Source organism: Lathyrus oleraceus, chromosome 5 (genome assembly GCF_024323335.1).
Source record: "Lathyrus oleraceus cultivar Zhongwan6 chromosome 5, CAAS_Psat_ZW6_1.0, whole genome shotgun sequence".
NCBI classification, from domain to species: Eukaryota; Viridiplantae; Streptophyta; class Magnoliopsida; order Fabales; family Fabaceae; genus Lathyrus; species Lathyrus oleraceus.
Genome location: NC_066583.1, coordinates 2,521,002 through 2,593,090, shown reverse-complemented (window position 1 = coordinate 2,593,090; position 72,089 = coordinate 2,521,002). Strand labels below are relative to the sequence as shown.

General features: G+C 36.1%; 3 protein-coding genes across 3 annotated transcripts; 2 read left to right on the top strand and 1 right to left on the bottom strand.

Annotated features, from left to right (window-relative positions):
- Window positions 1-54,708: 54,708 nt before the first annotated feature.
- Window positions 54,709-56,994, top strand: LOC127087707 (probable BOI-related E3 ubiquitin-protein ligase 3). Its single transcript, XM_051028642.1, has 2 exons — window positions 54,709-54,810; window positions 56,467-56,994. Exons 1-2 carry the CDS (start codon window positions 54,709-54,711, stop codon window positions 56,992-56,994), a joined length of 630 nt encoding a protein of 209 aa, XP_050884599.1.
- Window positions 56,995-64,732: 7,738 nt separating this feature from the next.
- On the bottom strand, window positions 64,733-66,883 carry LOC127086463 (uncharacterized). The gene is made up of 2 exons (XM_051027225.1): window positions 66,523-66,883; window positions 64,733-65,781 (listed from the first exon to the last, which is right to left on the bottom strand). The coding sequence occupies exons 1-2, from the start codon at window positions 66,802-66,804 to the stop codon at window positions 64,948-64,950; spliced, it is 1,116 nt and encodes a 371-aa protein (XP_050883182.1). The 5' UTR covers window positions 66,805-66,883; the 3' UTR covers window positions 64,733-64,947.
- A 4,405-nt stretch (window positions 66,884-71,288) lies between these two features.
- Window positions 71,289-71,887, top strand: LOC127087704 (uncharacterized). The gene has a single exon (XM_051028640.1). It carries the CDS (start codon window positions 71,303-71,305, stop codon window positions 71,885-71,887), a length of 585 nt encoding a protein of 194 aa, XP_050884597.1. The 5' UTR covers window positions 71,289-71,302.
- The last annotated feature ends 202 nt before the right edge of the window (window positions 71,888-72,089 follow it).

The following is a 72,089-nucleotide window of genomic DNA, read 5'->3' as shown; positions in this document are numbered from 1 at the left end:
ACAAAAGGAGGTGCATGCATGAACAATGGGGTATGAGTATGAATGATAAATTGGGCCCAACCCAAAGCCACTATTAATTCTAATTAACATGAAAGAAAAAAAAAGGAAAAAAAAAGATTAATTGCTGCATGATAGAAGTGAGGGGCAACACCTATTTTTTTCATGAAATTCAAAACATCATGTCCAATGAGCACATGACATATGGCAAATGATTGAATGATTAAAAAAAACACAAAGAAACTAGAGATATATAGCAGAACATACAAACACAACAAAAGGGTAAAACCTCTTTTCGTTAGAGATAGGGGTGGCAAAACGGGTCGCCCTGCCTAAAGCCCGCCAAAAAAGAAGCGGGGCGGGCACGCCCGCCAAGTTGAAATGGGCATGAAAATCTAGCCCGCCCCCGCCAAGGTGGCGGGCGGCGGGCTTGCCCACCTTTTTTTATTTTATTTTATTTTCATTTTTTAAAGAAATTAAAAAGCTATTTTTTTTACATTTCAAAAAGAAAACATCAAACCAACAATTAGAAAGTATAAATGGAAAAAGACTAAAACCATCAAAGTATTACCCTTCAATCAAAAATAGAACCTTCAACGAGTATTTACCTAAAATAGAAGTAGAACCATCAACAAGTATTAACTTTCAAGTTTCAACCAACCAAAATAAATATTTAAGTTAAATCATCAAGCAACCATTAACTTTTAACCATCAAGCAACCAAAGTTTAAGTTCAACCAACCAAAACCATAATAAGTATTAAGTACAACATCAAAGTTTAAGTTTAACCAACCAAAACCATAATAACATTGTCTAACAAAATAAGAATGAAACATTCTAAAACTAAATTCTAATCATCTAGGTCAAAAATATTAGATGCACTCTTAGAACAAGTTGAACCTTTTTTTTAATGGATATTATTATTGGGTCATATGCCTTTTTTTTCAAAATGTGTCATGGACATTTTTTAGGTAGTTTTTTGTTCAATTTTTTTAATGGGCTAGTGGGCTAACCCCGCCCCATTATGTATTCCGCCCACGAGTATTTTTGTTTTGGCGGGGCGGGCGAAACAGGTAGGTGGACTCAAAATCCCAACCCAACTCGCCATTTTTTGGGGTGCGCGGGCCGGCCCAGCTGGCCCCGACCCATTTTTCCACCCCTATGTCTAACTTAGTCATACAAAGACACGGGGGGTGGCCGTCTGGCCGCCGGAGGAGGCGGCGCGTCCCACTTCCCTAACAATCTTTCTCTGTCTCTCTCACTATATGAACAACCATGATTTTAAAGATTTATTTTAAAAAAGAAATCTCTCATCTCTTTTGTATCTCTCTTTCTCACACTCTTTCTTTTCATTCCTTGACACAATCAAACAAGTACTCAAATTCAAACATATATCTCAAAACATCCCTCATAACTTAAGAAAAATTAAGCGAGAAAGAGGAAACTAACAATAGATTCATGGCGTATGGAGGTTCTACAAAAACCCGGTATTGTTTAGTGTTGTTATGGAGTACGATGAAGAGATATTTATTGTTGAAGAAGATACATGGTTTATGACGAATGGTATTTTGTAGTGTCTTATTGTTTGTTTCATGAAGAAGAAAAGAGAGGTGGTTTGTAGATTTTATAATAAAAGAAAGATGGAATAGAAGTAGGAAGTTACAAGGTGGTAAACATGGTGGAGAAATATGAGAAAGTAGTAGTAAGTTAAGATTGTAGTTGATTTAAAGATGAGGATGGAGCTAGTGTTATGGTAGTATGAAGAAAGAGTGTTTGAAAATGTTGTAGGCTGTGAGGTTAGAGGAAAATGAGGGTGGTTCATGAAGGATGGTGAGTAGCAAAGTTGTAGTTTTACATGGTGTGTAGTGATAAGATGAAGGAGTTGGTTGTTGTATTTTTAATGGTGTTTTTGAAGTGTTAATAGTGTTGTTGATAGTTGTATGAAAAAGAATGAAGAAGTGAAATGGTGTTGGTTTAAAGGTGTGGATTTTGAAGATGGAAAGAGGTGGTTTGGTGAAGAGATTTTGTTGTATACGAGGTTTAGTGAGGAAGATCATAAAGTTATATGGTTATGGTTAGTTATGTGTGAAGCTTTGTGTTAGTAAGGATGGAAGGAAATAAAAAAAATGCAGGTGATTGTATTGTTCATGCACCAAGAAAAAATGACATTGAAATGGAGTGTATATGAAATGAGTTTATTTTTGTTTCTTTTTTATTTAACTTTTTCAATGAAAAAAAGAAGGGATCAAGTAGTATATTGAAGAATGAAATGGAACAATGAAAATGTGAGAATGCCATAAACAGTAACCGCATTACATGAAGAAGACTCTCCAATTTTTTATTCTAATGTTTTGAAATTGAAATGAGAGAGTGTAGTCAAAAAGTAAAGTGCCGCTGGCTATTGAGTCCTCTCTCCCTCTAGGCAATGCATTGAGTACTTATACCATATATTTAGGTTTTAATTTCAATTAATACCAAAACTACCCTTTGATATTTTATTGGTGAAAACATGAGTTTAAAACAAATAAAACTAACAAAATTCAAACATTTATAAATAATTAAAATAAAATAAAGATAAAATTATAGTTGATTATATTTATTTTTTATTGACATGTTGACAAAAGGATAAAAATAAAATCATTCAAAAAGAATAAAAATCGGGCACAAAAGTTCCCGAAAAATTAAATTGAATGCACCAAAATGATCACCACAAAATAAAATTCTCGGAAACATACATCGTTTGAGCCAATTTTGAAATAAAATTTGACCGGTTAAAAGGCTCAGACTGACCGAAATACGAATAAAAAAGTAGTCAAAAAATTAAAACGAGCACGCCAGGTTAAACCATGCGAACCGTAGATTAATAAAATTGACGTCTGCAAGATCGATCTTAAAAATTTTAGCCCGCTAATTTTACGTACATTTGAGGATCAGTTTGATTGGTCTGTCTGTAAATCCAAAAATTTAATCTGGTTGACATTTCAGGCATTATGAAATATGAAATGCATGCTATGATGTGCAGATGTTGCGAAACTCATGACTGTATCGATTTACTGAATGAAAGGAAAAATTGGAGTATGACAGTTGCCCCTATTTAAATATATTTAACCAGAGAATATGAAGAATGTTAATCTTCACATGATCGCTGTGGGAGATAGTTAAACACTAAAAAGACCCTAATTTTGTCACTAAATGCAGATAATATGAAATGATATGAATGCATGAAGAAATTTTTTAGTTTGATTTGCTAGGGATATGATATGAGATGTACCCTAACTGGATATTTTGTGATGGATGAAGAATGGCAAATGGACCCGTGGGGAATGATGGAGATATGTTATAATGGTGGCCCACAGGAAACAAAAATGAAGGTGAAAACTTGTTGGAGATAACAATCATGCTGGAGGAAAGACAACTGGGGAATATGCAAAGAGATTTTAACATTAGGTTCGTACATGACCTGACAAACACCGGAATATTCAAAGAATTTTCAACAAAAAGTTCAAACATGACCTGAAAACACTTGAATATTCAAAGAATGCTCAATTAATAAGCTTATATATGACCTGACATTAGGTAACATACAAAGAATGTTTGAACAATAGGTTCAGACCCGACGTGATGACAACTAGAATTCAAGGAAAGTTAGTTAACATGTTCATATATGATCCGACAATACTAGAATATTCAAAGGATTCCATCAATAGTTTCATACATGACCTGACCATTTGAATATTCAAAGAGTTTCAAAAACAAGTTCAAACATGACTTGACAATCCTGGGGGTATATCAAAAGATTTCATCAACAGGTTCAAACATGACTTGACAATACTGGAAAACATATAAATAAATTTCCATCAACATACTCATACATGACCTGACAACATTGGAAAATTCAAAGTGTTTCAATAACAGATTCAGACATGACCTGAAAATACTAGAAAATCAAGAAAAGTTTAATCAATAGGTTCATACGTGACCTCAACATTTGGATATTCAAAGAAAGTTTCACCGACAAGTTCATACATGTCTTTACAACACTTGGGAAAAATCAAAGGGAGTTTTATCAACAGGTTCATACATGACCTGACGACACTGGAAATTTTAAAGAAAGCATATCCACAGGTTCATGCATGACCTGACAATTCTAGAGGTTTCAAAGAGATTTTATTAACAGGTTCAGATGTGACCTGACAACACTAGAAAACCCAAAGAAAACTTCAACAATAGGTTCATACATGACCTGACAATATTGGAAAACATACAAAGCAAGTTTCATCAACACGTTCATACATGACCTAACACTTTAAAATATATCTAAAGTTTTGGAGATTTCTCACAAGAAATTTATCCAATCAAAGATTTTGGAGATTCCTAAATGGGAATTTATGCAAAACAAAGATAAACAGGAGTCTTCTTATAAGTAGATCATCCATGCAAAAGGCTATGATGATTCTTTACAAAGAAATCAAACAAAACCAACATCATTGGAGTTTTCTAACACGAAAAAAAACCCCCAAGCTTCTGGGAATTCCTCAAGATGATGAGTCATACATGACTTTCACAGAACCATCAGGAAAGACAGGGTAATTAAACTCTCTGTATGTGCCAATAACAATTGGACTTTGACCGTAAGCAATGGATTATAACCAACTTATAATGGAGTTTGCCGGCAACAACTGAACTTTGACCGTAAGCAATGGATTACAACCAGCTTTTAATGGAGTTTGCCGGTGTCATACGGTGAACTGGACTTTTTGTGTTTTTTAATCGCAATGTCGCGGTTAGCAAGAGTCGCCACCGACTTTTCTTTTATCCCATAAGGAAAGGTGGAAAAGAACAGGAAAGACCTTAATTTAGATTCTTAGGTTCGGGAGGTACATTATACAAAGGGAAGGTGTTAGCACCCTTTGTATCCATGGTTATCCATGGGCTCTTAATTGCTCAATCATTTATGTTTTTCTCGTTTGAACAAGTGTTTGAAAAATGTGTAGAAAATGTTTTGAAAAGGAGAATTTAACTTTGTAATGATTCTTGTATGAATGTATACAAAGTGGTTATCTCGTTTAGTTTTGAAAGTTGTTTAGAAAGATATAACTCGGAAATGATCCTAGTGCGGATGTATGCCAAGTGGTGATTTTCTAAAAAGATGTTTGGAAATGTGTGAGGTGTGAAAAGTATTTTAGGTTATGAATGAGCAATTAAGAGTTATACCTGTCCGAGGTCTTTCCGGGCATTTCCTATCCTTATGAGGCTAAAACTGTCTTTACTATTGAGAAGTAAGTAGTTTTATCCTTTGGATGTAAAAGGGTCATCGTAGGGTCATCGATTGGTCATTGAAGGCAACAGTTGTGAGGATACCTTAGCATTCGAAGGGACTATCGTCATTTAACCGTAGGCTACACCGAAGGGTCATCGAGGGACAAAGGCAACATTCGAGGGACTATGATGATTTAACCGAAGGGTCTTTGCTAAGTGTATCCCTACATTCGCGGGACATGACCATAATACCGTAATATCGTAGGGTAACAAAGAGAGGTCCAAGATCACTTATTTAAAGGCAAAGTTTTACAATTAATTAGGTAACCGTAATCAAGTAGGCAATTAGGTCCACATTAAAATTAATACATTAAGATCGATTAAGCCATTAGGGTGGATCTTCGCCATGAAATTAATACATTAAAACCAACTGAGTAATTCTGGGTGAATCTCCATAAGGGTACCCCCACAAATAAAGTGGGATACCTAACAAGCAATCCTTTCCTGGGGGATGTGAACCTTTACCAAACTCAACAAAACATGTCAGAACACCAAATCAGGGTGCAATCGAGGATTACACCACAAGGAAAAAGATCACAATAGTAAATAGGGTCTGATAAATGATGCATGGCTATGCTAAAACATGAGTGAAAAATCAGAACAGAAAAGTCAGCTACTGTCACGTTCGCTCCTGCCTCGCCTAGCGAAGGCGTAGCGAATACTCGCTGCATGCTCGCTTAGCGATGTGCTAGCGAGCGGCAGCGGATTCTGGTTTTGATATCAGTACAATTTCAACCAATTTTATGCCTTATGGCTTTCATTACTGCAATTATATGGTTAATCATTTAAGGTATTCAGGTACATACTAAAGTTCACATGCCAAACTTGAGCTATTTTCATGAATCTAATCATAAAGCCATATGCAAATTAAGAACATAATGCAGTAATAGCAATGTAAACCTGTTGGCAGCTGAATTGCGACTTCGAATCGGCAAATCGGATTGAATGGGCAGAGGTAGACCTTGGCGCCGCCGAGTTCCTTCAGGGTTTGACTCCAGTGAGTATCAGGGTTTGCTTGCCAGGGCTCTCCTCTCTCCGTTTTCGTTCCTCTTTTTCGTGACTGAAACTTGGCTATTTATAGTGATTGTGATGACCTAATGGGCTCAGAATGAAGCCCAGAAATTCTGATATTCGCAAGCTTTGCTAGGCGAAGGAATTGCTCGCCTAGCGAGCCAGCTAGTTTGGGCTTTTTCTGGATCTGGTGCTTCGCTGGGGCGAGTGTCATAACGAGGGGTTCGCTAGGCGAAGGAATTGCTCGCCTAGCGAGCGAGCTAGTTTGGGCCATTTTCTGGATTGGGCCTGTTGTGAGCTGGGCTTTTGTTCCTTTAATGTCAGGGCCTTGCAAAATAAGTTGGGGTGCCTCGAGAATGTTTGGCAAGATTAATGGGCAAATTTTGGGGTATGACAGCTGCCCCTGTTCAATATTCTTGAACCGAGGGAGTTAGGACGGCAAGTATGTCGTTCGTGGTCTGGAGGTGGAAGATTATTGAACACTAGAATGCCCCAAAAATTTGCACCTGTCAATCGAGAGGTGGGCTTAAAGATGCCATCCAGGAAGTTTGATGATGAGGGCTTCAGAGTGCGTCGTACCTTAGACGATATCCGAAGGCAGGGGTGTCATACTGGGTCATACGCTAGACCGTACAGTGAGTCCTTCATTATGCCATCGACTTCGCTGGGGAGTCAGAGTGTGTTATACGCTGCTGGGGATAAGTGATCAGAATGGATCATACACTAGACCGCATCTGAGTGAATTGTCCATTAGGCGGATGACTTTGCTGGGGATGAAAGATCAGAATGGATCATACGCTAGATCGTATCTGAGTTGCAGAATGAGCCATACGTTAGGCTGTATCTGACGAAGGTAGAATCAGAATGGACCGTACGCTAGATCGTATCTGAGTTGAAGGTCCAGATGGGTCATACGTTAGACCGTATTGGAGTTGAAGATCCAAATGGGTCGTACGTTAGACCGTATTGGAGTTGCAGAATGAACCGTACGTTAGGTTGTATCTGAAGAAGAAAGTAGTCGTATGCTAGACTACACCCCGGAATGTACCGTACGCTAGGCAGTATCTGAGGATTTGAAAGTCCAAATGGGTCGTACGTTAGACCGTATTGGAGTTGCAGAATGAACCGTACGTTAGGTTGTATCTGAAGAAGAAAGTAGTTGTATGCTAGACTACACCCCGGAATGTACCGTACGCTAGGCAGTATTTGAGGATTTGAAAGTCCAAATGGGTCGTACGTTAGACCGTATTGGAGTTGCTGAAAGTCAGAATGGATCGTACATTAGATCGTATCCGAGTTGAAGGAGTCATATGTTGGGCTGAATCAGAATGAATCGTACGTTAGGCTGTATCTGATAATATTTGTGGTTGTATTTGCAATGAATATCTGGGATAGGCTTAGAGATGCCACCATTAGGAGAATGTCAGAGAGTTTGTCACATGGATTATATCCGAGAGCTGTATTCGAATCTTGAATGTGATCTAAAAAATAAAGTTAGTTTCATGCAATGTCATGATGCATGAGATGCAAATGTTGTATGCATGTGTATGATGTGGAATGATGTAATGAATGCACTATGCGTCTGAAACGTTCTTCCAGGGGAACTCTACTAGGGAAATAAGTCTCAGCCTTCTGGTCGGAAATATTTGTATTGAGGACCCTTTCTTAACTGGGGCATTTGATTTCTGTCTGATGGCAGGGATATTTAACAGAGCCTGGCTGGGGGTAGAAGAGATGACCAATTCGTCTAGTGATGCCCATTTCTTCTGGGGAATAACTGGCGTTGTCGGGGAATAGAATTGGCAACAGATTCATTGGAAAGCCTGGTTAGACCTTCTCCTCGATCCTGAAGTCGTATAGTGATTGCTATTACTATTCTAGGCATGCAATTGTTTGTAAACATTGATCATATTCAAATGCATAAATCAATTCAAATTAAATCAATGGACGTTTACGCAAACAAAACAGAAAAAGTGAAAACAAAAGCATCTTTTTTGGAGATAAAATTGTATTGATTTTGAAAGAGGGCCTATAAACAGGCAATTTGTGTACAAGGAGACAGAAATCCTAGTAAGAGGAAATTGTTAGGCAAACAAAGAGAAAGCTATGCAGAAAAAGTCCTATCGATTCTAATTCCACCACTGTCATTATGTCTTCAAGCGTCTCATCTCCTGCTGTCGGATAGAAGTGATTGGCTTGTTCAGTCCCTTGAAACTTGGGTGAAGCTGACGGAGAACGGGACATAGTCGTACGCTTTAATCCCTAATTTTTGCCTGGACCGCCTTTTCAGGTTTTCAGTCCACCAGGATACCCATTTTTGCCCAAGCCGCCTTTTCAGGTTTTCGACTTGCCGGGTGTACATTTTTATATGTTTATCCCTAATTTTCTCCCGAACCTTTTTGGTTCGCCGGGATGCCCTTACTTTTGCCTAGATACATCGACCTAGCGGGTCTCTTTTATGCGTAGTATTTTTTAACTATGTCCGCGTTCACGGGATGCGGGAAGTCTTCACCGTCCATAGTAGCAAGTATCATGGCTCCACCAGAGAATACTCTTTTGACCACAAATGGTCCTTCATATGTAGGAGTCCACTTGCCCCTAGGATCACCCTGTGGTAGTATGATACGCTTGATTACCAAGTTACCAGCCTGATATACCTTTGGCTTAACCTTCTTATTGAAAGCTTTGATCATCCGTTTCTGGTACATCTGACCATGACAAACAGCTGCCAACCTCTTCTCATCAATCAAATTTATCTGGTCGAGTCGAGTTCGAATCCATTCATCTTCGTCTAAGCCTGCCTCTTCCATGATTCTTAGAGAGGGAATCTGAACTTCCACTGGTAAAACGGCTTCCGTTCCGTAGACTAAAGAGAACGGAGTTGCCCCTGTCGAAGTGCGCACTGAAGTGTGATAACCATGGAGAGCGAATGGTAACATCTCATGCCAGTCTTTGTACGTTACTGTCATCTTTTGTATGATCTTCTTGATATTATTATTAGCAGCCTCCACGGTGCCGTTCATCTTTGGCCGGTACGGAGAAGAGTTATGGTGTTTTATCTTGAACTGCGTGCAGAGTTCAGTAATCATCTTGTTGTTCAAGTTAGTACCGTTGTCAGTGATAATTCTTTCAGGGATGCCATACCGACAAATGAGACTATTCTTGATGAACCGTGCCACCGCATTCCTGGTGACAGAAGCAAATGAGGCCGCCTCTACCCACTTTGTAAAGTAATCAATAGCCACGAGGATGAAGCGATGTCCATTAGAAGCCGTAGGTTTAATCTCTCCAATCATATCAATGCCCCACATTGCAAAGGGACAAGGGGTTGTCAACACGTTCAATGGAGCAGGAGGTACATGTACTTTGTCCGCATAGATCTGGCACTTGTGACAGGTTCTGGAGTGATGGTGGCAATCAGCTTCCATGGTAGACCAATAATACCCTGAACTCAGAATCTTCTTGGCCATCGTATGTCCACTAGAATGAGTCCCAAAAATACCGTCATGTATGTCTTCCATAATCTTTTCTGCTTCCTTTTTATCCACACAGCGAAGCAGAGTCGAATCATGATTACGTTTGTATAATACTCCATTACTCAAAAAGAATTTAGCGGAGAACTTCCTCAGGAATTTTTTGTCATTGATGGATGCCCCTTCAGGGTATTCCTGAGCTTCTAAATATCTTTTTACTTCGTGGAACCAAGGTTTTTCCCGTACTCCCTCAGTGTTAAGTTCATAACAGTATGCCGGTTCATCTAATCGTTCAATAGCGATCCTGGGAGCTTCATTGTCCCATCTAACTATGAACATAGATGACATGGTAGCCAGTGCGTCCGCCAACTGATTCTCTTCCCGTGGAATATGTTCAAATGTAATCTCTTCGAAGTATGGGATTAACGTCATCACCCGCTCTCGATAAGGGATGAGATTTGGATGTTTAGTATCCCATTCTCCTTTGATCTGACTGATTACCAAAGCTGAATCTCCGTACACACTCAAAAACTTGATTCGCAGGTCTATAGCAGCCTTGAGTCCCAAAATACATGCTTCATACTCAGCCATATTATTGGTACAATGAAAACATAGTCTAGCAGTGAAAGGTGTATGGTAACCCCCGGGAGAAATAATTACAACCCCAACACCGTGGCCCAATGCATTAGAAGATCCATCAAAAACCATAGTCCATCGGGATCCCAGTTCAGGCCCTTCATCCAGTCCAGGTTTTCCATGATCAATAACAAGCATGACATCCTCGTCTGGGAACTCAAAATTCATAGAGTGGTAGTCGTCCACCGCTTGATGAGCCAAATGATCAGCTAGCACGCTTCCTTTGATTGCTTTCTGGGTAGTATACTGGATATCATATTCTGTTAAAATCATCTGCCATCTTGCTATTCTTCCGGAGAGGGCAGGTTTCTCAAATATATATTTGATAGGGTCCATCTTAGAAATCATTAAGTGGTGTGATTCAACATATACTGTCTTAGTCGGCGAGCAGCCCAGGCCAAAGCACAGCAAGTTTTCTCGAGCAGTGAGTATCTTGTTTCACAGTCGGTAAACTTTTTGCTAAGGTAGTATATGGCATGCTCTTTTCGACCAGACTCGTCATGTTGCCCCAACACGCACCCCATTGAATTTTCTAACACGGTCAAATACATGATTAGAGGTCTTCCTTCAACCGGTGGTATCAGGATCGAAGGTTCTTGGAGATATTTCTTGATTTTGTCAAAAGCTTCTTGGCATTCATCATTCCATATCATCTCTTGATTCCTCCTCAGTAGTTTGAAGACGGGTTTGCAGGTAGCAGTTAAATGGGAGATAAACCGGGTGATGTAATTCAAACGTCCCAAGAAACCTCTGACTTCTTTATCTGTACGGGGAACTGGCATTTCTTGAATAGCTCTCACCTTAGCCGGGTCAACCTCAATTCCTTTACCACTGACAATAAAGCCCAAGAGTTTACCGGATCTTACCCCAAAGGTGCATTTGTTCGGGTTCAATCTCAACTTGTACTTCTTCAACCTCTCAAATAGTTTGTATAAATGATCGAGATGTTCTTCTTCAGTATGAGATCTGGCTATCATGTCATCCACATATACTTCTATTTCATGATGGATCATATCATGGAACAGAACTACCATAGCACGCTGGTAAGTTGCTCCTGCATTCTTCAAACCGAATGGCATTACTTTATAACAGAAAGTGCCCCATTGCGTCACAAACGTAGTTTTCTCCATGTCCCCAGGTGCCATCTTAATCTGATTATATCCTGAGAAGCCGTCCATGAATGAGAATACCTTGTGTTGAGCGGTGTTGTCTACCAGAACATCAATGTGCGGGAGTGGAAAGTCATCCTTGGGACTCGCCTTATTCAAATCTCTGTAATCTACACACATTCGCACCTTACCATCCTTCTTCGGTACCGGTACCACATTAGCAACCCATTGAGGATAAGAAGTAACGGCTAGAAAACCGGTATTGAATTGTTTCATAACCTCGACTTTGATTTTCTCAGACATTTCGGGACGCATGCGGCGAACCTTTTGCTTGACAGGACGACAGTCTTCCTTCATTGGCAGACGATGCACTACTATATCAGTATCCAATCCGGGCATGTCTTCATAAGACCAGGCAAAGATCTCTACATAGTCATGTAACATCTGAATCAATCTTTCTTTGACACTGTTTTCCAAGCCTGCTCCTATCTTGACTTCTTTTCTGTCTACTTCAGTACCCAGATTTACAATTTCGATTGACTCTTCGTGCGACTGTATAGTCCTTTCTTCTTGCAGTAACAGTCTGGCAAGCTCTCCAGGTACTTCACAATCTTCCTCACTTCCATCCTCGGCTTGGTAGATCGGATTTTCAAAGTCATAATGAACAGTAGCGGAATTATTATCAATAGGATCCAGAGTGGATACGGATCTGCAATTTGTGACGTGAGTGTGTGTAAGAAAGCATAGCTTGTTTAAAAGATGACAAGAAAGATAAAGAGCGCAATATTTGAATGCAAAAAGTCCATTGATTTATTGAATGTGAATATGCTAATGAAAATGACAAAACCCTTAACAAATTAGCTATTGTGCCCCGGGCATAGACACAATGCCTTACGAAGTTCAATGAAAAAACTAAAATTTGCAAACTAAGTAGACAATAACAATTACTCCTGACTAAAGGTAATCGGGATAGTGTCTTCAGCCTTCCAATTATTGAGTCCGTCACCAATTGTTGGGAAAATCCAGCTATCCAGGTCGCAATCGCTATCAGCATCTTCTACAGCATTGATTTGATCTTTGACCATCTTTTCAGGGTTAAATCCCAGACCAGATTTATCAGACTTGTAGGGTACGTTGATCAGTTGACCCCAACCAGTACGACCACCATTTTCGACCACAGCTTGAGCATCTTTCAGAGAAATCATGGCAGGAGGAGCTCGAATAACCTCGGGCACAAGGGGAGTTGGCTTAAGGACAGGACTGGGCGGAGGAACCACTTCAAATGACTGAGACGGAGTCTCAAAGAATTCACCATCCATCTCAACGTATCTGAAGGTATGCACACTACTGACGATATACTCTTCTTCCCCACACACAGTGACGATCTTACCCTCTATTGGATATCTCAGCTTTTGATGGAGAGACGAAGCTACAACACTTGCCCCGTGAATCCAAGGGCGTCCCAGCAAGCAGGAATAGGCAGGACGAATGTTCATTACATGAAAGGTAGTGTCGAAGACTTGAGGTCCTATCTTGATAGGGAGAACTACTTCACCATGGACAACACTCTTCGCACCATCGTAAGCACGCACCACAATGTCACTAGGCTTTAGTTCAATGCCTTTACAGTCAAGTTTATCGAGCACGGCTTTCGGTAGCACATTCAAAGAAGAGCCATTATCGATCAACACATGAGACAAGGTGACCCCCTTACACTCAATGGAGATATGTAGAGCTTTATTGTGGTTCTTTCCCGCTGGTGTCAGGTCAGCATTGGAAAAACCTAGGCCATCGTCAACAGTCAGATTAGCAACATAGTTTTCGAACTGATCGACGGAGGTCTCCTGAGGTACATGAGCAGTCTTCAAGAATTTTATCAAGGCATGGGCATGAGATTCAGAAGATAACAACAAGGATAACATCGAGATTTTGGAAGGAGTATGCCCTAACTGTTCTACCACATCAAAATCACTCTTGCGGATGATTTTCAGCACTTCTTCCATTTCTTGTTTGGCAACATCTTCAGTAGTAGCTTCGATCGGTGTCTCTGACTGAGAAGGGTTGACTGGTTCCTTTCCTCGGTTTTCGGGAACTGGAGGTGAGATCTCTGGAGAGAAGATCCTTCCGCTTCGAGTAACTTTACTAGTCCCAACAATGTCATTAGGATTAGCAGAATTACCAACTTGCTTTACGCCATGGATGTAAACATCACCTCCATAATTCCACGGAATGGCTTTGCTTGAAGAATACGGTACTGGGCCAGGTGCAGTAATGATTAGGGGAGCTACCTTGGGCTCAGCTGTAATCTTCACGGGTACTCTGGGAGCAGTAATCTTCACTGGAACTTTGGACCTTGCAATCACAGATATTTCTTCAACAGTGTTTTCCACCTTAGGAATCCTTTCGAAGAGAACCGTACGATCATCTATCAGCTGTTGAATACCATTCCTCAATTTCAGGCAATCATTGGGTCGGAGTATACAGAGATCGCAATTTTCAGCACAACCTGGAAATAAACCAGTTTGCAACAACTTCTTCTTGATGGCCAGGAGGGGAGATGCTAAGTCAGCTACATTAGAAATATGAGAGTAGTCATCCACAACATTAACAGCCTTGTCATGATTAGGCATAGGTGCAGTGATGACATTAGGAGTTTCCGGAGGCTCGAATTCAATTTCCCCAGCGTCGATCATATCCTGAATTTTGTTCTTCAACAACCAACAATCGTTTGTATCATGCCCGGGGCTATCAGAGTGATATGCACACCTGGCATTGGGATTATAATGAGGCGAAGTAGTGTTGACATTTGCAGGAGGACCTCTGAGAGTGATTAAATTTGCCTTTAGCATACTTTGCAGTGCTTGTGCTAAAGTCATATTGATCTTGGTAAACTGCCTTCTCGGCCTGTCCTGTCTGTGCTGGAAGTTTTTAGCTGGCGGGGTTGCAATCGTAACTGCTCCGACGGCATGGTCACTATTTTTCTTGTTATGACTCCTTTGACCGTACACCGCATTTGGTTCATTCTTCCCCTGATAGGACCTTTTGCTACTTGCAGAGGTAGCCGCCTGTATCTTTCCACTTCGAATGCCGCTCTCCACCCGTTCACCTGTCAGTATAAGTTCAGTGAAACCTGATGAAGAACTTCCCAACAGATGGCTGTAGAATGGGCCAGTCAGTGTACCCATGAACATGTCTACTAATTCTCGGTCAGTCATAGGGGGTTTGACTCTGCCAGCCAAATCTCTCCATTTCTGAGCATATTCTTTGAAGCTTTCTTTAGATCCCATAGTCATATTCTGCAACTGTAGCCGAGTAGGTGCTAGTTCAGAATTATACTGGTAGTGCTTGTAGAAAGCTGTCGCTAAATCAGTCCAGGTGCGGATGTTAGAACTTTCGAGCTGATAATACCATTCCAACTGAGTGCCAGACAGACTCTCTTGGAAGAAATGGATCCATAGCTTCCTATCAGTGGTATGCGGCTGAATCTTTCTCACATAAGCCCTCAGATGCATCTGAGGACAGGACGCACCATCGTACTTAGTGAAAGTGGGGATTTTGAATTTGCGAGGAATGGTCACATCGGAGACCAGACCCAAACTTTCGAAATCCAGACCGGGCGCCTTCTGACCCTCCATGGCTAGCATACGTTCTTCCAGCAACTTGTACTTATCATCTCTTGGAGAGTACTGTTCGTTTTCATAATCTTCATCGTCATCCTCAGGGTTGGTGGAATCAACATTCTCCTCCTCTGAATCATTCTCCGTCTCCTCTTCTGGACCATTCGGAATTCCAAACTTGACTCTCGCGGCCTGTCTCTAAGCTCAGCATCATCTCCTGGAATTGAGCATTCTGAGCCTGGAGATCTTTGACAGTTTGTTCGAGAGCCATTTTTCTGTTTAAGAGGCAGACCGTGAGGATATGGTCCTTTAGAATACCTGTTATGCAATGTTATGCAATGCAATGTATGAAATGTTTTCAAGGACTTTTGGAATTTAACTTTGCGTAAACTACCAAAAAGAGGGAAACTTTTATTAATAATTTTTAATCAATGTTCATTACAATAATAATAATAAAATACAACGAAAGCTTAAGTCTCCCAGGGACGGCTTCTTTTTAGGCGAAGATATGCATTGAGTCTTCGTTCCTCATTAAGCTGGCTGGTGAGCTCTAGTACTTTCTTCTTTTCTGCATTGAACTGAATTTCGAAAGTATCCCTTTCCTCTCTCAACTGGGTCCAGGATCTCTTCAATTCCTCCACATCGGTAGGCATATCTAGATAGGGAATGATTTGAGAAGTACCTCCTTCAACCCCTGGTTCAACAATCAATGGTCCGACCGCAAGATATGGCATGACAAGTTCACGAGCTCTTGCTCGTACCCATCTGAGATAAGGCTCCATAGGAATAGAATTTTTCTGTCCTAAGTGCTTCTTTTCACCATGCCCCAAGCTCGTACAAACCTTTGACGGAGACCTTGAGGGTCATTGTCATAGTCAAACACCGTACCTTGAATAATCATTTCATGTGGACCATCTCTTCGAGCACAACCAAACTGACGTAGGGCTAAGGCAGGATTATAAGTAATACCTCCTCTTATCCCCATGAGTGGTACATTAGGGAATTCTCCACAATGGTCGATGAGGGTAACATTTTCTCTGAAATTAGAACACCAGCGGATGTTTGAATGGGAGAGTGCCATTATCCTTTGAGACCATTTTAGATTTTGATCATTCTTCAAGACTGATTGAGGAAGGTGCGAAATAAACCACCTAGACAATAAGGGTACGTAGCACATGAGAGTCCCTTGTCTCTTCATAGTACGGGTGTGAAGGGAATGCAAAATATCTCCGAGCAAGGTAGGCACAGGGTTATGAGTGAGGAATATCTTAATAGCATTCATGTCTATGAATTGGTCCGGATTAGGGAATAACACCAAACCATAGATTAGTAATGCTAGAACATCCTCGAAAACATGGACATCCATAACTTTTAGGAATTCTCGGGCCTTATTTATCAGAAATTTGGCAAGTAAACCCTTAACTCCACTTCTTGTTACCCGATTAGTTTCGATGTCAGACTTTGTCATGTGTAAAGCTGCGGCAACTTCTTCATACATCGGAATCTTTTCTAAACCACTGAAAGGTGTCTGATCAAGAATAGGTATCCCAAGCAACTTGGAGAATTCTTCTAATGTGGGTACCAACTGATAATCTGGGAAGGTGAAGCAATGATGTTTAGGATCGAAGAACTGGAATAAAACTCTCATCATATCTTCTCTGAAACCAGTGGTAACCAAATTGAGGATAGAACCATGTCTCTTGATGAACTGAGCATGATCGGGAAGTTCTGACACTAAATCCTTGAGTTGAGGAGAGATTGCTACAAGATTAATCCGGATAGTCTTCCTGGAAGCCATAACCTGTTTAACAGAGCAAAGCTAAATCCCTAAGCCCTTGAAATGGTTAGTACAATGCCGTGATGTTATGATGTTATGATGTTATGATGTTATGATGTTATGTAAATAGCAAGTACACAACAATCATTCCTATGTTTTAAGGCTTGCATGAGTTCCACAGGTAAATACCCTCCCCACTGAAGTTTGGTTGGTTCAACCTGTCCTAGCATAGTAACCGGGTTCTGGAAGGATCTCAAATCATTGACCTTCCTTTAAGTCCACTTCAGTGCAACACCAAGTGGTTGACCAAAGCTTCCCTAAAGTCCAATCTCAAAGAGTGTAGTATCGAGTATCAACCAACCCCAGTCGGAACCGAAGTCAGTTATCTCACTACTTTCTAATGGCTAGGATGAGTCAATTAGGGTTCTAAAGGTCTGGTTAATGCTTTGATGACACCACGCGAATGCCAAATTTTTCCTCAAGTAAACATGAGGAACATCAGGACATCCAAAGCGTCACATTAACCGTAGCTATCATTTTAACCATTCCAGTATACGCCGGATAGTCGCGATGATCTATTGCTACTTACCTAAGGTACACTAGATCCGGGTGTAGGATCTTTCACTCAAAAATACCCTTAAAAGAAGGAACACTTTGAAAACATAAATGATTTTTTTAAGGTGACCTCTCTTTGTAGTCCCCAGCAGAGTCGCCAGTTCTGTCATACGGTGAACTGGACTTTTTGTGTTTTTTAATCGCAATGTCGCGGTTAGCAAGAGTCGCCACCGACTTTTCTTTTATCCCATAAGGAAAGGTGGAAAAGAACAGGAAAGACCTTAATTTAGATTCTTAGGTTCGGGAGGTACATTATACAAAGGGAAGGTGTTAGCACCCTTTGTATCCATGGTTATCCATGGGCTCTTAATTGCTCAATCATTTATGTTTTTCTCGTTTGAACAAGTGTTTGAAAAATGTGTAGAAAATGTTTTGAAAAGGAGAATTTAACTTTGTAATGATTCTTGTATGAATGTATACAAAGTGGTTATCTCGTTTAGTTTTGAAAGTTGTTTAGAAATATATAACTCGGCAATGATCCTAGTGCGGATGTATGCCAAGTGGTGATTTTCTAAAAAGATGTTTGGAAATGTGTGAGGTGTGAAAAGTATTTTAGGTTATGAATGAGCAATTAAGAGTTATACCTGTCCGAGGTCTTTCCGGGCATTTCCTATCCTTATGAGGCTAAAACTGTCTTTACTATTGAGAAGTAAGTAGTTTTATCCTTTGGATGTAAAAGGGTCATCGTAGGGTCATCGATTGGTCATTGAAGGCAACAGTTGTGAGGATACCTTAGCATTCGAAGGGACTATCGTCATTTAACCGTAGGCTACACCGAAGGGTCATCGAGGGACAAAGGCAACATTCGAGGGACTATGATGATTTAACCGAAGGGTCTTTGCTAAGTGTATCCCTACATTCGCGGGACATGACCATAATACCGTAATATCGTAGGGTAACAAAGAGAGGTCCAAGATCACTTATTTAAAGGCAAAGTTTTACAATTAATTAGGTAACCGTAATCAAGTAGGCAATTAGGTCCACATTAAAATTAATACATTAAGATCGATTAAGCCATTAGGGTGGATCTTCGCCATGAAATTAATACATTAAAACCAACTGAGTAATTCTGGGTGAATCTCCATAAGGGTACCCCCACAAATAAAGTGGGATACCTAACAAGCAATCCTTTCCTGGGGGATGTGAACCTTTACCAAACTCAACAAAACATGTCAGAACACCAAATCAGGGTGCAATCGAGGATTACACCACAAGGAAAAAGATCACAACAGTAAATAGGGTCTGATAAATGATGCATGGCTATGCTAAAACATGAGTGAAAAATCAGAACAAAAAAGTCAGCTACTGTCACGTTCGCTCCTGCCTCGCCTAGAGAAGGCATAGCGAATACTCGCTGCATGCTCGCTTAGCGATGTGCTAGCGAGCGGCGGCGGATTCTGGTTTTGATATCAGTACAATTTCAACCAATTTTATGCCTTATGGCTTTCATTACTGCAATTATATGGTTAATCATTTAAGGTATTCAGGTACATACTAAAGTTCACATGCCAAACTTGAGCTATTTTCATGAATCTAATCATAAAGCCATATGCAAATTAAGAACATAATGTAGTAATAGCAATGTAAACCTGTTGGCAGCTGAATTGCGACTTCGAATCGGCAAATCGGATTGAATGGGCAGAGGTAGACCTTGGCGCCGCCGAGTTCCTTCAGGGTTTGTCTCCAGTGAGTATCAGGGTTTGCTTGCCAGGGCTCTCCTCTCTCCGTTTTCGTTCCTCTTTTTCGTGACTGAACTTGGCTATTTATAGTGATTGTGATGACCTAATGGGCTCAGAATGAAGCCCAGAAATTCTGATATTCGCAAGCTTCGCTAGGCGAAGGAATTGCTCGCCTAGCGAGCCAGCTAGTTTGGGCTTTTTCTGGATCTGGTGCTTCACTGGGGCGAGTGTCATAACGAGGGGTTCGCTAGGCGAAGGAATTGCTCGCCTAGCGAGCGAGCTAGTTTGGGCCATTTTCTGGATTGGGCCTGTTGTGAGCTGGGCTTTTGTTCCTTTAATGTCAGGGCCTTGCAAAATAAGTTGGGGTGCCTCGAGAATGTTTGGCAAGATTAATGGGCAAATTTTGGGGTATGACAGCCGGCAACAACTGGACTTTGACCGTAAGCAATGGATTACAACCAGCTTTTAATGGAGTTTGCCGGCAACAACTGGACTTTGACTGTAAGCAATGGATTACAACCAGCTTTTAACGGATTTTGCCAACAACAATTGGATTTGACCGAAGGCATTAGTAAAATAATCATCGGTTACAATGGAGTTTTCCAGCAACAACTGGACTTGAAATTATGTTGGCGACAACTAAACTTCAGATACCAATTACGATTGTATTTACAAACAGAGTGACAGTGATGCTAACGAAAATTGGGTTTAAAATGAGTTCTAGTGACCACTGAGCTTGGAATAATGCCTAGTAACAACTGAATTTTAGGAGACGCCAATGAATCTTGAAATAATGCCAGGGAATGACATAAAGGTTAGAACAAAAATGACATGTCCGAGAATTCATCGGAGAGTAAAAGAAACGAATTCTGGAAATACATCAGAATTACAAGTGATATTCTGGAAATACATCAGAATACAAACACATTTGGTAATACATCAAGGAAATTTTGGAAATACATCAGAATACAAGATAAACATATTTGAGAATACATCAGATAGGTGGGGAAATACATCAATAAACAAATGAGTAATTCAAAAATTCATTGAATAATCCAAAAAGGAAATGAACCTCATGGAATTTTTTTTGATAGGTGCCAACTGAGTTGGACTTGAAAATGACTGCGAAAATCGAATGATGCTTTAAGGGCACCAAAGACAAAATGGAATTAGAGGTCAAAGGATATATGATTGTAAGACCCTAATTTTGACCCTAAGATCCCTCATGGCATCATATCATTGCACATTGCATTTGCCTTAAGGATCATATCATCTTGTCTCCTTTACCCTAGGTTGGGACTTGTGTGAGTTGGTTTGAGACCACCAAGCATGCTTGAATTGTATATTATTACATTTCTTATTTTTTTACTAACCAAAAGCACAAAAATATGTCACTAACATCCTTTGTTTTGTAGCTTGAGCAATCATAAGATCCAAGGCTCATAGGAGGCCTCTATGCTCAAAGAATGGCCAGGTGAAGTTGAAAGCAAGCATGACAATGGTTCAAAAAGCTCTCAATCTTCATATATGCCTCCCAAGCATCTCAATTTGTCAATTTGATCAAGATAAACCAAAGGGCTTGAGGATTGTTTCCCAAGGAAACCCTAATTCAACTGTGCATCAACTATGCCTTGCCCATGAAGCAACCTCAAATTATGATCAAATTTAATCAAGGTAAGTTCTTTAATTCATCATTTTATGCATATATGTTCCTATTTGAGTGTCCTCAATCATTCATTCATCAAGGTTTGAAGTTTGGACTTGAGAAGTTGATCAGTCAATTCATTTGACTATTTTGAAATCCACTGAGACCTAACTTTTGATGTGTTTGTCAAATGAAGATGACCCCAAGAGAAAAACTGTTCTTAAGAACCATATGAACAACTTTCATGTTCATAAAAAAATGATTTGAATCATTGAAGGTCATCATCCATTTCAAAACATTATAGGTCATTTTGATTGAAACCCTAATTTTGGGTCAACTTCCCAAGGACCTAACTCACTCATTTTTCATGATTTTGATGTGGGATCAAATGCATTGGAAATTTTAAGATGTCTACTTCATTTGTTATGTTGGACAAATTTTCATAATCCTAAAATAAACACATGTGATAATGCAAAACATTATAGGTCACTTTGGACCAAAGTCATTGAAATATGAAAAAGTCCAACTTCAAGTGCCCATAACTTTCTCATAAAATTCCAAATGACGCAAAATTTAAGTCCAAATTGATTTTCTTGAAAAGATATACAACTGTTATGTTGAAGGTTTTGTCATTTGAGGCTTGCATCATTGAAACATAAGGGCTTGAAGTTGGTCCATTTTGGCTAAATCCACATACACATGTTTTGCACCTTGAACTTTATGACCAATTTTCATTAATTTCCCAACTCCAAATGGATTTTTGTTCAACATAACAATTGCTCCTCATGTAAAGACCTTTCCAACCATTACCCATAAGGTCATGTTTCATTATGGTAAGAGGTATTTTCGAAGAAGGGAAGATTTATGTGCATTTTTGGAAACATTGTTGAAACTTCATGCACACTCATTTACAATGCCATGTACACGTCCAATTCAGCTTAATATGATTTCAGCATGCCAAATCAATTGCATTTGGGCCTCCCATGCGCCTGTACAGACCCACGCATGGAGGCCCTCACTTCATGCACACATGAATTTCACCTTGCTTCCATCATGCTTTGCTATAAATAGAGATGCTCAGCTTCATTCTAAACCAACCTTAAGGCGCCTTACATGCTGCAAAACTGAATCCCAAACCTCACCAAAAGGAATTTTCGCATTTCACTTGAATTTTTCAGTTTCAATTTTCAACTTCCTTGGTTGATTATTGAACTCTAATTCCTTAGCCTAGCTCTATTTCCATCTCAAGAACACACTGCTATCAAGAATTGGGAAGGATTGTGCTTCATAGAGCTGCACTTCAAAGGTTGTTGTTCAAACTTTTTCCATTCGAATCTCACTGGATCTTGATCATTTCTTGTGTTTGTTGGCTCCTCTGAAGTCCTCTCATAAGTTGGGCCCAACCCAAAGCCATTATTAATTCTAATTAACATGAAAGAAAAAAGAAAGAAAAAAAAAGAAATAAAATGATTAAATGCTGCATGATATAAGTGACGGACAACACCTATTTTTTTTCATGAAATTCAAAACATCATGTCCAATGAGCACATGTCACATGGTAAATGATTGAATGATTAAAAAAAACAACACAAAGAAACTAGAGATATATAACAGAACATACAAAGACAACAGAAGAGTAAAACCTCTTTTCGCAAGAGATATGGGTAGAAAAACGGGCCGCCCCGCCCTGCCCTGCCCCGTCTATAGCCCGCCAAAAAAGAAGCGGGGCGGGCATGCCCGCCAAGTTGAAATGAGCATGAAAATCTAGCCTGCCCCGCCAAGGTGGCGGGTCGGCGGGCGACGGGCTTGCCCATCTTTTTTTATTTTATTTTATTTTCATTTTTTAAAGAAATTAAAAGGCTATTTTTTTTATATATTTCAATAAGAAAACATCAAACCAACAATTAGAAAGTATAAATGGAAAAAGACTAAAACCATCAAAGTATTACCCTTCAATCGCAAATAGAACCTTCAACAAGTATTTACCTAAAATAGAAGTAGAATCATCAACAAGTATTAACTTTCAAGTTTCAACCAACAAAAATAAATATTTAAGTTAAACCATCAAACAACCTTTAACGTTTAACCATCAAGAAACCAAAGTTTAAGTTCAATCAACCAAAACCATAATAAGTATTAAGTACAACATCAAACTTTAAGTTTAACCAACCAAAACCATAATAACATTATCTAACAAAATAAGAGTGAAGCATTCTAAAATTAAAATCTAATCATCAAGGTCAAGAATATTAGATGCACTCTTAGAACAAGTTGAACCTTTTTTAATGGATATTATTATTGGGCCATATGCCTTTTTTTTCAAAATTGGTCATGAACATTTTTTAGGTAGTTTTTTTTTTTCAATTTTTTTAACGGGCTAGCGGGCAAACCCCACCCCATTATGTATTCCACCCGCGAGTATTTTTGTTTTGGCAGGGTGGGCAAAATGGGTAGGCAGACTCAAAATCCCAACCCTGCCCGTCATTTTTTGGGGTGCGCAGGTCGGCCCAGCGGGCCCCGACCCATTTTGCCACCCCTATCTCTAACTTAGTTCGTACAAAGACACGGGGGGCGGTCGTCTGGCCGCCGGAGGCGGCGGCGCGCCCCACTTCCCTAACAATCTCTCTCTCTCTCTCTCTCACTATGTAAACAACCATGGTTTTAAAAATTTCTTTTAAAAAAGAAATATCAAATCTCTTTTGTATCTCTCTTTCTCACACTCTTTCTTTTCATTCCTTGACACAATCAAACAAGTACTCAAATTCAAACATATGTCTCAAAACATCCCTCATAACTTAAGAAAAATTAAGCGAGAAAGAGGAAACTAACAATAGATTCATGGCGTATGGAGGTTCTACAACAACCACGATATTGTTTAGTGTTGTTATGGAGTACGATGAAGAGATATTTATTGTTGAAGAAGATACATGGTTTGTGACAGATGGTATTTGGTAGTGTCCTGTTGTTTGTTTCATGAAGAAGAAAAGATAGGTGGTTTGTAGATTTTATAGTAGAAGAAAGATGGAATAGAATTAGGAAGTTACAAGGTGGTAAATATGGTGGAAAAATACGAGAAAGTAGTAGTAAGTTTAGATTGTAGTTGATTTGAAGATGAGGATGGAGCTAGTGTTATGGTAGTATGAAGAAAGAGTAAATGTTGTAGGTTGTGAGGTTAGAGGAAAATGAGGGTGATTCATGAAGGATGGTGAGTAGCAAAGTTATAGTGTTACATGGTGTGTAGTGATATGATGAAGGAGTTGGTTGTTGTATTTTTAATGGTGTTTTTGAAGTGTTAATGATGTTGTTGATAGTTGTATGAAAAAGAATGAAGAAGTGAAGTGTTGTTGGTTTAAAGGTGTGGATTTTGAAGATGGAAATAGGTGGTTTGGTGAAGAGGTTTTGTTGTATACGAGGTTTAGTGAGGAAGATCATAAAGTTATATGGTTATGGTTAGAGTTATGTGTGAAGCTTTATGTTGGTAAGGATGGAAAGAAATAAAAAAAATGCAGGTGATTGTATTGTTCATGCACCAAGAAAAAATGACATTGAAATGGAGTGTATATGAAGTGAGTTTATTTTTGTTTATTTTTTCTTTAACTTTTTCAATGAAAAAAGAAGGGATAAAGTAGTATATTGAAGAATGAAATGGAACAATGGAAATGTGAGAATGCCATAAATAGTAACCGCATTACATGAAGAAGACTCTCCAATTTTTTATTCTAATGTTTTGAAATTGAAATGAGAGAGTGCATTCAAAAAGTAAAGTGCCGCTGGCTATTGATTCCTCTCTCCCTCAAGGCAATACACTATGCACTGAATACTTATACCATAAATTTAGGTTTTAATTTCAATTAATACCAAAACTACCCTTTGATATTTTATTGGTGAAAGCATGAGTTTAAAATAAATAAAACTAACAAAATTCAAAGAATTATAAATAATTAGAATAAAACAAAGATAAAAGTATAGTTGATTATATTTATTTTTTATGGACATGTTCACAAAAGGATAAAAATAAAATCATTCAGAATGACTAAAAATCGGGCGCAAAAGTTCCCGAAAAATTAAACTGAATGCACCAAAATGATCAGCGCAAAACAAACTTCTCAGAAACATACACCATTTGAGCCAATTTTGAAATAAAATTTGATTGGTTAAAAGGCTCAAACTGACCGAAATACGAATAAAAAACTAGTTGAAAAATTAAAACGAGCATGCTAGGTTAAACTACGCGAACTGTAGATTAATAAAATTGACGTCTGCAAGGTCGATCTTGAAAATTTTAGCCCGCTAATTTTACGTACATTTGAGGATCAGTTCGACCGGTCTGTCTGTAAATCCAAAAATTTAATCTGGTTGACATTTCAGACATTATGCAATATGATCGGTTAAAAGGCTCAGACTGACCGAAATACGAATAAAAAACTAGTTGAAAAATTAAAACGAGCATGCCAGGTTAAACTACGCGAACTGTAGATTAATAAAATTGACGTCTGCAAGGTCGATCTTGAAAATTTTAGCCCGCTAATTTTACGTACATTTGAGGATCAGTTCGACCGGTCTGCCTGTAAATCCAAAAATTTAATTTGGTTGACATTTCAGACATTATGCAATATGAAATGCATGCTGTAATGCCCTAGATTGTTTTTAGGATTACCGACTGATCCCACAAACCAACACGGGACTTTTCAACATGTTTTGTCCTCACTCACACGCTTTCGGGAAAACTTCACAGAAGGTCACCCATCCAAATACTACTCCAAGTCAAGCACACTTAACTATGAAGTTCTTATCTGTTAGGCTACCTAAAAGAAGATGCATCTTGTTGGTAAAGATAGTACCAATTAATCCTTATAAGCCTTCCTTCAACCATGCAGTCCCACACCTGTACAACCTCTGGATCTTCTCATTCTGATGTGAATTTGGGTTTTTCCCTAGAAGCTGCTATGAGTGTCTCATTGTCATGCCTCGTGCACCGACAACCACTCCCTCGCCCTCGGGTGTAACATGTAACCACTCTTTGGCCTCTCTAACGTTACATGCCCACCAGCTTCACTTGGTTCGTCCCCGAACCACATCGTACTGGGAGAGGTTTGACTCTGATACCATTTGTAACGCCCCAAATTGCTTTCAGGATTACAGACTGACCCCACAAACCAACACGAGACTTTTCAACATGTTTTGTCCTCACTAACACGCTTTCCGGAAAACTTCCCAGAAGTTCACCCATCCAAATACTACTCCAAGTCAAACACGCTTAACTATGGAGTTTTTATCTGTTAGGCTACCGAAAAGAAGATGCATCTTATTGGTATAGGTAGTACCAATTAATCCTTATAAGCCTTCCTTCAACCATGTCGTCCCACACCTGCACAACCTCTGGATCCCTCTCATTCTGATGTGAATTCGGGTTTTTTCCTAGAAGCTACTAGGAGTATCTCATTGTCATCCCTCATGCACCGACAACCACTCCCTCACCCTCGGGTGTAACATGTAACCACTCTTTGGCCTCTCGAGCGTTACATGCCCACCAACTTCCGCTTGGTTTGTCCCTGAACCACATCGTACTAGGAGAGGTTTGACTCTGATACCATTTGTAACGCCCCAGATTTCTTTCAGGATTACCGACTGACCCCACAAACCAATACGAGACTTTTCAACATGTTTTGTCCTCACTCACACGCTTCCCGGGAAACTTCCGATGAGATCACCCATCCAAATACTACTCCAAGTCAAGCACGCTTAACTATGGAGTTCTTATCTGTTAGTTTACCGAGAATAAGATGCATCTTGTTGGTATAGGTAATACCAATTAATCCTTATAAGCCTTCCTTCAACCATACAGTCACATACCTACACAGCCTCAGGATCCCTGTCATTCCGATGTGAATTCAGATTTTTCTCTAGAAGTTGATAGGAGTGTCTCATTGTCATGCCTCGTGCACCGACAACCACTCCCTCGCCCTCAGGTGTAACATGTAACTACTCTCCGACCTTTCTGGCGTTACACATGCTATGATGTGCAGATGATGCGAAACTCATGACTGTATCAATTTACTAAATGAGAGGCAAAATTAGAATATGATATATATATATATATATATATATATATATATATATATATATATATATATATATATATATATATATATATATATATATATATATATATATATATATATATATATATATATATATATATATATATATATATATATATATATATATATATATATATATATATATATATATATATAATAGAGCAAATTTAGGTTGAGAAGCATCTTGTGGCAGCAAACATGGGCGGGGGCATTGCCATCGTTGATAGAAATGTTGATTTTTCCACCCAATGAAGTAAATGAAAATATCATATTAAAATATATAATATAATCCAAAAACTATTTGCTTCTTTTATCTTTCTTATGAAACAAATCCATTAAAAGATCTGGGGGACACTTTAATTTTGGAAGTTCAATTTTTTCCTGACTACAACCTAAAGAAAATTTTGGAGTTGTTGGATTGTAGTGTTTTTGAACTCGTTCATCATACCGCAAAATTGCTCCAGAATTATGACATGTTGAAGAAAGATCACCAATATCCCAATAGTCTAATACAAAGAATACTTAGAACATGAGAATAGTATAATAGAATAAATAAATAATTCAATTATTGGGGGATTTTTTCACTATGGAGCATTGAACATTGTGAGACTTCTTCTTTACTCACACTTGATACATTCTCAACACTCCCCCTCAAGTGTGAGTCTACAATGCTCCCCTCAAGTGAAAGTTCTTCACAAACTCTACCATTTGTTGGAGAAGTTTTTCACTAGGGATCATTGAACATTGTTGGACTTCTTCTTTTTAGAGTAACACCTTTGTGAGAGACACACCACATATTCACCCAAAATCTTAAGGTGATAGGTGAGTGGGTTCTCTCACTTATAAATGCTCAAGTCTCCACATTTCCAACCAATGTGGGACTATTATCCACACTACTCACACTTGATAAATTCTCAACATCAATATGAATTTATAGAAGTATACCTTGATTTGAATTAATAGTTGAACCCGTGTTTTGGAAGGTAAGTTCACTTTCTTGCATACCATCATTAACATCATATTCAAATTTAATTGCTGGAATTCATTAAAAATCAATTTAAATGTCAATAAAAAAATAACGTATAAAATAGAGAAATATACAAATAGTTTGTTTAACAAACATATAATTAAGAGATTAATTGAAATACACTGACAGTGTAAAGTGATTTTACACCATCAGTTAATCATAGCCGTCGGATATTAAAAGAAGTTTTACTTTTATTTAAAAAATCTATAAAGTAATACAAACGGATGATGGTGATGAATCGACGATGTAAAACTTTTTACACTGACAGTGTATAGTAATTAATCTCTATAATTAAATATTTAAATAAAATAACATCATCGGTCATGTCTAAGTCTTTATTCACATAACCCGCATCATCTAGATTTAACGATTCATATTTGTGCATGGATTCCTCAAGATCTACATTATGAATTAAATGAACTAATTCAATATAAAAATATTTCCACATTAATGTCAATAAAAAGTTAATAAAATATATCTTGACACCATAAATTTTACAATAATACATTATTGATGTCCGATAACGGATCGGTTGAGATCTAATTTTTACGTTGATAAGTTGAATCTGAGACAGAAAAATTAAAAAATTAATTTATGCAAGATAATATATAAATAACTATATATAATTATTTATATATATATATATATATATATATATATATATATATATATATATATATATATATATATATATATATATATATATATATATATATATATATATATATATATATATATTATTAATTTAAAACTCTTAAACAAAAAATCATCCTATTAAAAGTATAGTTTTAAATATTTCTGCATGCTTTAACGTTTAATGCATGAATCCTGAGAAATAATTTGATATCCAATAAATTAATAAGAAAAAAATTCTATCAATATTAACTAGACACAAAATTAACCATTACTTATGGTTTTGATTTAATGGACTTAGTTTTACTATAATTTATTAAATAAATCTCTAATGATTCTTGAGTGATACAACATTATTTAACTTTTATATTATTTTAATATTGAATTACTCTAATAGTTTTTTAATCAATAATTTTGAACCATTTGAATTTGAAAACATGACTATTTTTTAAATGAAATAAAATAAAAAAGATACCAATAAGATGAATAGTAGAAAATTACTTAATATCTAATAAATTAATAAAAAAATAATTTGAATTTTTTTTTATATAAAACTTAATCATCTGATGTGATTCCCGCATGTCTAGATGTAAAAGTATTGCCAAAAAATATATTGTTACTTCCATGGTGTGTTACTCTACCATTATTTAAAATGAACCTTTCTGATGATAACTTTTTAATGTTATTGGCACCCGTAAAAAAAAGTGAATTCATGAAGTATTATTAATGGCTAGACAAAAGAAGCAATTTCAAAATTTGTAAACAATATACATACCTCCTCTATTTAAACTTATTAATGATTTGAATATCATCAGACATCTTTTTTACTGCAACATATGCGGGACATTTTTGTTATTGATTTCCACTTTAAAAAGCATCTCCTTGTTTCGTATTTGTGTCAATTTTTGATGGATAATCCTCTACGGTATTCTCCTATTATTGAAATATATAAATAATCAATTAAAAAAAACTTTAATTCATTTTTTATCCCTTAATTTAATTTATTGTTTCGCTTTGTTCCCTTAGTTAAAAAAGGTTACATTATAGTCAGTTAAAACGGTTTCCGTAAGTTAAATTGATCCATTCCTTTAAATTTTGAGAAAAAACGTTAAAATGTGCATACGCGGCCGTCTACTTGACAATATGTTATCTTACATAATTTTTTGTTTTATTTATTTTCAATTTATTATTATTTGTTATTAAACATGTGAAACACTATAATCCTAATTTCATTTCATTGGATTCTTTAAGTTTTCACCACAAGACTGTCCATTTTTCCCATTCCTACAAGAACATAATCTGTTCTTCCCAACTTACTATATGACGTTTACAAAGTCATAAACCTTTGCAAAGTTTACAAAATTAGCTTTTCAGTGGTAGCAAAAGAGGACTATTGACCTGCATATCAAAGAGACATTCTTTGACACAATGAAATAATGCGAAGAAAGAAAAAGGGTCGATCAAACAACATCCGTATTCTAACAAAAATGGATACGGCAAACAAAATGGTTAAATTATGTAGTTCATGTCGCCAGATCGGCCATAATCGTACTGACTGTCCCAGTGTTGGAACAAGCACAACAAGATAATTTTAATTGTAAATCTTTTGTTTTATATTTAAAACAACATTCATTTCATAGGATAAATTTGTGAGGAAATATCATCACAAACAAATACAACACATAAACAAAACATAAACAACAACACAAGAAACTTCAATAAAGAAAATACCATCACAAACAAATACAACACATAAACAACATAACTATGCGATTACAACCATCAAAACAATTTCGAATGCCGCGTTCCACATGCTCACCTGTTAATATAAGTTCAGTGAAACCCGATGAGGAACTTCTCAATAGATGGCTGTAGAATGGGCCAGTCAGTGTGCTCATGAACATGTCCACTAATTCTCGATCAGTCATGGGGGGTTTGACTCGGCCAGCCAAATCTCTCCATTTTTGAGCATATTCTTTGAAGCCTTCTTTAGATCCCATAGTCATATTCTGCAACTGTAGCCGAGTAGGCGCTAGTTCAGAGTTATACTGGTACTGCTTGTAGAAAGCTGTTGCTAAATCAGTCCAGGTGTGGATGTTAGAGCTTTCGAGCTGATAATACCATTCCAACTGTGTGCCAGATAGACTCTCTTGGAAGAAATGGATCCATAGCTTCCTATCAGTGGTATACGGCTGAATCTTTCTCACATAAGCTCTCAGATGCATCTGAGGACAAGACGCACCATCGTACTTAGTGAAAGTGGGGATCTTGAATTTGCGAGGAATGACCACATCAGAGACCAGTCCCAAGCTTTCGAAATCCAGACCGGGCGCCTTCTGACCCTCCATAGCTAGCATACGTTCTTCCAGTAACTTGTACTTGCCATCTCTTGGAGAGTACTGTTCATTCTCATAATCTTCATCGTCGTCCTCAGAGTTGAAGAGATCAACATCCTCCTCTCCTGAATCATTTTCTGTCTCCTCTTCTTGATCCTTCGGAAGTCTAATCTTGACTCCTGCAGCCTGTCCTTTAAGCCTTCTTCCCGGGTTGATGTAACTCACAAGTTTCTTGTCTTTCTTCTTCTCGAGCAAGAGAGCCTTCAGTTCCTCCTGCCCCTTGGATAAGTTCAAGATCATCTCCTGGAATTGAGCATTCTGAGCCTGGAGATCTTTGACAGCTTGTTCGAGGTCCATTTTTCTGTTTGCAATAGGAAGATCGTGAGAACATTGATCCCTTTAGAGTACCTATTATGCAATGTTATGTTATGCTATGCAATGTATGAAATGTTTTCAATGTTTAAAGTCCTTGAAATGGTTAGTACAATGCCACGATGTCATGATGTTATGATGTTGTGATGTTATGATGTTATGATGTTATGATGTTAAGTAAATAACAAGCACAAGCAAGTCACACAACCATCATTCCTAGGTTTTAAGGCTTGCATGAGTTCCATAGGTAAGTACCCTCCCCACTGAAGTTTGGTTGGTTCAACCTGTCCTAGAATAGTAACCGGGTTCTAGAAGGATCTCAAATCATTGACCTTCCTTTAAGTCCACTTCAGTACAACACCAAGTGGTTGACCGAAGCTTCCCTAAAGTCCAATCTCAAAGAGTGTAGTATCGAGTCTCAACCAACCTCAGTCGGAACCGAAGTCAGTTATCTCACTACTTTCTAATGGCTAGGATGAGTCAATTAGGGTTCTAAAGGTCTGGTTAATGTTTTGATGACACCACGCGGAAGCCAAATTTTTCCTCAAGTAAACATGAGGAACATCAGGACATCCAAAGTGTCACATTAACCGTAGCCATCATTTTGACCATTCCAGTATACGCCAGATAGTCGCGATGATCTTTTGCTACTTACCTAAGGTACACTAGATCCGGGTGTAGGATCTTTCACTCAAGCGTAAAATACCCAAGCAATCCCTTAAAACTAAATCAGATAATTTGAATAAGTGATCTTGTTTTTAAGGTAACCTCTCTTTTTAAGGGTCCCCAGCAGAGTCGCCAGGTCTGTCATACGGTGAACTGACTTTGTGTGTTTTGCTTTGGAAAGCAAATGTCGCGGATAGCAAGAGTCGCCACCGACTTTTCTTTTATCCAATAAGGAAAGGTGGAAAAGAACAGGAAAGACCTTGATTAGATTTTGGGCTCGGGAGGTACATTATACAAAGGGAAGGTGTTAGCACCCTTTGTATCCATGGTTATCCATGGGCTCTTAATTGCTGGATCACTTATGTTTTTCTGAAAAAGTGTTTGTGAATTGCTTAAGAATGTTTTGAAAAGAGAGTTTAACTTTGTAACAATTCTTGTACGAATGTATACAAAATATTTATCTCGTTTAATTTTGAAAGCGGTTTAGAAAAAATATAACTTGGCAATGATTCTAGTACGAATGTATACCAAGTGGTGATTTTCTAGTGTTTTGAAAGGTGTGAGGTGTGAAAAGTATTTCAAGTTGTGAGTAAGCAATTAAGGGTTATACCTACCCGAGGTCTTTATAAGTATTTCCTATCCTTATGGGGGTAAAACTGTCCTTACTATTGAGAAGCAAGTAGTTTTATCCTTTGGATGTAAAAGGGTCATCGTAGGGTCATCGATTGGTCATTAAAGGCAACATTTGTAAGGATACCTTAGCATTCGAAGGGACGATCATCATTTAACCGTAGGCTACAACGAAGGGTCATCGAGGGACAAAATCATATATTCGCAGGCAGCATCCGAGGGACTATGATTTATTTTATAGGGACATGATGATTTAACCGAAGGGTCTTTGCTAAGTGCACCCCCACATTCGCGGGATATGACCATAATACCGTAATATCGTAAGGCAACAAAGAGAGGTCCAAGATCACATATTCAAAGGCAATGTTTTACAATCAATTAGGTAGTTGTAATCAATTAGGTAATTAGGTCCATATTATAATCAATTAAGTAATTAGGATGAATCTCCACATTAAAATCAATTAAGTAATTAGGATGAATCTCCACAAGGGTATCCCACAAATAAGGTGGAATACCTAGCAAGCTACTTTTCCGGGAATATGTAAGCCCTTACAAAATTCAGCAAACGGGTTAGAATATCGAGACAAAGCGCAATTGAGAATTGCACTACAAAAGAAACACAGCAATAGTAATGTCAGGCGAAATAATGCATGATTATAATGAATCAGATCAGGTAGGCACAAAACAGAACAGAAAAATTCAGCGACTGTCATGTTCGCTTCTGCCTCGCCTAGCGAAGGCTTAGCGAATGCTCGCTACATGCTCGCTTAGCGATGTGCTAGCGAGCGGCCACGGGTTTTGAGTTTGACAGCAGTACGATTTCCGGAACTCCGAACCCTATGGCATTCAATTACAGAAATAACATGGTCAAACATTCAGGATATTTAGGCATACTTAAACTCACATGCAAAATCTAATTACATATCCAAAAATTCAATCATGATGCATCATGTATTTAGAGATTACAGATTGGAAGCATAAAACAGTAGTGATGCGCAAACCTGTTTGTAATTGAATTGCAACGTTGAATTGGCAAGTCGGATTGAGTTGGGCGGCGGATTGAGTTGGGCGGATATAACCTTGGTGCAGATGAGTTTCCTTCAGGGTTTCCTTTAGGGTTGCTCTGAATTCTCTGGGTTAGTCTCCAGGGTTTGTTGTGCCTTCTTTCTATCTCCGGTCTTCGTTCCGTTTTCGTTCCCCTCTTTCTGAATGAAGTCCTTGGTATTTATAATAGTTTTTGTGACCTAATGGGCTCAGAATGAAGCCCAGAATTTTCTGGTATTCGCAAGCTTCGCTAGGCGAGTGGCGTAGCGAAGGGTTCGCTAGGCGAAGGAGTTGCTCGCCTAGCGAGCATGCCAGTTTGGGCCATTTTCTGGATTTGGCCATCTGTGAGCTGGGTCTTGGTTCCTTTAAGGTCAATGCCTTGGAAAATAAGTTGGGGTGCCTTAAAAAATGTCTTGCAAAATTAACGGGTAAATTTTGGGGTATGACACCGACTGATCCCACAAACCAACACGGGACTTTTCAACATGTTTTGTCCTCACTCACACGCTTTCCGGAAAACTTCACAGAAGGTCACCCATCCAAATACTACTCCAAGTCAAGCACACTTAACTATGAAGTTCTTATCTGTTAGGCTACCTAAAAGAAGATGCATCTTGTTGGTAAAGATAGTACCAATTAATCCTTATAAGCCTTCCTTCAACCATGTAGTCCCACACCTGTACAACCTCTGGATCTTCTCATTCTGATTTGAATTTGGGTTTTTCCCTAGAAGCTGCTATGAGTGTCTCATTGTCATGCCTCGTGCACCGACAACCACTCCCTCGCCCTCGGGTGTAACATGTAACCACTATTTGGCCTCTCTAATGTTACATGCCCACCAGCTTCGCTTGGTTCGTCCCCGAACCACATCGTACTGGGAGAGGTTTGACTCTGATACCATTTGTAACGCCCCAGATTGCTTTCAGGATTGCAGACTGACCCCACAAACCAACACGAGACTTTTCAACATGTTTTGTCCTCACTAACACGCTTTCCGGAAAACTTCCCAGAAGTTCACCCATCCAAATACTACTCCAAGCCAAACACGCTTAACTATGGAGTTCTTATCTGTTAGGCTACCGAAAAGAAGATGCATCTTATTGGTATAGGTAGTACCAATTAATCCTTATAAGCCTTCCTTCAACCATGTCGTCCCACACCTGCACAACCTCTGGATCCGTCTCATTCTGATGTGAATTCGGGTTTTTTCCTAGAAGCTACTAGGAGTATCTCATTGTCATGCCTCGTGCACCGACAACCACTCCCTCACCCTCGGGTGTAACATGTAACCACTCTTTGGCCTCTCGAGCGTTACATGCCCACCAACTTCCGCTTGGTTTGTCCCCGAACCACATCGTACTAGGAGAGGTTTGACTCTGATACCATTTGTAACGCCTCAGATTTCTTTCAGGATTACTGACTGACCCCACAAACCAATACGAGACTTTTCAACATGTTTTGTCCTCACTCACACGCTTCCCGGGAAACTTCCGATGAGATCACCCATCCAAATACTACTCTAAGTCAAGCACGCTTAACTATGGAGTTCTTATCTGTTAGTTTACCGAAAAGAAGATGCATCTTGTTGGTATAGGTAATACCAATTAATCCTTATAAGCTTTCCTTCAACCATATAGTCACATACCTACACAGCCTCAGGATCCCTGTCATTCCGATGTGAATTCAGATTTTTCTCTAGAAGTTGATAGGAGTGTCTCATTGTCATGCCTCGTGCACCGACAACCACTCCCTCGCCCTCAGGTGTAACATGTAACTACTCTCCGGCCTTTCTGGCGTTACACATGCTATGATGTGCAAATGATGCGAAACTCATGACTGTATCAATTTAATGAATGAGAGGCAAAATTAGAATATGATATATATATATATATATATATATATTGTAACAACCCGTATAATATATATCTAGAATAATATCATACAAGTGTTAAATTTTGGTACTGTCACAACATAAGTGCCTAATGGCATCAATATGTATACATTTCCGAACTAAAACATCAATGGAACATGTTATACAATAATGCCTAAACAATAAAAATATCTAAGAACTATGTACAATATCTTCATTGCACATAACTCCACAGCGGAAGATCATAATGGACAGCAACCCTTGAAACATCCATAACAGTTTCTCTTAGATTCAACCTGTAAAGAATACCTGAAAAATAACAACAATAATGGGATGAGATAATAATCTCAGTGAGTTCTCCTATCCTATGGGTCCACTCGGCTCTACAGGGTATTCTAATCGATATTCAACTCATATCCAACTCAAGTCAACAAGGGAACGAAGACTTGAGCGATGGGAAGACTATCTCGCAATTGTATGGCAACATGCATCTGAGTTCTCATAACTCAACCACGATCATTATTCAGATCACGAAACATCAATTCCCGATCGGACTTACGTCTAAGCCAGACTCGGTTCATGCATGCTCGTATGATTCGACTTTCGCGGTGGATATCAGGTTCCCCTATGGGACTTTAACCCACTTTTAAGAACCATCACTCGTATGGGACTCTAACCCACTTTGAGTATCTTTCACCGTATGGGACTCTAACCCACTTAGGTGTCCACCTTTCCCCCATGTCCGCCATGGTTGGGGCTCAAACCCAATTGAGGCTCGAATCATTGGTCCCACATCCCAATGCTTACACGTTTAAGCATACCAATAGAGATGTGTACCATCACAGAAAACACACATTCTGAATACATGATCGGTTCCACAAAACATTGGTTCCACGAACCATAACAAATTCATAAATCACAGGTGACTTCATTCACCATAATACACAAATAATAATATGGCATGTTCCATACAATGCGTCTCATTTTCAATCATGGCAATAATTCGTCCACGACCTCACATAAGCGTCGTACGAATGAATACCGTATTCTCATACATATATCACATATGTTCCATAACCTAGATCATATTTCTAAGTTATCAATCACGTCATTCTCCTAGGTTTCCTCACTCATCTTTGTAGAGTTTTAATCATGTTACTTCACCTTTCACATAACAACAATATTTAATTTTCATCATGATAAAATTCATGGCATTTATAAATCACATCCTCTTTTATAACATGGAACATTAATAATAATCCTTTACGTTATCTTTAGTTGTGTTATGTCACAATCAACCATGTTTAACACCCATCATAAATATAATTCATTTAATTTGTAAGACACATAATTTACTATAATATGATATTATAATAATAGCCTTTTTCATTATCTTACTAATGCATCCGTCCGCATCCAAAACGGAGCTATAATGCTCAATTAATTCATTAATCTATCTTAATCAAGATTTAGATTAATATTTATTCATTGCATAAGCATTCATCAACAACCTTTCTAGCCTAGTGGTAAGGCATGTACAGTTCAAAGGAGGTTAACACTTTAAAAAAAGGGAAAAATTCCAATTTCCATGAATTCTCTCCGTAACTCCTTTCCTTAAATAACTCCTCTTTTATTTTCCTTTCCATATACCATTTTTACCTACTATTTCAACATAACATGATTTTTCAACACATATCAACATGATATCAACACATAGCACGGATAGGGCACAATTCAGACAAACCCTAACCCCATAAATATAGATTATTTTCCCCCAATGCTAAAACTATCTAAGAACTCACCTAGTAGAAGAAGAAGATGAAGTTGGTGATGCTGAAGATGAGATGATGATGGTGCTTCCAAGGTTTCCTTCCTCTTCTTCTCCCATGAGTTTCTTCTTCTTCTTCCTTCCTTCTCTTTTCCTCTTTCTTTCTCTTCTTTTCTTCTCTTTCTTTTCCTTTTCCTTCCTGATATCTCTCACTCTATCTTCTTCTATTCTTATCCTCTTCTTCTTTTCTTTTCCACCACACATACTACCTTACATATATAATATATAATATATATATCAAGTAATAATAAAATATCTCGCTTGATATTTTATCTTCCAGCACCCATTGACCAATTATTAATGTTACCAAAATGTCCTCTCTTGTACTTATTAATATTGGTCTGTCTCTCTTATTAATAATTAATATCTTCAGAGTTCACCGGTTACTCTATTGGTCCCAATTGACAACATTTAGAGCACATAGGAGCTCCAATCATTACAAATGATAATAGATAATTTACATAGGAACTCAATTGATATGAACTGACAACTAATTGAGCATTTAAGTGAATATGGGATATTACATTCTCCCCCCCCCTTAACTTGAAATTCGCCCCCGAATTTCCTTCACAAACAAACAAACCTTGAATCAACATCTTAGACCAACACTTGACCTCTCTTCAATTCCAAGTCTCTGACATGCTCATTCTTCTAACTTGTATTTGCTATCAAATTTCCTTTTTTCATGAACTCCCAAAATTTCTTGATTTCCATCACAATCTCATTCTGATATTGGATTAACAATTAAACTTGCTCTCACTTAATTCCTCTTATATACCGCTCAACCTCAGTGGGTCACTTTCTTCCCGGAAACCACGACTTCCCTTCCTTGCACTAAGTTACACAAAACATAATTACAACATCTCATCTGGACTCGGTTAATCAATACTCATTAGTTCTTCATAAGAAAATTTATTGATTCCCTGACCACAAACAATATTGACTACTCTTTTCTTATTATTCCTTCAACAAATGCGACAACTTTGTAATCCATTTATTGGCAATCTCATAAACTTCACTTGATTTATTACTGTATGCTACAAGCCCTTACTCCTACTGCTTCACTTCTCTCGTACTACTCCAATGAGATAGAACCATTAGCACGAGATTGTCTTACTCTTATCCTTACCTCCATTCTTACGAGTTACTATCTCCCTGATCCCCATAGACTTGATTGAGCTCTTTCATCCATCACCTTCCATTGTGATACTCTGATTCCAATAGTGGAACACTTAGGATTCCTAGGCACTACTGTTTAGATAACAATCCACAAGGAAACACACTTACCTTTCAGGGTGTCTATTGTCCAAAATGGTACTAGAACCTTACCGACTTCCATTAGTAGAATAACTTCCTTGGTGACTCACAAAAGTGAAGAATAAAACCAACACTCTTCAAAAGATAGGTATCCAGGAGTTACATTGTTACAACCATAAAAACATAGAACATCCAAATTCATCATGTGTTTGGTGCAGCTAAACCAAATTAGTTTGACAACATCCGGTTCTGGTTACTATATTCCATATCAAATCCTCTCATAGGGTTTTGATTCATTCAAGATTTCTCCTGGCACATGGTCTCGACCAAAACAACATAACACCATTAAGGAACTTTAACTCATCAACGAGACACCACTTCTAAGGAACTTAAGCAATCTAGAACATAACTATGAGTGTCCATACACCTCATAGAGTCACACAAAAATATACTTCACACATATCTAGAGATGACATCACTTCGTATCCAAAATCATTCATCTCAATCGTCCTGTCCCATCTTCCATAATCTTAGCTCATGCCCTTACTAACACACAGTCCGAGTTACATGTTTAACGTTAAGAATCTAATTCTCGTTCCTCCAGGGAAGTATAACTCATGAATCCTTCCACTAGGGTAGAGTATCATCGTACACATCCATTACCACTCTCAGGGAGTCTACATCCAAGGCTATGAATCCGAATGAATTAATCAATTTCATACCATGACCAACCACTTCACACCTTATCAATATATGCCACATACCTAGCTAATCTCTTCCAGATCGTCACTTAGTAGGTCTCTTCCAAGTCTGTTCCGTATAGTTATTCATAATCATAATAGTGGTACTTCCCAAACTCGCTTAAACTGAGCATGGTCTACCAAGTTGGTTTTCCCACACGTCTGACTTCCACGGTATCTCCTCAGATGACACACTACGCACTACACCTTCAGAAATCCCAATCTCAAAACTACCAATCTGACTTATGGTGACTTGCAACTCCATCCTCAATTTGTACATCCACAACGGTACACTTATGACATTTAGGACGTCCTTAGCTCCAACACGGTGTGAACGTTTATACTCCGCGACTAACCAACCAACCAAATACTTCTCAAGAAGATAAATAACAACCAGACTTCCAATAAGCCAATATTACTCTTTCAATCCAAATAAAATGCACTTAAGATGAACCTTATCATTGCCACACCATTATGACTAGAATTTTCTTCTAAACCAATACCTACTACACACTGTATTATACCGGGGTTACTTGTCTCTATAACTCCCCACGAATAATCCACATTGCCTCCCAATAAACTCTTGCAACATAAAATATTCCACATTCTACACTTAGTCCACATGCTCCAGCTTAGCTTATCTTTTGTTGGCTATCATCAACTAAACTTCTTAGAATACAAGACTCACTGCTCAAAAATGTATGTTACTTTACATCCATCTCAAGACAAGGAATCCATTACACTTACTTGTGACCATAATACTGCTATCACATACTTCTCTTAACACTAAGGTTTAACTTCCTCTATTCCACTATGTAACACCCCAGACTGCTTTCAGGATTATCAACTAACCCCACAAATCAACACGGGCCTTTTTCAACATGTTTTGTCCTCACTCGCACGCTTTCCAGGAAATTTCCCAGAAGGTCACCCATCCCAATACTACTCCAAGTCAAGCACGCTTAACTATGGAGTTCTTATTGGTTAGGATACCGAAAAGAAGATGCATCTTGTTGATATAGGTAGTACCAATTAATCCTTACAAGCCTTCTTTCAACCGTGTAGTCTCATACCTGCACAGCCTCAGGACCCCTCTCATTCCGATGTGAATTCGGTTTTTCCCCTAGAAGTTGCTAGGAGTGTCTCATTGTCATGCATCATGCATCGACAACCACTCCATCGCCCTCGGATGTTACATGTAACCACTCTTCGGCCTCTCCGACCTCGGGTGTTACACACTACATACTCTAGAAATCCTCGATGTGAACAATCATCAACTACACACCCATAACTTTGTCTTAATGAATCTTAATGGTCCCATTGTGCCTCTATCTAAAATGTGCCCCATTACAATAGTTGTATTGCAACATCCACACTACTTCCGCACTCGGTGTTCACTTGTCTTCCCATGGTAATTCTCTCAGTTCCAATTACAAAACCATTCTACTAGACTTCCTTAAATCCAACTTAATTGCTCTTGTCCTCAACCAGTTCTCATACAACCAAAACCCACTGGAGCTTCCATTACTATATAATGGGCGTTATCTCATTCCAACACAAACTCTTATAATTGATCTTTAGGTAACTCATCATTCCATAATGGTCTCTTACTAACACTGAACCGCTGACGGGCTATCTCCGATCCGATCTCCCTTCTAAAACTGGACATACTTGGTTTATCTTATAACCTCCATTTTGTCCATACATGTTTCACTTGGAATAGGCAACTATGTCCTCGAGTCTCTCCTTAGACTTCACCACTACCTTAGGCTCCCAACAAAACTGAATGTCCTTATCCCTCAAGTCTTCAACCACTTGCAAGGTACCATTCCAAATACATATATATATATATATATATATATATATATATATATATATATATATATATATATATATATTCCATTAAGTACTCTCGTTCTTCCAAAATATTTTAGTGGCCTTAGAAACTGAAACACTGATACACTACCTCACTTCCAAACCTTATGACATATGCGTAACATAACCATCCTTTCTACTTTACCATACAGAATTATTCACAATACTATTCCATATTAGTGAGTGTATCTTATTCCACTAGCAAATTCACTCATTCCTCAAAATTCTGACAATTTATCCAATAGAGATCCTCAATTTCTCAACTCCATTATCACTGCAGAATCACTTGAACGATACACTACTCTTCAATTGCATAATACCCAAATCACAACGCCTCTGAAACTTCAACTGGGCCATCTAGTTCTCCTTACTTTCTAACTATTGGCTTGAGCCTATTCTCAAAGCACAAGTTCAACCCACACTTCGGAGTCCTCGTGGTCGCTCAACCATGATCCTACCTACCATGCACATAGCATTAGGTTGATCAGGCCCAATACTATATACAGTGATATTAAGAATCATGTTGGCTAAACACACATATGAGGCAGGAATAGATTTACTTATGATGTTTCAAGGCAAGGTCGAGAATCGACCTGCTCTGATACCAACTGTAACAACCCGTATAATATATATCTAGAATAATATCATACAAGTGTTAAATTTTGGTACTGTCACAACATAAGTGCCTAATGGCATCAATATGTATACATTTCCGAACTAAAACATCAATGGAACATGTTATACAATAATGCCTAAACAATAAAAATATCTAAGAACTATGTACAATATCTTCATTGCACATAACTCCACAGCGGAAGATCATAATGGACAGCAACCCTTGAAACATCCATAACAGTTTCTCTTAGATTCAACCTGTAAAGAATACCTGAAAAATAACAACAATAATGGGATGAGATAATAATCTCAGTGAGTTCTCCTATCCTATGGGTCCACTCGGCTCTACAGGGTATTCTAATCGATATTCAACTCATATCCAACTCAAGTCAACAAGGGAACGAAGACTTGAGCGATGGGAAGACTATCTCGCAATTGTATGGCAACATGCATCTGAGTTCTCATAACTCAACCACGATCATTATTCAGATCACGAAACATCAATTCCCGATCGGACTTACGTCTAAGCCAGACTCGGTTCATGCATGCTCGTATGATTCGACTTTCGCGGTGGATATCAGGTTCCCCTATGGGACTTTAACCCACTTTTAAGAACCATCACTCGTATGGGACTCTAACCCACTTTGAGTATCTTTCACCGTATGGGACTCTAACCCACTTAGGTGTCCACCTTTCCCCCATGTCCGCCATGGTTGGGGCTCAAACCCAATTGAGGCTCGAATCATTGGTCCCACATCCCAATGCTTACACGTTTAAGCATACCAATAGAGATGTGTACCATCACAGAAAACACACATTCTGAATACATGATCGGTTCCACAAAACATTGGTTCCACGAACCATAACAAATTCATAAATCACAGGTGACTTCATTCACCATAATACACAAATAATAATATGGCATGTTCCATACAATGCGTCTCATTTTCAATCATGGCAATAATTCGTCCACGACCTCACATAAGCGTCGTACGAATGAATACCGTATTCTCATACATATATCACATATGTTCCATAACCTAGATCATATTTCTAAGTTATCAATCACGTCATTCTCCTAGGTTTCCTCACTCATCTTTGTAGAGTTTTAATCATGTTACTTCACCTTTCACATAACAACAATATTTAATTTTCATCATGATAAAATTCATGGCATTTATAAATCACATCCTCTTTTATAACATGGAACATTAATAATAATCCTTTACGTTATCTTTAGTTGTGTTATGTCACAATCAACCATGTTTAACACCCATCATAAATATAATTCATTTAATTTGTAAGACACATAATTTACTATAATATGATATTATAATAATAGCCTTTTTCATTATCTTACTAATGCATCCGTCCGCATCCAAAACGGAGCTATAATGCTCAATTAATTCATTAATCTATCTTAATCAAGATTTAGATTAATATTTATTCATTGCATAAGCATTCATCAACAACCTTTCTAGCCTAGTGGTAAGGCATGTACAGTTCAAAACCACTCACGAAATTGCCTAAAAAGTAAATTTTGCTACGCGTTAACCGGTTACCATTTAATTCTGTTTCAGTGTTAACCGGTTAACCTAAACCGTTAACCGGTTAACCACTCACGAAATTGCCTAAAAAGTAAATTTTGCTACGCGTTAACCGGTTACCTCATACCGTTAACCGGTTAACACTTTAAAAAAAGGGAAAAATTCCAATTTCCATGAATTCTCTCCGTAACTCCTTTCCTTAAATAACTCCTCTTTTATTTTCCTTTCCATATACCATTTTTACCTACTATTTCAACATAACATGATTTTTCAACACATATCAACATGATATCAACACATAGCACGGATAGGGCACAATTCAGACAAACCCTAACCCCATAAATATAGATTATTTTCCCCCAATGCTAAAACTATCTAAGAACTCACCTAGTAGAAGAAGAAGATGAAGTTGGTGATGCTGAAGATGAGATGATGATGGTGCTTCCAAGGTTTCCTTCCTCTTCTTCTCCCATGAGTTTCTTCTTCTTCCTTCCTTCTCTTTTCCTCTTTCTTTCTCTTCTTTTCTTCTCTTTCTTTTCCTTTTCCTTCCTGATATCTCTCACTCTATCTTCTTCTATTCTTATCCTCTTCTTCTTTTCTTTTCCACCACACATACTACCTTACATATATAATATATAATATATATATCAAGTAATAATAAAATATCTCGCTTGATATTTTATCTTCCAGCACCCATTGACCAATTATTAATGTTACCAAAATGTCCTCTCTTGTACTTATTAATATTGGTCTGTCTCTCTTATTAATAATTAATATCTTCAGAGTTCACCGGTTACTCTATTGGTCCCAATTGACAACATTTAGAGCACATAGGAGCTCCAATCGTTACAAATGATAATAGATAATTTACATAGGAACTCAATTGATCTGAACTGACAACTAATTGAGCATTTAAGGGAATATGGGATATTACATATATATATATATATATATATATACACTACGCCAAATAAGGGAAAAGAGGGCGCTTATTTTGGCCTATAACAGCGCTTTTAAGCGCCCTCTAATCTGGCGCTGGCATAGGTAAAGACAGCGCTTTGATTTCCTTGAGAAAGCGCTGTCTAAAGTGGCCACATTATAGTGCGCTTTAAGAAAAAAGCGCCCTCTGGAGTGGTCCATAAAGGGACACCTTAGAGGGCGCTTTCAAGAAAAAGCGCCCTCTAAAGTTGTCAGTGTAAAGTGTTTAGAGGGCGCTTTCTGGAAAAAGCGCCCTCTAAAGTTGTCAATGTAAAGTGTTTAGAGGGCGCTTTCAGGAAGAAGCGCCCTCTAAAGTTGTCATTGTAAAGTGTTTAGAGGGCGCTTTCAGGAAAAAGCGCCCTCTAAAGTTGTCAATGTAAAGTGTTTAGAGGGCGCTTTCAGGAAAAAGCGCCCTCTAAAGTTGTCAATGTAAAGTGTTTAGAGGGCGCTTTGTCCAGAAAGCGCCCTCTAAAGTGTTAGTTATTTTAAAAAAATTTGTTTGAAAAACAGTGGATATATATTTAATTGGTAACTTGTTCGCATGCTGCAAAAGTGTAAAATTCATATTGATTTCATCCTTTAATCCAATGTTATACACCATTAATCCATTGATATATACAACATGAATCCATTTATATACAACATTAATCCTCCATATATACAACATTAATATATGATTCTTTGATCAACAATATACAACAACATATTCTCAAAGTACTACAATTAAGAGAATAAAACATAGCAACCAACACCCAGTGACCACTGTATCCAAAAGCTGTCTAGTAGTTCTAACCAATACTAAACAAAAACGCCCATCCACCCATGGTGGCAAACATGTTCTGTATATCCAAAAGCTGTCTAGTAGTTCTATCGCACATCCATACAAAATAAGGCTCAACCAAAACAACAGATGGCAGCATAAGTAGTCCCCTGCAAAAAGAACACGTCCAAATGCAAATAACACAGAACTGTCAAAAGGCGATTGAGCAACAAATAGTAAACAATGGCATAAAGTTAAATGACATAGCTAATATTACCTGAATTCCTGCATGGCTGTTAAGGTAAAAATCAAATTCCCTAGGGTGACAAATGTTGGTGTCTACCACGGTTCCTTTGACAATTTAGAACAACAAAATCAGCAAAAAGTGATAAATTCAAATGATAATATATACCAGCTGCGTTGAGAAATATATTGAAAAAACCTGGCATAATATTTCCACTTCTATCGGTCTCTTTGGGGTTGACAGGAAAGAGACGGGTGTGATGTCTCTTTTGGACCACTACAAAAGTAACTTTAGGTAGATACCCATCCTCTATTGAGACACAAGCCTGATGAAAAAAAATTAAAAATTAAACGCATAGAATTTAGTGGTGTATTTTATGAACGACAAAGTAACAAGAAATCAACTTTGAGAAGTCCTAAATTCTGCCTACAATACAGGGCTGCAAAGTTGATGCAACAAAAAACATATAACAATATATGGTAAGTACCTGTATCTCCGACCATATTTTTTCTTTGCCAACCTTCAAGTCCGGACTTCTCCAATTATCACATGTAATCGGAATATGTTGTCGAACAAGGAAACCAATGTAACTTGCCAACATTGAACCCTTATCTTTTGAAGATAGAATTGATATATGTTTAGATGGACATGTTCCATTGTCGTAGAGGGATACTTTCAAATATCCAGCATCATCATCTACGCGAATGAGGCTTGACGACAATAGAGCATCTCCATCTAAACAAATATCCAGCATCATCATTTTACCTGTAAAAAAGAAAACAATTAAAATCAGATGACAAATGTAAAAACAATTAAAATCATAAAAGTCATTTTACCTGTAATAAAGAAAACAATTAAAATCATTTGACCTGTACCTTTTTCACTAAGTTCTCTTTCTTTTCTTGGTTGGAATATGTTCTACATGTCTCTTAACAACACGGACGGTTGGATTGATCCAAATACCCTCATTATGATCATTTCTAATATATGAATCATTTGATATAATATTCTCATCTTGATCATTTCTGGTAAACGATTCAATCTCAACATCAATATCACCTTGATCTCCAGTGTTTTCATCAATTACTTTGTTGGAAAAAAGAACTATAGACCATTTCGTACTTTTCGGATCATTGACATAGAACACTTGTCTAGCTTGAGAGGCTAGAATAAAAGACTCATCTTTGTATCCCACCCTATTAAGATCCACTTGCAAAAATCCTGACTTATCCATTCGAATGCCGTTATTATTTTCAACCCACTTGCAACCAAATATAGGAATCTGAAACTTCTCATAATCAAACACCCAAATGCGCTCGATAACACCAAAATACGACAGATTTGCAAATTTGGGGTTTAAGTCCTTCACACTTGATATGTGCATTGCTTCAGCTACCACGGTGACACCACTATTCTGCATAGTACTTTTATCATCTTGTTCTTTGGTATAAAATGTGTATCCATTAATCGCGTATGCGCTATAAGAAAAAACATGGAAACTTGGACCATATGCTAAGCATCTCAACCTTTCTGTTATTGAAGCGGGATCTGAATAATACTTTGAATAAATATGATCCTTAAACCAAGGTATAAAACATCGATTGTGCTCTCGTACTATCCAATTTTCATTTCTATTGGGATTTAAACCTCGGAGAACATCCTTGTGAATTTCAACATACGGCTCAACCTCATTCTCATTGTGCAGAACATACAAATGCACTTGATCCCGTTCGACCCTTGATACTGCCACGATTTTATTTCCAATTAGATTTTTTCCTTCTTTCTTTTCGACAAGCTGAGACTTGGGGAGTCCGATTGACTGAACATTAGACAAATATTCAGTACAAAACTCAATCGCTTCTTCAACAATGTATCTTTCAACCATACAACCTTCTGGTCGACTTCGGTTCTTCACGTACCCTTTTAATATTTTCATATAACGTTCAACAGGGTACATCCATCTCATATAAGCTGGTCCACACAATTGTGTCTCTTTCACAAGATGAACAACTAGATGTACCATTATGTCAAAAAATGATGGAGGAAAAAACATTTCAAGCTCACACAAAGTAATAACGATTTCTTTTTGCAACATTGGTAAGATCGCAGGATTGATCACCTTACTGCAAATTGACTTGAAGAAAGAACACAACTTAGTTATAGAGCTTCTTACTTTTTCTGGAAGAATAGAACGTATACCTATTGGGAGAAAATGTTCCATTATAACATGGCAATCATGGGTCTTTAAACTCTTTAACTTGAGGTCTTTCATAGACACAAGTCTTCTAATATCTGAAGAGTACCCTTCTGGAACTTTAACTTCACTTAGAAACTTACACAATGTTTTTTTCTCCTTTCTAGATAGAGTATAAGCAGCAGGCGGTAGATATGTTCGTTTTCCTTTCTTCAAGGGTCCTAATTCAGTTCTTATTCCCATCGCTATCAAGTCCTTTCTTGCCTTAAGGCCATCCTTAGACTTTCCTTGTATATTGAGTAACGTGCCAATAACACTTTCAAATACATTTTTTTCAATATGCATAACATCAAGAAAATGTCTCACATACAAGGACTTCCAATACGGCAATTCAAAAAAAACTGACCTCTTCTTCCACCCACTTTTGACAAGTGTGTGGGCAAAAGGCTTGCCAAACTGAGTATCCAAATCTTTCACCTTTTCAAAAATTTGATCACCCGTCAATATAGGTGGAGCTCTGCCTTGTTCTGTCTCTCCATTGAACGCCTTTCTCCATCCACGGTAGTGATGATTTGAATTTAAGAATCTCCGATGACCGAGAAAGACATTCTTCTGACCAAACTCCAAGCGCTTCCAATCTGTTTTATCTTCACAAACAGGACACGCACATTGACCTTTTATGCTATACCCTGATAGATTTCCGTATGCTGGAAAATCATTAATTGTGCCAAACAACATCGCCCTCAAGTTGAAACTTTCTTTCCTATATCCATCATAAACCTCCACACCGGTCTCCCACAAAATCTTTAAATCTTCGATTAAGGGCTTCAAGTACACGTCTATGTCATTCCCTGGTTGTTTAGGTCCAGAAATCAACATAGACAACATCATGTACTTACGCTTCATACATAGCCATGGAGGTAGGTTATAAATCATAATAATCACAGGCCATGTACTGTGTGAGATACTCTGGATACCGTGTGGGTTCATTCCATCAGTAGATAATGCCAAGCGAAGGTTTCTTGATTCTTCTCCAAATTCAGGATAATCATTATCAATTTTCAACCACTGTGGTGAATCTGCCGGATGTCGATACTTTCCATCTATAATTCTTTCATCTGCATGCCAGGTCAAGTGTCTTGAATCGGTTTCACTACGAAACATGCGTCTAAATCTCGGAATAACAGGAAAATACCACAAGACCTTTGCTGGAGACAACTTGTTCTTATATCGCGAGACACCACATTTAGGACACTCATTTAACGATGCATACTCATTTCGAAACAAAACGCAATCGTTTGGACATGCATGTATCTTATCATAGCTCATGCCAATAGAGCACAACATCTTTTTGGTCTCATATGTTCGATTGGGAAGAACATTATCCTCAGGAAGCATATCTTTCAAAAGGGCTAATAACTCTGTGAAACTTTTATCCGACCACCCATTGCCCGCCTTTAAGTTGTACAACTTTAATACCGCAGACAATCTTGTGAATTTAGTGCAACCATCATACAAAGGTTTCTCTGCATCACTTACCAACCTCTCAAACATTTCGGGACAATCCTTAAGATCTCCTTCAAGTGCTTCTGCAATCTCTTCAACTCGATCACAATCGTATGTATCTGCGCCACTATAGTTTGAGGCATAGGTCGTACTATCCCCCGGTTCAACATTCTCGTTACTTTTCTCACCATGCAAATTCCAACATGTATAACTTCGATCAATTCCATGCCTCATTAGATGCGATGTCAACTGAACTGCGTCAACCCGTTTCCCATAACAACAACCCAAGCAAGGACATATCATTCTACTGGGGTCTTCGGCGTGCGCAACGGCAAACTTAACGAATTCTGATACCCCATTCTCGTACTCTCTCGACAACCGATTGGAAGACATCCATGTATTATCCATTACTAATTAGAATAAATAAAAAACAATTTCAGAAGAGTTCAAACACATTTGGACCTAGGTTTCTAAAAACCAACCGTCAATTTCCTAGTGCATCCGCTATCATGGTCGAAACAAACGTAGAAGGAGGAAACGCGCAGTAATAAGGTAAAACAGAAATTGGGCAAAGCTAAAACAAAGCAATAACATAAAACAGTAATTGGGAAAAGCGTGTACCTTTGATGGGTAGAAGGAGGAAACGCGCATGTAGATCTAACAGAGGTGGAAGGAAAACGCCTCAGAACCCTAACGTGAAAAAGAACGCTAATAACAGATAGTGAAATAACAAAACGCGCAGTATGTTATAATTTTAATGTTTACTAAAGGAGACATTAGAGGGCGCTTGTGGAAAAAAAGCGCCCTCTAAAGGGGGCCTAAAAGGGCGCTTATGAAAGCGCTCTCTAAGGCTTTCCAGAAGCGCTTTATAAACTGGAAATGTACATGGACTTAGAGAGCGCTTTTTCAAAAGCGCCCTCTAAGGGTAACCTTAGAGGGCGCTTTCACAAAAGCGCCCTCTATTGTTGTCCCTCCATTTTTTTTTTTGGCTTCACTTTAGAAGGCGCTTTGTTACAAAAGCGCCCTCTAAAGGGGGCCTAAGAGGGCGCTTCTAAAAGCGCTCTCTAAGGCTTTCCAAAAGCGCTTTATAAACTGGAAATGCACATGGACTTATAGAGCGCTTTTTTAAAAGCGCCCTCTAAGGGTAACCTTAGAGGGCGCTTTCTAAAAAGCGCCCTGTATTGTTGTCCCTCTATCTCCTCCTTATTTTTTCGCTTCACCTTAGAGGGCGCTTTATTACAAAAGCGCCCTCTAAAGTGCGCTGTCTATTCCATTTGTTCGCTCCTTATTTTTTCTCTTCACTTTAGAGTGCGCTTTTGTAATAAAGCGCCCTCTAAGGGGCGCTGTCTATTCCAGTTTTTGACGTAGTGATATATATATATATATATATATATATATATATATATATATATATATATATATATATATATATATATATATATATATATATATATATATATATATATATATATAATAGAGCAAATTTAGGTTGAGAAGCATCTTGTGGCAACAAACATGGGTGGGGGCATTGCCATCGTTGATAGAAATGTTGATTTTTCCACCCAATGAAGTAAATGAAAATATCATATTAAAATATATAATATAATCCAAAAACTATTTGCTTCTTTTATCTTTCTTATGAAACAAATCCATTAAAAGATCTGGTGGACACTTTAATTTTGGAAGTTCAATTTTTTCCTGACTACAACCTAAAGAAAATTTTGGAGTTGTTGGATTGTAGTGTTTTTGAACTCGTTCATCATACCGCAAAATTGCTATAATTCAATTATTTGTTGGAGAAGTTTTTCACTAGGGATCATTGAACATTGTTGGACTTCTTCTTTTTAGAGTAACACCTTTGTGAGAGACACACCACATATTCACCCAAAATCTTAAGGTGATAGGTGAGTGGGTTCTCTCACTTATAAATGCTCAAGTCTCCATATTTCCAACCAATGTGAGACTATTATCCACACTACTCACACTTGATACATTCTCAACATCAATATGAATTTATAGAAGAATACCTTGATTTGAATCAATAGTTGAACCCGTATTTTGGAAGGTAAGTTCACTTTCTTGCATACCATCATTAACATCATATTCAAATTTAATTGCTGGAATTCATTAAAAATCAATTTAAATGTCAATAAAAAAATAACGTATAAAATAGAGAAATATGCAAATAGTTTATTTAACAAACATATAATTAAATATTTAAATAAAATAAAATCATCGTTCTTGTCTAAGTCTTTATTCACATAATCCGCATCATCTAGATTTAACGATTCATATTTGTGCATGGATTCCTCAAGATCTACATTATGAATTAAATGAACTAATTCAATATAAAAATATTTCCACATTAATGTCAATAAAAAGTTAATAAAATATATCTTGACACCATAAATTTTACAATAATACATTATTGATGTCCGATAACGGATTGGTTGAGATCTAATTTTTACGTTGATAAGTTGAATCTGAGACAGAAAAATTAAAAAATTAATTTATGCAAGATAATATATAAATAACTATATATATATATATATATATATTATTAATTTAAAACTCTTAAACAAAAAATCATCTTATTAAAAGTATAGTTTTAAATATTTCTGCATGCTTTAACGTTTAATGCATGAATCCTGAGAAATAATTTGATATCCAATGAATTAATAAGAAAAAAATTCTATCAATATTAACTAGACACAAAATTAACCATTACTTATGGTTTTGATTTAATGGACTTAGTTTTACTATTTAACTTTTATATTATTTTAATATTGAATTACTCTAATAGTTTTTTAATCAATAACTTTGAACCAACTGAATTTGAAAACATGACTATTTTTTAAATGAAATAAAATAAAAAAGATACCAATAAGATGAATAGTAGAAAATTACTTAATATCTAATAAATTAATAAAAAAATAATTTGAATTTTTTTTTATATAAAACTTAATCATCTGATGTGATTCCCGCATGTCTAGATGTAAAAGTATTGCCAAAAAATATATTGTTACTTCCATGGTGTGTTACTCTACCATTATTTAAAATGAACCTTTCTGATGATAACTTTTTAATGTTATTGGTACCCGTAAAAAAAGTGAATACATGAACTATTATTAATGGCTAGACAAAAGAAGTAATTTCAAAATCTTTTTTACTGCATAGGTATAAAACATGTGCTCGACATTTTTGTTGTTGATTTAAAAAACATATCCTTGTTTCGTATTGTGTCAAATTTTGATGGATAATCCTCTACGGTATTCTCCTATTATTGAAATATATAAATAATCAATTAAAAAAAGGTTTAATTCATCTTTTGATCCCTTAATTTAATTTATTGTTTCTCTTTAGTTCCTTAGTTAAAAAATGTTATATTATAGTTCGATAAAACGGTTTCGGTCAGTCAAATTGATCCATTCCTTTAAATTTTGAGAAAAAAACGTTAAACTGTGCATACGTGGTAGTCTACTTGACAATATGTTATCTTACATAATTTTTTGTTTTGTTTATTTTCAATTTATTATTATTTGTTATTAAACATGTGAAACACTGTAATCCTAATTTCATTTCATTGGATTCTGTAAGTTTTCACCACAAGACTGTCCATTTTTTCCATTCCTGCAAGAACATAATCTGTTCTTCCCAACAAAACAACTTTTTTTAACATATTGCTAGAGATGTGGAATGCTCCTCCAGGTTCTAGACCATCCAAATCAGCACATTCTTCACCTACGAAATCTGGGCAGTTGTTCAGTGATGCTTCAGTGAAATTCATTAAAGAGGAAACTGCCAAAGCTAACACACATGTGGTCACGATGTTTGACTATACTAAAGGTTGGTACAGTGTTGCTGATTCAATGAATAACAATGAAGGCATGTCGAGGGGACACTATCGAGTGGAACTAGATTGAGGTTGATGTGATTGCGGAAAATTCCAAGCTTTTCGTATGCTCTGCTCCCATGTCATGGAGACATGTTCAAAGATTCGACGGGATCATTCCAACTTACTATATGACGTTTACAAAGTCATAAACTTTTGCAAAGTTTATGAAATTAACTTTTTAGTGGTAGAAAAAGAGGACTACTGACCTGCATATCAAAGGACATTCTCTGGCACAATGAAATAATGCGAAGAAAGAAAAAGGACCGCCCAAACAGCATCCGTATTCTTAAAAAAATGGATACGGCGAACAAAATGGTTAGATTATGTATTTCATGTCGTCAACCCGGTCATAATCGTACTAACTATCTCAGTGCTAGAACAAGCACACCAAGATAATTTTAATTGTAAATCTTTTACTTTATATTAAAAACAACATTCATTTCATAAGATAACTTTGTGAGGAAATATCATCACAAACAAACACAACACATACAACACAAAAACAAAACATAAACAACAACACAAGAAACTACAACAAATAAAATATCATCACAAACAAATACATCACATAAACAACATAACTATGCGATTACAACCATCAAAACAATTTTATGAGGAGTATACATCATCCTGTGAACGTCTCTGTCAGTTTTAATATCCACCCAGAAACGAACTCCTCCATTTTGGTTAAACGTCGTATCAAACCATTGAAATCCATCTAACCAACGATTCAAGGTCCTCTTAAGATGTTTGATCGTATCTACATTTCAAAATCAGATCTTCATCGGAGGCAACACTGCTGAAAAGATTAAATTAGCATTTCTCTTGTGAATATATAGACACAAGTATAAATATGTAGACATTTTAAAGAAAATTGAAGGAGATTGAAGGAAAATTGAAGGAGGGTAAGAGGTTGTGTGAAAAATTATGGCAGAGATGTTGTATTTATAATATATGAGTGGTGGAGCATTGACACACACATGGCTACATGCATGCGCCATTGCATGTGGCGCACACACATGACTACACATGCACGTGCCATTGCACGTGGCACATGAGAATACAATATTCCAATGCATGCGCCCAAACCATTGACGTCTCTGTTCAATGAAAAATAGATGTGTCAGTCCAACTGGCGCATGCTTTTTGAAATGTGGTTATTTCCGTAAATGTTTCGAAAAATAGGTTATTTTAAAATTTTAATTGAAAAATATGATTATTTAAAAAAAATTCAAAAAACCACCTATATACTTAGCTAAGGGCCTAATCCATATTTTTAAAACTTAATTAATCACTTAAACTGATGTAGTGGGGTGTCATGTCTACAAGTTAAAAATATATAACAAAATACTTAGTTTTAAAAAGTTAAAACAGACAGCCTTGACAATAGAATGAATTAATAATAAATCGGAGGAAATTTTGGAAATTCTTAAAAAAAATAAGAAAAGAAAATACTATGTATACGGAAGTTTCAGTTAAGATCATTGAATGTGGCGCTTTGAATTCTTTCGTTTCAAAATCACGAAATCAGCAAATAAAAATAAAAGAATAAATAACACAAATTCAGATTCTGTCTCTTTTTTCCATTTCGACTTTTTCAGTTACTATTTTTAATGACTTAATGCTGAAAAGCCGCCGTTAAATTCTCAAAACTTATAGTCTTATATGTTTAAGGTATGAAATTTGGTTTTGTTTTCAACCTTAAATCTAAACATGAACGTTAGTGAGTCCAGTTTTGATGCTACCACTATGCATAACAACTACATTGAGTTTGATCTTGAGGAGTTTCAAGTGAATCACCTTATCAAATCAAAGGTTAGATTCAATTTTCAACCTTTTTACTTATCGGATCATACATGTCGTCACTCATGCTTTCAAAGTTTAAATCATGTTATCTTTTATACTATTTTATCAAACATTAGGAGAGTTTTGGTAATTTATGGAGGGTTTAAATCCTAAAAATATATTAACTGTCACTTGTTTTGGTAAATAATATAATCTTTATTCTATAATAATATATGAAGGGAAAATTTGGTTTTAGTGTAGTCTATTTTCCTATCAATTTTATCGTAAATAATTTATCTTATAACTTCTAATAATTTTTATTGAAATGATTACTTCTTTCACATTTTATAATTTTATCAGTAATTCAATTAAACTCTTATTAGATTTATTCTTCTTCTTTTTTATTTCTTAATTACAGAGAAATAAAATCTGATTCTATCCGTAATTATTAGATTTACTATTATTCTTTTTTATTTATGAATACATTCTACATATATATATGAATCTTGGATAAAGGAGAAAGAAAGTTTAATGAGAATAAAAATCAATATGGCTACTGACAATTGGATTCATCCCTATCAGACACTCTAAAAGATTATTCAAAATGGATTGGGAAAAGCCCACGGGATAATGTAAGTGAGAATGATATGGATTACTTTAATATACATCCCGTGAATATCCACCCAATATTATTAATATCACTATTATACTTGTATAGATTTTAATATAAATATTTATTTATTTTTTAAATCAATAATATTATTCTTAGTTTTAAAAAAAAAATTATGTTTTTTAAAATTTAAAATGACATGATAAATTTATTAATAAAAATTCCATTAAATCATAATAGATATGAGTACTTAGGTATGATACAACGGATACATACATAAATATACACGCAGGTGTGTGTTCAGATATATAGATTTTTTTTTAAACAGCGGGTATGAAGACTCATACTATAGTACTTTGTCTAAATCCTACTAATTGTCATCTCTTTGAAAGAGAGAGAAAGTTTAATGTGAATAAAAATGACACAAGATGTTTTAATCTTAATTGATATATAAAAGGATTTTACACCGTCAATTAATTCTATCCGTTGGATATTAAAATAAATTTGACTTTTATTTTAAAAACTTATAAAGTAATACAAACGGGTGATGGTGATGAATTGACAGTGTAAATCTCTTAATATATATATATATATATATATATATATATATATATATATATATATATATATATATATATATATATATTTTTTTCAAAATAAAAATTATTTTTAAGATTTATTTTTCTCTTCTAAAAAGGAATAGTAAATGACAATGTTTTAAACACCAGACAGAACCGTACGGTTCAATAGGTTGGACCGGGAACCGGAAATGAATCTGGTTTTGTCAACCTTTCAAAACCGCTAATGGGTTAAAACTGGAATAAAACCAAAAAAACTGGATTGAAACCTATTTAAAAAAGGGAATAAAATTGTACAATTCAAAATAAAAAAATAATCTTTTTATAAAAAATGATTCAATGATTTATCTATAGTACAATTATATTGAATAATATAATTATTTTAACATTGAATACACTTTATATATACTTGATAAAACAATTGATTACTTGCACCTTTCTTGAATCACAACCAATATATCAATAATTTAAATGATTGGTATTTTTTGATGTTGGCAGAATGAGAGATTGAAAATACAAGAGCAAGAGTATAGAAGACTACAAGTGATGACATTATTGAAAAATGAAGAATTGGTTTTTTCTTATATCTTAGCACAAAAGAATGAACAAATAGCAGAAGTGAGAAATATAAACTTGGAGTTGGAAGAAAATTTAACAAAATTAGAGACTGATAATCAATTATGGCGGAAAATTGCTTATGAGAATGAATCTATGGTTTTGTCTTTGAATAATGCCTTAGAAGTTATGAAACGAAAAAGATGTTATTATCCTGAAGATATAGAGTCATGTTGTGACATGAAAGTGGTTGAAGAAGAAACAGCTGAGAATGTTATAGTGTGTCATGAAATTACAACAAGCATAAACATGATTTGCAAAGGTTGTCATTTGAATGAATCAACTTTCTTGTTTCTTCCTTGTCGACACCTTTGTTCGTGTAAAGCATGTGAGCATTCTCTCAAAGCATGTCCGGTGTGTTTCATGGAAAAGAAAACTAGTATAGAGATCCTCTATTTTCTAAGTTTATAAGCATGAGCAATTTCATAGTTATTTTATTTTATCTAGTAACTTTTAATCAATTTTATGATTTTAATTTGTCAAACTTAGTTACTTAATTATTCTAATATTATATAGGTTGATTATGTTCTATCAATATTATCCGGAAGAATACTTTTTTAGAGAGAGATGCTCTCTCTTCTCTCTAGAATACCTCTCACAAATTTTTACGGTTTGATGGTGGCCACCTCCTACCTTTACGGTGGCTTTCATCTTCCATTTTTATGGTTGTCATCTCCTCTACGAAGGATATTATCTCTTTCATTCAACCTCACTCTCATGTTTCTATAGGATCTAAGTAACTCATCGGAGGCACTCTCTCTCCACCTCGAACCACTGCCAAGCCGTTTCTCTCCCTGTGGACGCGGTCGCCTTCAGAGTCACCACCACTAGTAGATTAAAAGTTTGTTAAGGTTATTCTTAGCATTACTACAAATAATAATTTTTATGATAAAACTTTTACTTCGATCCACCAATAATCAAGGTATATGTCCCATCAGCACCATCATATATATATATATATATATATATATATATATATATATATATATATATATATATATATATATATATATACCCTCAGTTATTACCTAAAACGAGACAATATAACTATGAGGGAACTCGCTTCGAATTCCTGTTACTGCATTTTATGTTATTTTTATTTTTAATTGGTTTAGGGTCACATGACGCCTTCTAACATCAACACGACCATTATCTCTTTTCAAAACTCTTCGAAGCTTCGTCATCACATTTGAGGTATATAACTCATCACTAAAATGTTTATCTTTTTTCAATGTTCTAGTTAAACACAAAAGACAAATGTGAAATATTTAGTTTGACTGTTGTTTCAAAATGTTAATTACCTTAATATAACTCACAAGGAATACATTGGTTCAAGTTCAATTGGTAACATTTGTGATTGCAGTTGATATATATGTTGCTATTTTTCTTAATTTACAAAGGCATGAGTAATTCGACAAGTACCTCTCATACAACTTGTGTTGTAACCTCTGTTAATACAAAGAGAAAAAGAAAAGCTAGAGGTGCAACGATGTGTACCAAGGTTAAAAAAGTCCACGAAAACATTGCCTGTTTCCCGGTTAATTTTGACCTGAGAATCGAAAATGCTTATGGGGAAAATGTTGATGATTTTAAGGGTTACGTGGTATTGCAAGATAAAAGCAAAGCATGTTTTTTGATAGATAATTTACACGAGGTTGACGGTGATTCGAAAGATAGAATATGAACCGATATTACAGTATTTATTATAAATTTTTTGATTTGTTTTACAAGTATATATGACCATTTATTTTTTTGGTCTAATATTAATATCAACTCTATTAATTATATAAATGTACGAAGTGTTTATTGTTCCAGAGAAAAGTATACTGAAAAATAAATGGATTGGATATGCTGATGAGCGTTGGAGAGACTTTAAGACACAACTCACAGATGAATATATTAAAAAATCAAAAGATAACATAGAGCCTCTGTCCCATCGCGAAAAATACTATAGCGTATCGCGCGCTCGAAATACAACAGAGTCGTCCCTGAATTTTATTTGTTCTAAGAGAAAGGGAAAATATCAATAAAATCCAAGGGAAAGAGAAATGGGGTAAGAAAGTAGGTTATGTAAGGGGAAATATTAGTATCCCTCTCATCCGTTATATTCAACGGGAACCATTTTGATTGTTCTTTGCGCATATGGGTGTTACTATCTAAAAGTTACTTGAATTGGTTAAATGGGGAAAAATAAGTTTTTAATTAATGTGCTCACCAAGGATTCAAACCCTTTAATTAATGTGCTCACCAAGGATTCAAACCCTTGTGCCTAGGTATTCTCATAGTGCAATGAGAAAATCAGAGCTTCATAGTTCGTGGTATAAAATAAGTATGTGTTGGTTGTTTTTAGGGAACAATTATAATTTTATCCTAGCAGATTAAATCATGAAAAAGATAATGACATTAAAGATTGAAACTAATCAATGTTAATCCTAATCTATAATTAACCATCAAATGAAATTAAAAGAACACTAGCAATTAAACTCTATTAATACTAATCATAATTAAAATATAGTCTAAACGTCAATACTATTTAATATGACTATTTTTTGAATTATCATTTTTTATGTATTTTTATGTGTAAAAAAAGAAAAGAATTAAAAGAGCAGGAAAAAACAATTCAATAATAAAAATAAACAAATCACTCTGCAGGGTGTGTGTAAACTGAATCGGGGGGTTGAATCAGGAATGGGCGTTGGACCCAGAAGCTTAGGCCCATAGTTATTGCATTGACCAAGTCAGAGAGGGTGTGTGCTGGAAAAATGGGTGCATGGAAGCAAAGTATTTGCTTGGAATTAGAGGCCCATACACTTGAGGGAAAAGGCAGAGTGGAGCTCAGTTAGCACTCTCATTTCCCTTTCTCACTTCCATCAGACCTATCTCCCTCTTTTAACCGTTCCTTCACCATAAATCGCTCTGATACGCCGAGGCGGCAAAGCAACCCATAATTACCTCATACTACCACCAATGTGCTCGTTCATTCACCCTCTTTCAATCTCTCATATCCATTTCATTAGATTCTCCATAAGTTCTCCAAACCACCAAAACATTCACATGAACCCTAAAACACCTAAACATAAATTAAATGAAAACATAGGGGATGCTAATGAATTTGCATTAAAAAAAAGAGAGGTGGAGGGTGACCTACCTACAAGGTCGTGACTTTCCTTAGAAGTTGGTGAAGGTGAAGATGCTGATGAAGACAAAAGACTAGAGGAGTAAGAATCAGGTAAACAACTCGAGTTCCTTGCTTTAAACTTTTATTCCTTCTTCTTCTCGCGCTAGTCTGTAAGAATTCAAAAATGTTATTGTTGTTGATATGAGAAAAGAGTAGAAAGTGAAGAGAGTGGGCTAAGATCAGCTGAAGCGGAACTTCAATACGAAGTTTTGCTCAACAATGGGGATTCTTGAGCTCTGAGTGTGAGGTGAGAGATATTGGAGAGGTTGAAGATAAGTTCATAGTGAAAGTGCAGAGAGAATGAATTGGGATGCAAAGTGAAATTGCAGAGTGAAAGTTGAAGATGATTGGAGATGAATGAAGTTTATGTAGGTGATTGCAGCCAACTGAATTGGGTAGTTAGGGAAAGGCTGCTAGCGCAGGTGTTAGGGTTAATTCATTTTGTGAGAAAGGTTATTAGAATATTAACTCTGTTAGTTGGCAGTTAAGGATTTCAGTTCGTGAGTTTTGAAATTTATGACAGTTAGTGAATTAGGAGTTGTGAACCAGTTACTGATTTGTAGTGAACTGAATTGAAGTTAGTTAGTGAATTGAAATTAGTTAGTTATGGTAGTTTTAGGATAGTTAATGTGTTAAGGAGTTTGGTTACATTTAGGATTCAGTTGAACATTAGTTGGTGTTAGTGAATTTGTTAAAGGCTTTGTAGCGGGAAATTCATGATCGTCAAGCTATTAACAAGCTAGAGATCAAATAACAAGAGTCGCCACCGCGCTTTTATTGTTTCCAAGGGAAAGGGGAAAAAGTACGAACAAAACCCAAAAGTAAGAAGTTTTCAAATAAAAACTAATAAAAATCAGAGATCACAGGTAAGGGGGTTGGTTACACAAAGGGAAGGTGTTAGCACCCAAAGTGTCCTAGGTACTCATAGGGAGCCCTTTTGTGTGCATATGTATTTTGTACAAAGTGATGTTTACAAACAAATAGAATGGGGAGATGAGAAAAGAATTCATTAATTATATTTTTGTGTTTGACAAGACCTTCGGTCTTGTTCCTACGTACCAACATAAAAATGAGGGATCAAAACCTCGTAGTTCGTGATACAAATTTCAAAATGGATGCATTGATTTTAACAAAAATTAAGTTTGAAAGGAACAAAGGCCTAAAAATAGTTTGAATGAGTTAGTTCTTTTTGGCTTTTTGAAAGTTTAAGTCAAGTATAGTTAAGTCTATTTACAAGTTTAATTTAAGAAAAGAAGTTTGAAAATGCAATGGCATAAGACCAAAGTTTATATCTTTTTGCAAAAGTGGTCAAAGTTTAGAACAAAAGTAGTTCACACAAAGAAGATTTTGAAAAATGGAGGGAGAGATTTTGAAATTAAAGAAAAGGGGAGAAGATGAAGAGACTATCCTATGCACAAAATTAAAAGTTTAGAGTTGAAAAGATCTAACCAAGTGGGTAGCAATCCAATAGACAAGAATGTCAATAGAAACCCAGAATTCCTTTGGACTTTTAGAATCAAGCAACACACAAATGCACAATTATATTATCTTGAACAACAATGCATCAAATAAAGATGGCCTCATCCCAACTTATCCATTCCATGATCTTCTTCCAAAATAGCCCATGTAACAGATGAATTCCACAAGTCACAGGTTCAAAATAACAGCTTCGCAATGATCATGTTGTAGATGAACTAAGAGAGGTCTTCAAAGATGCATCAGATGAATTCAAATTTGCAAGCACTTGGTTCTTCAACAAGTTGGCATTGGCCAAGTCCATTAGCATAGGAAGGTTGCCTAGATTCTAAGTCCATTTTGTCCATGATCAAGCCAGCAGTCTACTCAAAAATTTCTTAGGGTTTTTGTTATTATTATGTACATTAATGGTCAAAGACCACAGAAGCAAGCAAAGTATACACAAACAAAATATATCACACAATATGGTCCAAATGGACAAAGTGAAAATTTCATTAACATAAACAATTAGAATGATATGAATAATGGCAAATGAAATATAGTGCTAAAAGTAAATTGCATTAAAGTAAAAGCTTGAAATTAAAAGTTAGTAGTTAATTGGTTAGAAGTTAGTATTGTTTTAAAGAACAATATTGTCTTGTATTTGGAAACCAGCAAGTTGACACGCACACGGTAACCCATGTGTTGTTCTAATAAAGCAACCACATGCATCTTTGCTTGCACCAACAAATTTTACCTTTTCTAATTCCTTTCCAATGTGTTGTATACGCTGTCTTGAAACAAAACCGTGCAAGTTGGTATAGAATGGAGTGTTATACCGATGCTCAATATTGACAATACTTTTTTGAAACGAGACCCTGATTGAATCTAGCTGCAACTTCAACATGGTGTTCACAACATCCCAATGACGTTTGTGTACTTTTTAGTAATGTAATAACATCAAAATGACGTTTGTGTACTTGTTCGTTGTTGTGTTTCCTAAATGAGTGACTCTGTTAACCCAAGTTGCAACAATCCTTTCTTTATAAGATGTCAACCATGTTTCACTTACATACTTAATAAATAAATAAAATAACAACACAAACAGTCTCAAAGTGCTTCAAGTGTGAGACAAACTCAGTTTCTCTATTAGCATATATGATATTGTTCCATAGATCCATGACATGTTCTAGTCATTTTGCTTTAACATACTCTTTACATTTCATACTAACATTTTTTAAAATATAGAACGAATACAACATATATGTTGAATTTAGAAACACAACTTCCATGGCATTCATCAATGCAAGTTCTCAGTCTGTCGCCACAACCTTTGATAGCAAATTCTCGGAAAAGAACAACTCTTTGATCTTCTCCAGTGCTCATTTGAAGTTCTCCTCCCTTTCATGTTCCAAATAGAAAAGGTCTACCGAAAATATCAACTTTGCTGACGTAACACCAACAATCTCAAACAGTGATAGTCGATACCTATATGATCAGGATGCATATAAGAAAAAATCTAATAAATCTAAATATGCCCAAAAGATATAAAAAATCAACATCTGGCCATTACCTAGTTTTCTTGTATGTACAATAAAAAATCAATACCAAATGAAACATATTCAACAACTTCACTGAATCAGGATGTGTCCACAAGCTATCAGCAACAACATTTGAGTCCTCTATATTTTTAGTCCGGCACATGTATTTTTCTCTATGAATAAGACTCAATAACATTTGCATTTTCGTCAATGGACCTTTCTTGCTCGCATTGTATGTAGCTCTAATTTTATACAGCTAGGTAACACTGGTAAAATTTTCTAGATCTTTGTCTTTCAAAGCAGCAACTATGTACCGTGGGGCCATGTTGTACTTCGTCATGTCATTCACAAATTGTTTTTCATGAACTTTTAGACAACCCAATATGTCATGGCCTTCTAATTCCTTAGATAGTTTATGAGTGTGCAACTCATGCCTAACTATAACCTTCTAATCGCTACTATTCGGCGCAGATCTCAGTCTAAAATGACATTTCACTTTCATACTATAAATGCCCTATGAGAATTTATTTATTTCAAATGCATTCTTTCTTTTATAATTTCCTCCCCTCTCACAACTCATAATAAATTTATCTTTCCTACCTCGCTTCCCATTTGCAGTATCAAAACAAACAATTACAACAATAACATCATGTTGTTTGTCAATATTTTGTGTTCATGCTAATACTTCATATATGTCATTTACATCATATAAAAAGCATAATATCAATATCATATAGAGGTGGAAAAATATTAAATTAAACCTGTTACATAGAAAACATAATGCATCAGTGGTGAAGAACTTGTAAAATCAGTACACAAATTTGTAAAAGACTCTGCCGACTCTGGATCGCACAAATAAAGGATTTTTCTATTTTCTGCACTGCTAATATAAATTTGAAGTTCATGCAAAATTTCAGTATAGAAACTTTGAAATTTTTGATATTCCAAAAATTATTAAATTTGCAGAAGTTATTATATTTTTTCGAAAATTTTAACAATTTTTAGTTTTAGTTTAAGGTTTCTCAAGAAAATACCATAATTTTTTTAATTTCCGATATTTCTACATCAAAAAATTTCAAAAATCGAACAAAAATGCGAGATTTTCAAAAATACGAAAAAAAAAATATGTACCGTAAATTTCATATGTACTATCACAAATTTTATTTTTGGAATATTAGTAAAAGTGAACAAAATTAAAAAAAGATAAATTTTGATAAGTAAATAGTAACAAGGACATTTTCAAAATTTTGAAATATAAATGATATATATATATATTAAATTCTAACAATCCCGATTTGTTGTTGAGTTCAAAATGGAAAACTGCAAGCATATGTTGCACAATGATTCAAAACAGCACTCACACCCAACATTTCTATATCTATTTGAGTTCTTTAAATGCATTCCACTTTATTTTTTATATTATATAACACTCCCCAATTATTTAAACAACTCATCCTTATTCTTAAAATATTCATCACTTATCAAAAACTCTGAAATAAGTCCCACCAAACACTGACACTTATCAAGAACTCTGAAATAGATCCCACCAAACACTACAACAATATACTATACAATTAATTATTTATATATATTTTTCTTGCAATTCAAGTATAAAGATCGCTCTTTAATACGAGAACACTCTCAATTTAAAGCACGGCACTTCAGAGTAAATATCCAATTTCAATTCAAGTATATAATTGTGCTTAGTCTACATTACATTTTTTCAGTTTCTCTGCTTGGATTTGAACACTGAATCATATCACAATTCATGGCATGCATGATGCATACTGGTTTTTCAAACCGATGACTTTGCAAGAGAGAAAATAATGATAATAAGAGTAGAAGAGGGTTGAGGGGGTTGGGGAATAAAATGAAGTCTAACTTCAAATTAAATCGTCAAAAAAAATCTGAGAATTATTAAGGACTTGGATCCTCTCATGCTTGATTATGCGCAGTATAAGCAACATGAAAAAAATGATAAACTAAAATCAAATCGATAAAGACTTACGTAGTTCTCGGCTGCAGAATCATTTAACATACAACTATAGACATTGAAAAGCAAAATCAAATAATCAATAAGAAACAATTTCACATGAACTTAATCTAAACAAAGTTCTCCCTAATATCTCTACTTTTTCGTGACCCGAACCGTGTTTGTAAATAAAAGGTACCTTGCAGATTGAAGATGTATTAGTAGAGTGTAAACCCAAAAAACTGGCTAATAATGATGGCAAATCCAAGAGCTATTGCGATAAGGGAAGAAGCCCAAGTGAGCTTCTCTGTTATTCTAGGTACTCTATCCTTTAGTGCCTGGCTACATGAACCTATAAACACGGTGTAACCTCCCATTGCAACTACGGTTCCAACTAAGAACATCGCTAGATATGCAGCACCGGCCAAACGAGAAGGCAAAGCAAGGGCAGGCAACACCATCATCAATGCATCTGGTTGCAGTCCATGAACTATCCCTGTCGCAAATGTTGCAAAACCAATCTTCTTCTTTCGTGGTGATGGATTATTAAGTGATTCATAGACACCCACATCACATTCTCCGTTTTCTAAAGCAACACACGGGGCGGCCGCTTCTGAAGCTTCTTTAATTCCCATAGCACCAATTACTAGCAGGGTTAAACCAACCACTCTAGTGCCCCAAGTTCGGATAATTTCAATGTGAAGTCGATCCTTCAATATTAAAAATATTAAGCCAAAGATAAGTTGACCAGCATCATGACCACAACCCCAAAGGGCTCCTACCGCAGCACTCTCCAATCTGGTGCGACCAATCGATAAAGGAGCCAATGCAGCAAGGTGGTCGGGCCCTGATAAAGTGTGCAAGCAGCCAGCGAAAAAACCAGTCCAAGCACTACTTAGGAGCTCAGCGCGGATTAATTTTCCCCCAACTGCAGCTGCAGCAGGACCTCCAGCAGCCGTTTGAAACGTTGCATAGGCTGCTGGTACAATAGCTGGTTGAATTAAGATAGCTACAACAGCAGAGAGAATTACAAGAGTCCGAGCTGTTATTGCCTGAGACAAAACGCGTAACCAAATTTTTTAAAAACATATTTAAACACTGGATTTTTCAAAGGATTAAGACAAAATCGAAGTGAAGAATAGAATATCACACATAGGAAGATAAATTGAAATGTCAAAGTCACCTACATACATCAGTGTAATCCTCTAGTTGAACTTTTCATACATCAAATTTCTATTCAGGAACATGCAACTCAAAATCCATGTTAATCCTCGTGACTCATAAGCAAGACTACTTAATTAAAAATCTAAGTTAATTAAGGAATTAAAAAAAATACAAAGCCTGTGAGAATCTGACAATAAGCCCTAGTTCCAAAGCAGGGTTAAGATTCAATCAGCAACAGAACTGTTAAATTAAATCCAATAGAAATATAGCATGGAATTTAAGTTTCTACAGAAGATTCTTCACTTTTCAATCATTTTGGATCTAGCTATATAAAGAAAAGGAATCAGATGCTATGTCCATTGAAAAATCCACTGCTGAGATCAGAAAATGAATACCTTATAATATGAAATTGTTTAAATATAAAAGTCCCATCTAAATCCCTACACTTTCCCTCTAAAGCAAATTCCTCACTTCAGAATAGAATAACCAAATGATTGAATTGTAAAACACATACAGATCTCAAATTCAAAAAAATAACCCTAATTCCTAATTCAATTAATCAAATGGATTTTTCTCATGAAACATATAACAAATAAAAATTTGACTTTGATGAGAAAAAAATACAATACCTTTGGTTTCTGGAAAGCCCCAGTTGCGATCTGAGTGAGAGAATTGGGTTGGGGTACGGAACTATCTGAAGATGAAGAAAGGGTTGGGAAATCATTGGATTGTACGGAAGATGATGATAATGGAGATGGATTTTGGCGGTTGCATGAAATTGGTTTGAAGAAAGAGCGTGTTGATGGAGAAAGATTGAAGCTTGATGCATATTGAAATGGTCGATTGATAAAAGGTAAAGGTTTGAGGGTTTTGAGAGAAGGGGGTGAAGAAGACGATAGAAGCCTATCCATGCTTCTATCTCTATCTATTTTCAAAAAGCACAAATGTATGTAGTGAATGCACTAACAACAATTCTTTCCTTTAATTAAGGTTTCAAAACCCTACAATTTTATTTCTCTTTTTTTTTTAATTAATCATAATCTCAAATAATTTGATGTCCAAGATGAAATGAAAATATACTTGAACTGTACTTTAGGTTAAAAATATTTCTATTTTTCAATTTTTTTAATAACTTAAATTTAAAATTATAATTATTTAATGTATTTATTGATTTTATTTCTTATTACCACTAACTCATTTTATTTTGATATTTTATTTTCAAACTAACTAATATTAATAACTAACTCAATATCATTAATTTTTTTTTATAAATTAAGTATCTTTCGCGCATAATTGCATAAATTAATTTTACTAATAGGAGAAAATCATAATAGACAGTAAAATTAACCATGATGTAAATTCAAAATGAGTTCGAACTCATAATTTCTAGTTTAACTAGATCTCTCGTCATTATTTCAATTGACTTATTTCATTTTTTATTTTATAAAAAAATATTTTAATTGACAATTTAATTATTATTTTTAATGTTAACTATAATTAACATTAAATTTTAATAATTATAATTAATTACTAAAATCTTCTTTATATTTCAAAACTCTATTAGTAAGGGAGAAAATAAACATTGGATTGGATGTAAGACTCACCTAAAGATCTTATAAAGTGTTCAAAGTCACATTTGATTCTCAATAATCTCCTTCTCAAATTTGAGTCCATCCATTATGCTTCCCCTCAAGCGGAAATTCTTTCATTCAGAAAAACTACAAGAAATCGGTCTCTTACTCGAACCAGATTTTGATACCATTGATGGGTGGTCATGAGGGAGAAACATTCACATTGGGTCAAACATTCATCTAAATGTCAAAGATTTAACCAAACAAATGAGAGATATCACATATTCATCCAAAACTTTAAAGTGACAGGTGTATGAGTCATCTTAGTGATCAACCTCCTATTTTCTAAACAATGTGGGACTCAAAACTCACACTTATTTTTTAACATAACTCACACTTGTTTTTCAACATAACTCGCACTTATTTTTAGTCACTCATATTAAAAACAATATTTTTTATATTATTTATTTAAAAATAAAAAGTTTATGTTGAAACCATAATAAAAAAATTAATTATAAATTTTAAATAAAAACAATACATAATTTTCAAAAAAAATAAATATATTTCTATATTAAAATTTTAACATGTACTTACTCTATTAATATTATTTCCTTCATCTTAAAATAAAAATCTTTTAAAGTTATTACATGTAGATTAAGAAAAATTATTATTAAATAATTAAATATAATAACTTTACAAAACTGCTTTAATTACTATTTATTGTCATAAAATATATATATATATATATATATATATATATATATATATATATATATATATATATATATATATATATATATATATATATATATATATATATATATATATATATATATATATATATATATATATATATATATATATATATATATATATATATATATGATATAACATCTTAAAAGAAATGTAGACAATATTAGTTAAAAGTAAAGTTTATAAAAAATTAATTAATATTGTCTTGGAAACCTAAAAAAAACTAACAAATTTTTTCGAGAAAAGAGGGAGTATTGGTATAATCATTATCAGAATCAGCCGTATTTATGAATCTAACTCTAGAATTACTATTAAGGATCTAAGTTTTCTTTAAATAATTATTACAAATTTTAATATTATTTATTTATTTATTGTGTAGAGGTGGTAAAATAGGGTTGTCCAAATTGAGTAGGTGAAATTGGGCCAATATTGATTAGTGAGTGATGTTGTTAGGTCCACGTTCAACAAATCTAACATTCCATCACAATTCACATGCGCTTGCGTATGTTTGCCACACGCCTAACTCACTTTTGCCACATGCCATCATGCTCCATATTAAAACAAATAGGACAAGTAAGAAAGTGTTTATCAAAAGTAACACTTCATTTTTCCAATTTCACCTAGTAACGACACTTTTTGTTTCAAAGAGTCTAATGTGACTTCCTAAAAAATTGCCTAACAATGTATTTTATATGTGAATTTATGGAATGGAATGCATGAATATCATTAGGAAATATATGTTTTTTTTATTAAGAATAAAGTTATAATAGTGAAGAAAATGAAATAAAATGCATAAATAGATAGACTTTTTAAATTGATAACTCCGCATATTCTTCGTGGAGTGTCTTATGGATAGATAAGTGTTTTTTTTTCTTTTCATAGTGGTCATCTTCGTACCCAAATTAGGAAGAGTCCCTTATTATAAATTAAGCAACCGAGGTCATGGACCCGGAAGCTCCTAGTCCTTCATGGTTAAAAGAAAAGATTATTTGAATCTTCTATATTGTAAAAGAGCGGAGAACCTCCTCCACAATTCTAAAGAAACTTTGTCCGAAGGATCTGAAGTTCGAAAGAGCTTCCCCGTGGAAGTGACTCAGAATCCTTAACATTCTAGAAGATATGGTCGAACATAAAGATTAATTTCGTTGACCGTGTAGATCAATACAATGGTTGGCCGCGATCTACGTCTTACTCCACGCTTTCAATTGTTAATTGATTCTCTAAGTTTAGAGAGAAAGTGTGTCACTTCTCAAGTACTCAAATACATTCTCATTCACACACCAATTTTCACTTTATTACTAATCTGAGTGTTGTAGTGTTAACCTTGCAACCTAGCTCTCTCTCATTGAAAGCTTAGAACCACCGTCTTCTGGGGTCAGTAGAGCAAGCCTAGTGTCATACCCCGATTTTGGTCCTGAATTTTTTTTATTTTTGTTTGGCACTTGGCCTAGTGTCTATGCCTTTTTGATCATGGTGCTTTTATTATAAAATGGATTTTAATTATTTGACTTTTTTAATTTTCAATTTGATTTTAATTTCGAATTAAGTTTAATTCCAAATTTCAATTTAATCTTAATTGTTTATTTTACTAATGATTCAAACTCTAATTGATTTTAATTTTCAAATGAATGTTAGAGTTGGTATCAAAGTAATTTTAACAAATTATAGATTAATTTGATTTTAATTTGTCTTTTGCTGATTCGTTATTACTATTTAAATTGATACTTAAATTAGTCTTGGATTATTCCTAAAATTAAATCCATTTTTTTCAATCCAATAACCCAACTCTATTTTTAAATCCATTTTTGTTTCAAACTATACCCAAAATCCACATCCATTTTCATTATCCATTTGGAACCAAAATCCATTTCGTATCCATTTCACATCCAAATCCATTCAATCATAAAAATTAACCAATTAACCCAAAGTTCATTAATCCAAAACAATTATTCAACAAAAAAAAAAAAACAAATCCCAATTCCAAAAGAGTTCCATAACAACAACATGCATCCCTGTTAATTTTCACAATTACAATTCGTAATCATACTCATTACAAACATGGATTTACAAAGTTTCAATAAAGAAATCCTAAAACCATTCATCAAAAGCGTGAACATGCTCTTGCTCCAACATTCACTACAGCAGAACTGAGGCGTTATATAGCCTATGCAAAGACTCTTAAACCAAAGCTAACGCCAGATGCAAGAAAACCACGGGTAGACTCGTATGTTGCTCTTCGTAGGGCTGATACAAATCCTGGCAGTAGGGTTGCATATCGTATGATAGTTAGGCAGTTGGAGGCTTTAATCAGGCTGCCGGAGGCCATTGCACGTTGTCATTTGGATAATCAGATCAAGATAGGAAGGAAGAAGCAGGCAGTGGAGATGGATGTTGATAACAGGAAATCAAAATATCGATTAAGACACGCTTCTTCTTTCGTATCTGAGTTCTCACTTTCAGCCGTTCTTCACTCGAGAGTGATGCAAGTTTCTATGAAGAACAGGATCGTCACCGATCACTGGGCTTATCTTAACTGATGATGACTGGTTCACCAAAAATCACTTGTTCCACCAGTTGTCTGCTCGCAAGTTAAAATCAAAATTCTCTCACTCTGTTGAGGATGCAGTTATGTTACAGGGATTTGCTTCGCCGGGACTCCTTTCTTCGGTCTCGAAATCAAGTGGAAAGCCACTGTTTTATTGATGCAGCCTTTGTTCCTGCAAAATTTCAGCATCACAACAGTCCATTAATCCAAGATTAGCAGTCAATTCCGGTCGAAACCAGGCAAACACCAATGTGTCATCATCATCAAATATTTGGTGCATATCGGAAAGGAAAAACAGAAGATGGCTATAGCAGACAAGTGAAAAAACCAGAAGTTACAAATGAAATTAGAAAATCATAAGCCGTGAACACACCATGGTCATGATCAAATGTTATACTTACATTGGCCATATGCAAGGGTAGCCGCAGGTGGTTTATTGATCATCTGCATTACATAAATATCCTGCAATTCTGCACCAGTTTCTTTGAACGGATGCACAATACGGTGTCCATTATTACAGAATGATAAGTGGTATATCAAATGGATCATTTTGCAGCAGCTGAAGAACAATTAGCTTCTCAGAGACTTAGGCAAAAACTTGAGGAAGTGAATGTAGCTGCTCAAACTCAGCTTGCCCCTGTTCAAGACCATGTCAACTACACTCTTCAGAAAGCCTATTTTAAATGTGCATATGAGTGCTTTGATAGAAGCAGAAGGCAGGAGGAGATAAGCCATTGTGTTGAAAATTGCAGTATTCCTATTACTAATGTGCAACAAACGTTTGATAATGAAATGGCAAAGTTTCAGGAGAAGTTGAATAGATCTTTGATGGTTTGTCAAGATAAGTACGAGGGAGCTAAGCTCCAGCAGAAAACCGGAGCTATGAATGTCATGGTTTCCTGTGCTGACGATGCAATTCAAGACAGCATTAAGATGTTGCCACTTCTGACTAACAAGTTGAAGACTTCTGCTTCATCACAAACAACACATACACAAAAGAGCAGGAGATTTCTTCGAGCGGCACAAGCTTGTTACAAGAGACAAAAGCTAACGAGATTGAAGGGATGGATGTCTACAAATTCCTTCACATGGTCAAAGGCAGTTAAAAATCAATGCTCCATTTAAGTCACTGCAGTAAAAAGAATAAGATTAATAGCAAAACAGTTAAAAATCCAGAAAATCCCAATTGAGCATAAGGACAAAAACGTAGAAGAAAGCAAAACCCAGTTTACCTGTTCCAACCCAAGCATCGATTAGGCCGACCGAACCCTGACCACCCAGAAAGGGGTTTTGCAGGATACTCTTTTGAGCTCCATATGCCATCCTG

Bases quoted from the DNA above. Each gene is read 5' to 3' on its own strand.
- LOC127087707 (XM_051028642.1), top strand. From the start codon at position 54,709: ATGAACGTTAGTGAGTCCAGTTTTGATGCTACCACTATGCATAACAAC. The intron at 54,811-56,466 runs GTTAGATTCAAT...TGATGTTGGCAG, and splicing joins ATCACCTTATCAAATCAAAG to AATGAGAGATTGAAAATACA.
- LOC127086463 (XM_051027225.1), bottom strand. From the start codon at position 66,804: ATGGATAGGCTTCTATCGTCTTCTTCACCCCCTTCTCTCAAAACCCTC. The intron at 65,782-66,522 runs GTATTGTATTTT...GTTTTGTCTCAG, and splicing joins GGGCTTTCCAGAAACCAAAG to GCAATAACAGCTCGGACTCT.
- LOC127087704 (XM_051028640.1), top strand. From the start codon at position 71,303: ATGGATCATTTTGCAGCAGCTGAAGAACAATTAGCTTCTCAGAGACTT.